Here is a 72,089-nt window from a genome sequence, read left to right as displayed (position 1 = left end):
CATTCATACTTCTAATTACTGGGAAAATATATATAGGTTGTATGATGTAGCACTGATAACTTAAAAATAGTACTGTGTCTTAGTCTGTGTGTCACAGTTTGTTTACAAATGAAACATTCTGTGAAATACTACATATATATATTAGAAATAAATATATTGCAGGTAAGATTATATTTATTGAATTATAAAAAGGAAACAAAAGCCTTTTTGTTACGTGTCAAAACACCCTTGGAAACTCTAAAGGCAATCTATTCTGAAATTAAAGACAGGCATATTTTGAAGAGGTGTCACACATAAGTTGTTACATCTCCAGAGTAAAACAAGAAAGCAGACTATGAACTGTTTATACAGATAAGCAGAGACAGTAGAAGGACTGGAACAGTAGTCATATGGGATTTCAATTATTCTGTGTGCAAGTATGTTCTGGTTTTGTCAGAGCACTGTTCTAATGCCTCTAATGTTTTGCCTAAGTTGTGCAAATAGAAGCTGTTACTCTGAATCAGTACATTCCTAAGTAGAACACAGTCCATTCTCAGCTGATACTAAGCATTTTTATGGCTATTCTGAGAAGTTTTTTGGACTCTCTGGAGAAAAACTGTAGTGAGCCTCATTGCAATTGTTCACAGACTCTATGGAGCTTACGTTATACTCTCAGAGATAATTATCATAAGAATGTATATCCTTTCTATGAATCAAACAGTATTTCTTGAAAAGGAGAATTCTCCTACACTTAAGAGTTGTGTACCTTCTTATATCTCTGTCATATAAGAAATTGATAAATATTATGGGTAGAATTATTCTACGTTTTTGATCTACGCATCACTCTTTTCAAAACCATGGTAAATAAACATGTTATCTTTCCAGTATACATTACTTGGTATATAATACATTGCAAGATTTATTGCTTCAGGAATCAGTCATTACTGAAGTTTGAGAAATGACAAGATGTTATATATTCAGAATTTGAACCTGCAGAATTTTTGGAAGGCTGGAAAAACAATCATGAATGAAATTATTCCCTAATACATTCATAGATTCAAACTGGAACACAAAGTATTTAATCTAAACACCAGGAACCATCCTTTAGTTGCACAGGTGATTTAGCACTGGCACAAGTTACCCAAAGAGATTGTGGAGTCTCCCTCCATAGAGATCTTCAAAGCAATTTGGACATTGTCCTAGGAAAGCTGCTGTAGGTGTCCCCTGAGTAGGGAGGTCTGGACCAGGTGATTTCCAGAGGTCCCTTCCAATCTTAACCATTCTTTGTGATTCTCTGTGTTAACAAAATTGTGCCCTAGGAAAAGAACTGGATGAAACACTATGTAAAGACCTTTACATTTATGCACTTACAGTGTTAGTGGAATCTACAATTCTGCTGTCGTTGGTTAGGAGACTAATGATATTTCAAGTGTCTTAATGTTTCCTGGTTCTAGGAAAACAGAAATATTACTGAAATAAAACCAGAGGACACACTTGTAAGCCATTTGGCTCACTACCAGCTAGATCAACTTTGAATCTAGCTTTGAAGTTTGATGAGGTTCTCATTGTTCAAACTTGAGGTTCTCAAGTTCAAAACTTAACTGAACAAATTAAGTTGAGCATCTCTGAAGACAGAAATACCACAAACTTTTGAGTAACTCATTCCTGTATCATTATTTTCACTTGACCTTTTCCTCCCCCTAAAATCAAGTCAGAATTTTCTCTCCTTGCATTTTATATCCATTGTTCTATATCCCATGCACTTTGTCCTGTTCCACAGTAGTTTGCCACGTACTTGAAGCTATCAGTAAAATAAACTCTTAACCTTTTATTATGATTGAGCAACTCTAGACCTCCTTGCCTTTCCTCTTCTTCTTTCCTCTTCTCTCACATTCAGGAATCTGAATTGTCCAAGTATCTTATTTCCTGCCCTGTACTTTTTGCTTTCACAAATAAAAACTGAGAGTTACATTTAGTAGCCAAATATAGTGTTAGAAATAGAAAAATACAAAATCAAAATCCATTTTTTTAATCTGTCATTTATGCAGTATAATGTGTGGGTTTTTTTTTTTATTTTTGGCATTAATTTGCACACCCTTTTGACAACGCCATCAATGACAAGCAATTTTGCACTATATCATGTAACAGAAGAATCTGATTTGTATTCTACAACTTTGGCACAACTTACATGATTCTGCAAGTATGCACTGACATCTGGTGGATGTTTAGCTTTACAGTCAGAGAAAATATTGCTACATGTATCTTGTACTTTCAAAGAAGTATTGCAGTGACTTTCCTAGCAGTAGTTCTCAGTCCTCTTTCCAATAACACCGAAGGGAGAAAATAAAACCCTAGTAATTATTTTAATGAAAAGAGTGTTGTTTTCATACTGTTTGGGAAGAACAGATTGATGACTGATGTCTAACTATTTTGTTTTTGTTTTTTTGTTTTTTTGGTTTTTTTTCTTTATAAACATACATTGTTTTTTTAAATATATACGACAGCAGGTCTGACCATTTGGAGATGTATGATCACATTTCCTTATGTACGTCTGTCAGTGTATGGCATAGCTTTGACTAGCATAGTCAAACAAAAACAAAACAAACAAAGAAAAAACACAGTATAAACAAATGAAAAACACATCCCCACATTATGAATCACTGACTGTTAGTCCGTGAGATTGTCTTCGCAGACTGCCTGATCATGGAACAGGTATAAAGAAAAGTTGAATCTTTTTGCTATGTAACAGTTCAGAATAACAACTCCTAATGTGAATTCTCACAACTATCATTTCATGTTGCAGACACTTGAATGTCTTCTGCATTTACTTGGTTTTGTGCTTACTTTAAGGTGAACTTTCTGTTTTATTATTCTATTTCTCACTACCTAGTTTCTCTCTCCCAGCCTCATTCTACCTAAGATTTATAAACGAATAATGCTCCTTTCCAATAATGCAATTCATCTATCACTGATAAAACAGAGAAACCTTATTTGCTTCCTATATCTTAAAAACTGTTCACATATCCATATTAGAAAATGACAGAAAGAAAGTTCATTCTATGAACACAGAAATGCTGTTAGTTGACTGGGTTGTTCAAATGTTATCTGATGTCACAGACTTAGATTCATTAAGGTGGAAAGACAACAAAATCATTAAGCATGGGATACTTGACATTGTTTTTGTGCAACTAATACATCAGACTGGTTCAATGGAAGTGGTTACAATACTTGATAAGTTCTTACGGTCTTTGTCAGAGATTTTTGATGAAATTTAACTTTTCCTGTACTTCATCCTTGGAAAGAGGTGTTCACAAATGCACTCTCAAAAAGCCATGACATGAACAAAGCTGGGTGGGGAAATAAGGGATATTTATCTCCTGTAAGAAGGGCTTATTCAAGTCTGGGAAAGAGATGAGATCAAATTTTTGAATTGAATATCTCGTAACTCAACTGAAAATTCAAATGTAATGTGCTTATGTCAACTGAAAACTGAGTTGCAAATATATAGCAAAAAAAATTGATGATTTTTTTTTTTTTTGCAATCTTGAAATGCATTCTCAAATTCCTTTATCAAAATAGAAAGCACAGATGCCTGTTTTTCACAGGACTGTGCTTAGCCAGTGTACAAAAATGCATTAAAATATTTGCCATAAATTCCGTTAGCTCTGCATTGTGCCCTTACCATGTCCTGATTTTAGCCAAGATGAAGCCAATCACAGACTAATGTTTGCTAAGCAGTAAGTGCATGCCTGGGGCCAGGCTGGGCAGCTCAGTTGGGAAGAGCCATACAGTGGGCAGCTGCAGGATGGGCTGGGCCAGGCTGCATGCAGCCTGTGGTCTGCAGGTCGGACATGCCTGAAACTGCTCCAAAAAAGGTGTAAAGATCCTGATGGAAGGTAAACAGAACATGAGCGAACAGCTCACCACTGTGTTTCATTGGCTGCATCAGTAAGTAGGCAGACTAAGAAAATAAGAAAGCCAGACTGAGTTATAGATATAGGATATGCCAACTAACAGTAGACCAACAGGTTCAGGGATAAAGAAATAATCTTTATAAAACGTTACAGTAATAGTAGTACAGTTATCTACATCGAGACAACATCAAATCCATTTATACTCTAGTACTAGGCCAAACATAATATCCAGATCAGCAACGACTTACATATTTTATAATTACTTTTTTTTTTAAATAGATCTCTTTAATAAACATATTGGTGATCTATTCTTTTTAAGATTTTCATATTACTTAGAAACAATCCTTAATATGTTTGATCTGTTGACACTGACCTTGACCCTTGCCTGCTGGGCTATAAACAGCACATCAGGTGAAAAAAGGCTGTTGCTGCCCACTGACAACAGGAGAGGAAATCAGAGTATGAGGACAGCCCACACTGCCCATAAAATACTGGGGTAATTATGGTGGGCCTCATATACAGACCCAACCTGACCCACAGGGAGGTGTGCTGCCTCCTTGGGGCCCGGGTCAGGGACATCAACAGAAAACTCTCAGGTCTGGTTTGGTCCTCTGATTATTATCTGTTACTGATAGTGGGAGCACAAGTGCTGTTTTCTTTTCTGCCTTCTGGGGTAGTGAGGGATATGGAGTAGTCTAGAAAAACACAGGCTCTGAATATGTGTTTGAAAGGCTGGTGCCACCACAAGAACTTTGGGTTCTTTGATCATGGGGCAGTTTACTCAGCACCTGGACTGATGGCTGTGGATGGATCTCACCTGTCTTCAAGGGGAAAGTGGATTCTAGGCCAGGAGCTGGCAGGACTCACTGAGAGAGCTTTAAACTAGGTATGAAAGGGGAAGGGGAGAAAATGTCACTCACTAGGGTGGCATGAGTGGTTCAGAGTTGTCAACTAGATCTGATGGGGGAAAAGGGTGGAGGTCAAAGGGACAGGGAAGGCCTGGGGATATTGTTGTTGTAGGAGATTGCAGGGAAATACCCCTGGATAATCCTATAGGATCTTGTGAGGACTCCCAGAGGAGTTACCATCGCAAGTTCCCCACCTGACATCTTCTTGCTTCCCTTGAGGGCTACCTGCACCTGCTGCTTACCTAAAGTGTCTGTATACTAATGTGCACAGAATAGGATATAAACAGGAAGAGTTAGAAATTTGCATGCAGTCACAAGGCCACGATCTCATAGAGATCACAGAGATGTGATGGGATGACTCACATGTCTGGATGGCTACGTGCTTTTTAAGAGAGACAGGATGGCAAGGTGGAATGGTGGAGTTGCTCTTTATGCAGCTAGAATGTATTGAACTTTGCCTGAAGGAAGGTGATGTACCAGTGGTAAGCTTGTGGGTGAGAATTAAGGGGCAGGCTAGTGTGGGGGACACTGCTGTGGGGGTGTATTATAGGCCACAAGGAGGAAGATGACGAGGCCTTCTACCAGCAGCTGGAAGTAGCCTCACAATCTCAGGCACTGGTTCTTATGGGGGATTTCAATTATCCAGATAATTGTTGGGAAAGCAACATGGCCAACCACATGCGCTCCAGGCAGTTCCTGAAATGGTGTTGAAGATAACTTTGTAATGCATGTGTGGAGGAGCCAACAAGGAGTGGGGTGTTCCTAGACCTTGTTCTTACTGATAAGGATGGCCTTGTTAGGAAAGTGAAGGCTGGGGACAGATTGGGATGTAGCGGTCACGAGATGCTGGAGTTCAAGATCTAGAGAGGAAGAAGCAAACCAAAAAGTAGGATTGCTACCTTGGACTTCAGGAGAGCCAACTTCGATCTCTTCCAGGAACTCTTTGGAGCTATCCCATGGGTTAGGGTGTTAGAAAGTAAGGGGGTCTGTGAGAGCTGGTCAGCATTTAAACAGTGCTTCTTCCATGCTCAGGATCAGTGCATCCCTGTGTGTATGAAACTGGGCAAGGGTGGCAGGAGACCTGTGTGGATGAGCAAAGAGCTCATGCATAAACTTAAAGGGAAGAGAAAGGTCCATGAAATGTGGAAAAAGGGTCTGACCACTTGGGAAGAATGCAGGAATGTTGTCAGGGCCTGCAGGGATGCGACGAGGAAGGTCAAAGCTAACATGGAATTGGATCTGGTAAATGAGACAAAGGATAATAAGAAAGGTTAAATATGTCAACAGTAAAAGAAAGAATAGGGAAAATGTAGGTCCCCTACTAAATGAAGGGAGTGTTCTGGTAATGGGAATGCAGAGAAAGCAGAGATACTGTACTCTGCCCTGGTGAAGCCTCACGTGGAGTATTGTGTCCAGTTCTGGGCTCCTGGGTACAAAAGGACTGGGATCTCCTGGAAAGAGTCCAGGGAGGACTACAAAGATGACAAAGGATGTGGAACACCTCTCTTATGAGGAAATGCTGAAAGACCTGGGTCTGTTCAGCCTTGACAAAAGAAGACTCATAGGCGATCTGATCCATGTCTATAAATATCTAAGGAGTAAGGAGCGGGAGGCAAAGGGACAAAGCTGGTCTCTTCTCTGCAGTGTGTGCCTTGATGCCTACCTGTGCAACCTGATCTAGGGAGCTGTTTTGGCAGGGGAGTTAGGCTCAATGATCTCTATCAGTCCCTTCCAACCCCAACAATTCTGAGATTCTGTGATGGGTAGAATAATGTAATTCACTTGATTTCTCCCTTTATCTTTCTCTTATGAGTGATATGAATATTTTACGTATAAACTGTGTTTTCATTTGGATCAACCACTATCTAGTCCCAGAATTGTGCACTGCATGACTGGAATTGCTGTACTGAACCTCCCACCTTTTATCTTGGTTGTCCCTGTCTTTTCCACAGGATAGGGAAGTTGTTTCTTACTTTAACATTGCATGTATCTCTGACTGCATTGCTTTAGTATTGAGGGTGGTGAGGCAATGGAAGAGGTTGTCCAGAGAAGTTGTTTATGCTTCTTCCCTGGAAGTGATGAAAGCCAGGTTGGATAGGAATTTGAATAATCTGGTCTAGTGGAATATGTCCCTGCCCATGAGTGGGATTGTAATTGAAGGATAGTGTAGAAAATAGATCTTCAGTTATACACTGAAATAGCTGCTATGCCATAAATTTGAAAACTGTATTATGTTTTATTAAATGAAATTTATAAACTAATTCATAAATTTGAACTACCTACTCATGAATTCAACATTCTATCTTTTTGTTCTTGATAAAAACATTTGATTTCAAATAAAACAAAAAGCAGTGTAAATAAGTACTGCTAACTAATTTTAATGTACCAAGACCACTTTATAAGATGCTACTTAAAGTTTTATGTAGATGGTACTGAAAATGCGGCATAGAACTCTGAGGTCAGAGGTGAACACAGACAAAAATCTCTTCAATATATCTGAGGAAGCAATTTCTACTTGGAAATATGTTAAGAAATATTTATGCTCCTAGTTGTACACTGACAATTTCAATAATTTCATAGGTTCATTAGGTTGGAAAGGACCTACAAGATCATCTAGTCCAACCATCCTCCTATCACTATCCCTACCCACTGAACTACTAAATCAAATCCCTCAGCACCTCATCTAAACACTTCTTGAGCAGTGCTAGGGATGGTGCCTCAACCACCTCCCTAGGCAGGCCATTCCAGTGCCTGACCACTCTTTCAGAGAAAAAATGTTTCCTCAGGTCTAATCTAAATCTTCCCTGGTGCAAATTCCCTCTCGTCCTGTCATTATTTATCAGGGAGAAGAGGCCCACCCCCTCCTCAACCCCCACCACAACCCCCCTTCAGGAAGTGGTAGAGTGCAATAAGGTCTCCTCTGAGCCTCTTCTTCTCCAGACTAAACAATCCCAGCTCCCTCAGCCGCTCCTCATAAGACTTGTGCTCCAGCCCCCTCATCAGTTTTGTTGCCCTTCTCTGAACATGCTCCAGGGCCTCAATGTCCTTCTTGTAGTGAGGGGCCATTATTATTCAAAATTAATAGTTCAGCAATGGAAGTGCAGGCCCATTAATTCAGTAATCAAAATCTTTTAATCGGTGATCAAAAATCAGAGCAATGACATTTTGTTTTAGAATTTTTTGTCTGATCTTAGAAAATAACTTTGAATTATGAAAAGATTTGCTTTACATTATACCTAGAGTGTAAAATTTAATACCAGAGTAAGTTTCTGTCTTTGTGAGTATTGAGGATGCTGGAGATATATTTTAGACTCCTTAAATATTGCCTGTGGTCTGTGCTTCTATCACAACGTTTTATCTTCTCAGAAGACTTGGAAAACCATACAAGATTTGTCTGCATGTTCATAGTGCATCATGTAGACAGCTTAATTTTCTTGCAATCAGTTTTCCTGCTGAGGGAAGAAGAAAAGTAAATTATTTCAGCATTCAAGATAACTGATATGACATGATCAGATCTGGTGATCACCAAATTTACTCCTTATCATGAAAGAGTAGTAGATACATCTGAACACAATTCGTCTCATCCTAAAATAAACATTTTTGGTCAAGTGAATCCTATGTTGGAAGGAAAAAAAAGAAAGCACAGGATGGCTATGTCAGACTCACCTCTGCACTACAGATCCAAAGTCAGTTGAAAAGAATCCCACACATACTATCTCATCCAGTGATCAAGTATTCAAAGATCAGAGACAGCAAGGAGGACAGAGAACCTCTGGATAGGCAGCACAGTTTAGAACTTCAGAACATTGGCCTAAAAGGTGAAAGACAAGCAGGACTACTGCTGTTTAACTTCTCATCATGCGTTTCACATTACTGCACCTTTGTCAGTCATGTGTACAGCTCCTTACTTCAGTCATCACCTCAAGTTCTACAGATTTGTATGTTCTGTTTGTTTAAATATTCCTCATCAAGGATAAGTCTTTCTCTGGACTGCACATAGTTTTAAATAAATAGTGACAAGAAGTATTTTATTCTGCATAGAATGAAATGCTAAGGTTTCAAATCAGTGGACATAGAACCTCAGAAACTATTCATTTAAGCACGTTGACCACATGCTGATGTTTATTGTCAAATCATAATTTACTTTTCAGAATCATGAGATTCACAAAGTTGTTTATTTTGCTTAGTTTTATTAGTTAATTTTAGTTTACTTCATTTTACCTGTACTTGGAAGCATAACAGTAGTTCAGTTTAACTCCATTTGCCTTTTTCTCTTCAACTTTGATCCAGCAATTTAAGATGAGTGTAACAAAATGTATTACAAAGTATTTTTATAAAGCTTTAGTGGCTAGGGAAAAAAATCACATTATGAATTTCTTCTCTTTGATGACAACACTTTTAAAATCTATTCTGTATGTGATCACTTAATATGCTGCATTTATATTAATAGCATGAGTCAGGCGATGTTCTCAGGACTGGAATGCAATTTATTCTACATATAAGTTTTTAGATCACTTTCTGGAACAATTTTCACCTAGACCAACTAGAAAACTCTCAAGCAATTCTTGTGTATATTTTAGGAAGTTGAATATTCCAGCTATTGTATCTAAATTTCAGCTGGCAGATTACATGCCACTGTTCTCTTTCCATAGTTAAAAATACTAACTAAAACACGTGAGTTCTTCCACTTAACTCCATACACAGGAAGATTTCTGTGTTCTATCTAATTTACCAGTATTGCCATAGATTTCATTTCTGAGATGGAAGATACATTTACCAATTTCTAGTGGTATTTGAACTGCAGACTATTGTATTTTTAAAAGAATTTAACATATTTGAAATAGTAGCTTCTGATTTATCATTCCTTCAGATATGTTTAATAAGATATTAATCTGTTGTTATATAACATCTTTCCTCTGAAGATCCCAAAGAATTGCTAAAACTATAAATGGGTCCGAGAAACCTTTCTAACATGTCAGTGAGCTAGGGAAGATTGAGAGCTGTACTCATCACTTATTACTTGTGCAGCTATATATCAGTACACAACTGCATGAAGCAGAAAAACTACATCAAACCAAACTCTGTAGCCTGCCTGAAGATTTTTCATCACCATTTGATGAAAGACAGTTAATAATGTTTAATTAATCTGCTTGCCAAACACTGGTGAGCATGAGTCCCATTAGTTCTAGACTCAACTGCTTTTTTCTTCCTATTAAAAACCTTTAGTTCTCATTAATCAGATGCCTAAGTTCTACATTAAAGATGTCTGATCCTTGACAGCAGTCAATAAACCCAAATTTGTCCAGACTCAACTGCTTTGCTCTTTACTTTCTCCTGAAAAACAGATTCTACTACATAGAGTGGCATATAACTACACAAAATAAGCAGAAGCAGTTGTTTCTTTGCCATTTTGCTTTGGCATTTTGCAAGAGTTTTCCTGTGTGGTATGACCATCAACCAGGACTCCTTCCCATATGTTACATTTATTTTGATTACACTATCTTTATCTTTACTGCAGCATAGTGTTCTGACTAAATTTGGTACTTTGCATCTGTTTCAAGCTGGCTATCATTTTAAGTTTTTCTATTTACCAAAACAATCAATCACTTAAAAAAATCAACCAGTGAAACAAACAAAACAAAGAGAGTCTATTTTCAACAGTTTTCATACCCTGATTTTATTTATGATTTATTCATATTTAATTATATTTATATTTATTCATATTCAATTATTTGCTGCATGGGTATACAGAGTTAGGTTATTACTATTCCCATTACCTTAAATTGCAGTATAAAATTCTTTTTAAAAAGATCCTAGAAATATTTGAATTATCTGCAATGCAGAAACAGTTATGTCCACAAGAGAGAGCTCTTGTAAAAACATAACACTGCTTGAGAAATAAGTGCATTTTTCACTGCAATAATGAAAAATAGTCTTAGTAATTAGTGTTTACTTTAATTATGGCATTTCAGAAAAATAAACAATGATTTAAAATTATCTCAGTATTCTCAATTTCATTTATACTCACCTTTATATTTGTTTTTAATTAAAGCCAGTAACTAGTAAATAACATGTATGTAGTTCAGGTACATTCTTTTTAAAATTATAACTAAGTTTTGTTTCAGGGTCATATCTTCTGTACTGTTTCATACTTCACTTCTCACTTACACCATGCAATGATCCTTAGAGATATGTCAATAAGATGTGAAAATGCACATCCAGTTCCAATAATGTGTGCCTTTTGTTAGAAAATTGGTTGTACTGAATAAATTCCTAAGTAAGTAAGTCCTTTTCGGATTCATTTATGAATTGTAGGAGCTTAAATACAATGATATGGTGAGATTATACCTTTAAGACCTCTGAAGAATTTGTCTCTCCCTAATATACTTATACTGACAGAAGTTGCATTATATATGCAGAGTAGAACATTATATATACAATCATGTAAACCAATGAAATGCTGTAATGTAGCAATAATTATATCTTACTGACAGATGACCTACCTTGTTCAAAAACAGACTGAACTTTATAGAACAGAGGATCAAAAGGGAGCTAAATCTTCCTTCTCATTTTGAGCTACATAGATTTGTTTAAGATTAAAGCAGATACAATGCTGCCCTAGTTTGTCAGTGAATGAACCAGTACAAATGAGTACCTGTCTCTGTCAGTCTTACCCTCATAAAATTCACCAAAATCCAATATGGTGAAACCACCTTTGCTAGCACTTTTTTTTTTATTATTATTATTATTTTGCGAGAGAACTATTTTCCTGATTTGAATACTTGGCCAGTGTTTATGCTTAGCCCCCTGAAGTATTTGTGCTCATAATGCAGAAAACTACATCAACTGGAGAATGTGATCATTTATATTTACATCCTTTTCTCACCACTTCCACTAACATAGTTTATTCTGCTCTCGTTAAATTCAATGGCAAAGCTCTGTTTATTTCAGTCACTGCAGAATCTGGCCATTAATATGTTAATTTCTAATCTTCACTTCCAAATTCTGCCATCTGCATGGGTTTTTCTGTTTTGAATTAAAAATGTGTTTCACAGACATACTTTAAGTTACTAATGTTATTACTTTCCTTATGTATGATGGTTCTTTTCAACTGAACTTTCCAGATGGTATCCACAATCAAAGCATCTTTTCTTTAGATTCCTCATTTAAAAGTTACTACTGCATGATAAATATTGAATTAGAATAGCAACCTTTCTCAGGTACTGAAATAGCTCACCCTTCTGATCTCATTATTTTCCTCCATTCTTCCTCTAAATCTAATAGCTTTCTGTCCTTGAATTGCAGAGCTTAAAATATCTATGACTCATTAATTGTGGAAAAAAAAGTCTTTTTATTCATTAGTAGTAGAGCTTTTCATTGAATGTCCCAGCAGTAGCCCAAGACAATTTAGATAAAAACCATTATTTCTTCTGTCTAGACAGGAATTAATTTGTAGTTTTGCCCTTTTGCACAGGAATGATGGAGAATCATTGACATTTGATGTAACACAGGAAAGACTTTTGCAACTCTAATCTGCAAATCAGATATTGTCAACATTCCCTTTATGACCAAGGAGGAAACAATTCAGCTGAGTATTTAAACAGATGTCTCTCCGTAATTATGTAATTTCACAGTAATTGGGAATGTATTTAAAGTTATACTGATGTTCAATACATTGTCTTCTAAGGGATTTGCTATGTGAATGGAATGTCTTTATTCATAGTTGTCTTTCTTTTCAACAAAATATCATCAAATTTCACTTTCTGTAACCATAGATGACCACTTTTTAGAAACAAAACCCTTCACTCCATAACTAAGACTTTTTTTTTCCCCTGAATACCAGGGAGAATCGCTGAACCAAAAACAGTTGTGTGGCTTGTGATATCATAGAAATCAATACAGCAGACATTTAATTAAAAAGCATTTGTTGTACATTCCAAAACACATGTACACATCTGAACACAGTTTTTTTGTAAAACACAAAAAGCCAATGCTACATGGTTTACTGACATCAAACTTTCAATTTTTAACCAAATACACAAGGTATTCCTCATCTAAATCTATCTCAAGATAACTTAAAAAATGTCCATATTTCAAAGTTACTGACAATCTGCTGCTAGCACTACAACTAATAGATACTAGACACTCAATTTACCTGCCATTAAATTACGTAACTATTTGTCATGGTATGTTTTTACTGTTTGTTAGTTGTGGCTTCCCAGATATTTTGACCATTTATGGACTGTTCTTAGTCACTTATAATATTATAAATTTCCTTCCCCTTCCCAGAAACTGTTATGACACTGTCTTATATACAGTTAATTAAACTTCACCAATTCCTAGCTATAGAGTGTTTTTGTTATATTGATCCTCAGTAATAATTAGGATATTTTCTGATGTTTTCTTTCCAGATTCAGTAGTCCTGCAGTAGGTGTTTGATAGCTATGGTGCACTCAGTGGTTTCCCTCCTGCTGTAATCATGTCTGAAATAACTTCTTGGGCACATCTAAGATCTAGTGCTGCCAACATAGATGAGAAGTCCTCCAGCACTTCGATCTTCTTGGATGTATCAGTCATTCTTGAGACTCATAAAACTGATGCAGACTACATCACTGGTAAATGTGCTACATGAAGGTAGCAAATGAATGTCCAGGAATTATAACAGATGATGTCAAATCAGGTACTGATCATTCCCAATTTGAAATTTAGTAGTTGGTTATGTAAGTATACTGAAAGTGAAACCAAGTTCTGCACTGAGGTGAGGAGCTGCAAACCTCTTAAAATTATTTGGGAAATTATTAGATGTTAAATGCACTGTAAATAAGACCTTCTAAGGGAAATATATTTAAAAATATGTGAAACAATGACTTCTTTACCTGTAATTATGTTGGGTTGAAAATTTCTATTTCACTTCTTCACTTCTTCAAGTTAAAATTTGTGCTTCCTGAGCCTGGGCAACCACAACTGAATACAACTTCACGTAGACTAACACTGAATTGTGCAAAGGTATTGCTAAAACTGTCATGATTTTTTTTCCCTTCTTTTTAACATGATTTTCTAGAAATCCTTTGAGAGAACTGCAATACATTGGCAGTTTCTCTTCAGCTGTCACAGTCTCCAGAAAATAAGCTTCTATTATAATTCAAATTGTATCACAATTTCTGCTATACCAATTTTCAAGATAATCTATTTTTACCAAAGTCATGATATGATCTCCATGGTCAAACTCCTCAAAATTGTGCTTTACAAGGATTTCATGATCTATGTCTAGCAACATAGCCAAATATAATAAATTAGTTTATTATTGCAAAAAACTAAGTGACAAACAAATCTCCCCCTTCTTTTCAGTAATCACACTTAATACCCATGAAAATGCCTCTTTATTCAGTTTCAAATTGTTTCATTAACCTGTGGATAATCTCAAAACTGAATAATTGCATTTTTTTTTAATGTAAGCATATTCATTTCTTAGATCTCAAATAATTTCTGAGATAAGGCTAATAAAAAATTATCACAAGAGATATTTAATGAGTCTCACATAATATATCTTTGATAAATTAATTTGCTTTTTATAACATTGTCTATTTTCTTTTCTGTCTGATAAAGTTGATATTTTTGATAGAAATTGCATCAGAAATTTTTCAGAATCTGTGGAAAAAGTACCAGACTTTCACTTGCCTTGTTCTTTTCCTTTTTTTTTTTCTTTCCAATATGTTCTTTTTTTTTTTTCTTTAAATAATTTTTTACCATTCTCCTACTATATTGCTGAGATCTATTAATGTATTTTTTAATATATTAGTTCTTTTAGAAGTCTGGACATAGACTCTTCAGACATTCAGTGTAGCCACTGTAAGCTGACAAAAGCTTATTCATAGACAGTATAAAATATTCTAATACCCTTCTTTAGTTTTCTTTAGATTATCTTTCCATTGTGCCACATGTATCATCATTCTTACTAAAAACAGAAAAAAAACCCAAAAACATGCATTTTGTATGTGGGCAACAGCTAGATCATTCATTGTCTGCATCTTTTTCTCTAGACACTCCAGTCTATTTCTTTTTTTTTTTCACTCTTTTCATATATGTCTGTGGATAATCTTTATCATTCACTTTATTTTCTTTTAGTTAAAATTTTACTTTTTTAGCTTCTGAGTTACAATAGTCCTGATCATAGAATAGTTGAGACTGAGCAGGTCTTCTGAAGACTGTCTGATCTAAATTCCCCTACTGAAGCAGGAACACCCAGAGCAGGTTTCAAAGGATCACATCCAGTTATCTTCCAAATACCTCAGAGAGAGACACCACAACCTCTCCAGGCAACGTGCATGCTGTGATTTAACCTCAGTAGACAACTAAGCACTGAAGAGCTACTCACTCTCCCCACCTAAGAAGGATGGGGAAAAGAACTGGAAAGATAAAATTGTGAAAAATCCTTGGGTTGAAAAAGACTGTTCAGTAGCTAAAGCAAAAGCTGCATGTAAAAGCAAAACAAAGCAAGGAATTCATACAATATTGGTATCCAGTCACTTCCAGAAAAGCAGGGCTCATTATACATAGAAGTTTTTGGGGGAAGACAAGCATTCTTACCTCTTTCCCTCCTTCACCTTAGCTTTTATTTCTGAGCATGATGTCATATAGTTTGGAATATCCCTTTGGTCTGTTTGGGTCAGCTATCTTGATTGTATCCCCTCTCAGCTTCTTGTGCACACTCAGCTTCCTCACATGCAGGGCAGCATAAGAAGCAAAAAAGTCCTTGACCATGTGAGCACTGCTCAGCAATAGCTAAAAATGCCATTGTGTTATCACCACTATTTTCATCAAAAATATGAAACACAACATCATAGGAGCCTCTACAAAGAAAAATAACTCTATCCCTACCAAACCCATGACTTTGTGACAGTGTTCATTCAACTGCATAGTAAAGAACCGCTTCTTGATGTTCACAGGGAACTTCTTGTGTTCTATTTTGAGCCCATTGCCTCTTGTCTGCTCCCTAAGCGCTACTGAAAGACAGCCTGTCTCTGTCCTTTTCTTTATTCTCCCTTCAGCTATTTATGAACTTCGATAATGCTCCCTCCCTAAGCCTCGTTTTCTCTAGAATGAAGATTCTCAGGTCTCCCAGCCTTTTCTCATGTGAGAGATGCTCCAACCCCAACGTGATCTTTATTGTCCTTCATTGGATCAGTAGCTCCATACACTTCTTGAAAATCTGAGGAACACACTGAAAGGAGAAGGATGCATTTTATAAATTTAAATATGCTTTGTAAACTACTGAGCGTGAATGACTTCATAAATTTTCTTAGTGGTTAAATATTCTTTATTTCTTTTATTTAATAGAATAATGAGTTTAAAATGACCCAAAGTCCAGAAAAACTTATAAATGAGGGTTAAATTCTTCCTGCAATTGTAAATTGAAGATTAGTTTGCTGTAGTGTAGTGTATAACTGAATGACTGTCCTGATCCAATATCCGAAAGAGGTTCTCAACAGTGAGACTAAGACACAAACGAGGTCGAACCTTATCAACTTTATTTGCTGCAACAAAAACCAATAGGAGCGAAGGGACAGAGGGAAAAAGAGAGAAGAAAGTTAGAATTCCTAAAACGAGAGAACCTTAGAAGGTGCAGCTAATTGCCACCACCACCACCAGGGATTCGGTGATGTCCTGCAGGCTCATTGATGATCCACATTCCTGCCTCCGTCCATGTCTCCAGATCTTTCCTTCCATGTCGAAGTCTCCAGATATTTTCTTCTATGGAAGCAAGTGACAAGGAGTAAGCATTGTGTAGTCCCTGTCCCCATGACTTGTCCACCCATTCACACAGGTGCAGCTGACGAGGCCCGTCTGGGGCAGATGTTGTGGGTTTTTCGTCAGGGACTATTTGTCTCCATCAAGGTGTACTCTTCAACAACAACAGGATGCTGAGGCAAGGAAGTGGTGGTCATGAGGCAGCAATGCTGAGACAAACAAAAGGTCCAAAGAATCCCTTACACCACTCCGTGGCTCAACATTTCTGCCTTTGTGGGGGTGTGAAAGATAACAGTGCAGAGAAAGAGAGAAAGGCTAGAAAAGGTGCATCATCAAAAAAAAAAAAATTCTGGCAAATTTTCCAATAACAGACATTTTCTTAACAGTATCTTAATAAACATCTTCATCCAACAAGTAAATATCTTTAACAGTATTTTAGCAAATAACAAACATTTCTATCAAACAAACATATAACCAAAAACAATCTTAACAGATATATCAAGCTTAAACTAACTAACTTTATAAAACTAGAATATCTTATAAAACAACTTTAAGGCCTAGACGAATCAGCAGAAGGATGCAGTGACTGTCTCCATGGAAGGCATTTACAAGGACAAAAAAAGGAATATAATAATAAGCAAGGTAATAGCCAACAGGGCAAAAATGGCAACAGGAATCAAGATCAATATTAAAGTGTGATCCATTTATTTATTTATTTATTTAGCAATTAGACTGCAAGGTGGCTGGGACCGCAAATCCACGCTGTCTGCTGCTCCAGTCTGCTGGGATCAGGATCAGCATGTGCAGCGGGAAGAGGGCTTTCCACCTCCTCCCTTATCCTAAAGCTCATGTGTCATTAAAGCCTAGAAAATTCTATTCATAACAATATTAAAACTACTAATTTTGAAGTTCAGGGAGAACAGCAAAAGAACAAGATGGCTGAGGCTCAAGGGAAACTGCAAAAGAGCAGGATGGCTGAGGTTCAGTGTTGAGGAATTCCTGCAACAGCAAGGCAGACATGAGCTGCTTCAGCTGAGCAATCCAAGCTGCCACGATGTCTATGGGAAACTTCTGTAATTATGTTGTTCAGCCTGCATACAGTGAAGAAGGCCTCACAGAATGCTGATAATTGTAATTTTAGGTATTTTTAGAATAAGCTGTCCTTGGTAGTCTAATCTGTTTAGCTAGCAGGTGTTCTTCCCTTTGGGCTCTGTGTTATGTGCTGGCCATACAGATACGGTGCTCAAGGGAAAGTACACTGTGTGAACCTTGAGAAAAGTAAAAGGAGATGGTCTGTGGCGAGTGGGAGAGGTAAAGTGCACTTTGAACAGGGGACGCCCTGCCAGCACTGCCTTTCACATCCGCCACCAACGCTTTCCTGCTTGTTTTTTTTAGGATTAGGATGATATCAAGAGTTACCTCCCTCAAGATGGTTTCTCACTGCTGTTAATTGTTGGGAACTGCTTAAAGTTGTCTTTCTCTGAGGCTCTCAGCCAATGATTGTGTGCTATTCTCTGTACGCCCCTGTCTTGAACACTATAAGAATAAGGCTGTCCAGGTAATAAATTGGAGCATGATTTAACCACATTGGTGTATGTCATGACTCTGGCCGTTTTCTCTGATGACAAGTGGTGCCCGAACTGGGACCAGGACGCGCACATTGGCAGTGGGGCTGGACAGCGATAGTGCTGTACCTCAAACTTCTGTGGATTGCAACGTTCGGGATCTCAGGAGATGGAGGCATCGGAGACGAGCAGGGCTGTGAGATAAGTGCTGCAGTAGCAGGAGCGGGGTGGTGATAGCGACCCCATGGGCCCGTGGCTCGTCAAGGATTGCTGGCATAGAGTTTATGCAAAGATGGAAGTGGAAGCCACAATCCAGCTTTTGCTTAGTTTTCTCTCTAAGAGAGGTGTCTCTAGCAGTGTTAAAAAGCTACGGGACTTGGTGGCTTGGGCTCAGAAGAACTGTTTTTTTAAAGAGCTCCATCGACTGTTTAACCCTGAAGAGTGGAGAGCAGTTGGCAACTGCTTGTGAGATAAAACCATCTCGGGAGGGAAGCTGGAAAAGGACTCAGGGCAGACACGGTGAGATGTGATTGATACTCTGACCAGCATGCAGGCAGGTGGTTATGGCAGCGGTGCAATCTCTGGCAGTAGCCCCTGAGACTGATGCAAAGCCGAAAGCCTCCGACACTGGCAAGCTTCATCACTTTTTTTCATCCACGTCTGCCCCCCCCACCCCCCACCCCTCCTACAAACTCATTATCCTTGAGGGGGTCATATGGGTTGGGGGGAGATGGGGGAATTGGTTTCCCTTCACTCCATAGGTAAATGCACAAAATAACATGACAAAAAAAAAAAAAACAAAAAAAACCAAACATACACATCCTAACCAAATTACACTAAAATCTTCACTTCTTCTGCGGGTGCATCTGTGTCGCCTGCTTCCTCCTAAAAGTGAAACAAAAGACAAAATTTGCTTCTTGGGTTAAAAGGAAGGAATAGTCCATCTAGTGTGGATCTTATGGGTTTTTTCATAGTCATCTTTTGCCTTCCAGGTGTATTTATTCAGGGGTGTGTCCAACACCAGTGGCACTTTGCCCACTGTGGGATGTTCAACCAAGACAGGTTGTTCTGGGAAATTGGATGGATTGTTGGGGCGATCAGGACCCTGTAGGGCTGACATGGTTGCTGGAGGTTTTGGACAGAAGGCTGTGATCTTCCCAAATCTCTGTATAGATTTGGAAATTTTCCTGGATTTTTCAACAGATGTTTCGTGCCAATATTCTCAGCTTAATTTCAATGAACCAGTTTATTAATGTCTCTAGGATACACATCATTAACTATACACAAATGCAATAATTCATTGTTTGTCAGATGACTCATGATTATTTTCTTGATCAGCATATTGGGAAATTGACTAACTATTGTTAGAGCTATAAACATGAATTTTATGATCTCAGTAGTGAAGACAAAAAGAGACCACAGACCTTCCATAGATCAAGTACTGACAGAAAACAGAAAATTAATATATGCTGAGAGCTGCTCTGAAAGTAATGCATTCTATGTTATTATGTTGGCTCACAATGTCAGAGGCAGATGTTAGTGATATGTCAGTGGAGACTGAACCTCCCCACCAATACTCTTTTAAATTTTGTTGCTATGTGACAGATGGCAGCAGAGCAGCAGTCTGACGAAATTATGTCTGACATGCATATGAAGAAAAGGCGTGTCACTGAACTCCTCCAGTCAGAAAAAATAGACCAAACAGTGGACACGAGCACAGTGAGGTAGTGGCTGGTGAATTTCAGCAATGGCAACAGCAACATGAAATACAGGGCACATTACAGATGGACATGCACAGATGTCACACTGTGGAATTAAGAGCCAGTGTTCTTTGCTGGTGAAAAACAGCAAATAGTGGTAGATATGTTAAAAAGTAGTGTTTTGAGGCAAGAAATTGCTCTACCAAGCACTGATGTATGTTGCAGTTTCCATGGAAATAAATAGGAGGTGTTACTTTTGGAGCGAAGGTTAAACAGAAGTTTAATATAGAAATGACTTTCAAGAAAGTGGTACAGAGATATGAACAAGAGAAAATCTGTAAGCATTGTGGTCTAGAATGATCTATAAACCTAAAATTTACTTCAGAATGTTCTGCTAGTTGTGTTTTGTTCCAGAGTATTTTGCTTCATCATATAAGCTATGTAAACACCAATACATTTTGTTAAGCACAGTTTTAGGATTGTTACAAATTGTGCTTCAATCTGACACTCAAAGGAATCTGATGGCACTTATTACTGTTTGCCCTATTCTTTCTAGCTCCATCCTCAATTCATTAGAGAGGTTAGTAACCAGTAAGTAAAAACTCAATAAATTCTACACCAACTTATTATGCAACATTCTTTAAGTTCTGTCAAAGTTAAAATCAAGTCTTTAATGCATGCATATGTCTACAAACTCTCTACAGTCCCAGCTACTGCAGCATCTAATTGTACTTTTCTTGTATACTTCCATGGCACCTTCAAGTCTTTTTTTTTTTTCAACACTGTAGTTTCATCTTCTTTATCATGTTCATTCCTTCCATCAAGACCCACAGGTAAGTATTTATTTGTCTACATCATTATTCTGCTTCTAGACATCTAAGAACCTTCTTACTTTCATGCTCTTTCTCAGGGGCCACTGGACTGTGAGATTATCTCTGAGCTGCTATGTTTCCTATAGGATGCATAACATTTTGATTTTTGAAATTGTCTACTCTTATTGTCATTATTTTAGACACAATACCATCCTCACATATGATGGTTTAAGTGCTACGAAAACATTCCTCATCTGGAAGTGTTCTCTGAGGAGTTACTCAATAGTAAAAATGAATACTAACTACAAAGACATCTGTTTGAACACTCATAAATACAATTTTCAGCTACACTTCACCCTTACCACCAAACTCAGTATTTGACACTAAACGAACCATACAAAATGAAAACTTGATGTTAAGTTTGTAAGTGGAAGGTATTTGATACTCATCAAAGAAAGCTTGATGCGGATCACTCTGAGCCTTCTCTTGTCCAGGTTGAATGGCATAATCACTAAGGTTGAAAAAGGCCTACAAGATCATCCATTTCAACCATTCACCTATCACCAGTAGTTCTCTCTAAACCATGTCCCTCAACACATCTAAATGTTCCTTGAACACTTCAAGGTCTGGTGACTCCACCACCACCCTGGACAGCCCCATTCCAGCACCTGACCAGTCTTTAGGAAAATTTTCTAACATCCCAAATCTTCCCTGGAACAACTTGAGGCCATTCACTCTAGTCCTATTAGAATTCTACTATCAAGAGTTCCAGCTCTCTCAATCTATTTTCATAAAATAACTGTTCTAGTTTTTTCATCATCTTACTGAACCTTTACTGGACTTGCTCCAGAAAGCCTGTATCTTTCTTACACTGGGGTTCTCAGGACAGTGTAGTTGAAGCCTCACTGGTGCTGAGTAGAGGAAAAAGATCAGCTCCCTTGACCTGCTAGAAGCACCCATTCTAATGCATCCTAGATGTTTTTAGCCATCTATGTCACAAAGGCACACTTCTGGTTTCTGTTCAACTTGTTTTCCTTCGGGTCCTTTTTCCACAAAAATCCTTTCCAGATGATCAGCCACAAGCGTTTGCTGGCTCACAAGTTTACTCCTCACCAGGAAATTCCCTGGAAATGTGCATTTTGCTTTTGATGAATTTAAATTCCTGCCTGTACATTTCTTCATCCTGTCTCTCTGAATGGCATCGCAACCATTGTCAGCCACTCCTTCCAGTTTTGTGTTATATGCTGTCATAAAATTACTGAGATTGCATGCCATCACATTGTCTGAGTTATTAATGACAAAGTTAAACAGTATTGGCCTCAGTATCAGTCCTTGGTGCACACTGCTGGTGATTGGGCTTCAAATTAATTTCATTCAACTGTTCACATGTATTGATAGTTATAGGACAAGGGGGGATGGTTTTAAACTAAGAGGGGAGATTTAGTTTAGATGTTAGGGGGAAATTTTTGACTCCAAGGGTGGTGAAGCACTGGAACAGGTTGCCATTCTGAAACGTTCTAAATGTTTTTCTCCAGGGTATTTGATTTTTCTGCCTGCTCAAGTAAATTAAATAGGCAAAGCAGATGAGAAATACTGAAGCTTGTAACATCAGACAAGAAGAGTATATTGGGTTCTTGTATATACACAGTCTTCTTCCTCACTTTAGTTCTTCAGAACCAGTTTTGATATTATTTTTGCTATACTTATCACCAACAAATGAGGGATGATCTGAAAGTAATGCCTCCTAATTTATTAAGCTGGCTCACAATGTCACAGGAGGATGCTGGCAGTATGGTAGTAGAGGTTGAACCTGCCCACCAGTATTCTGTTAAATTGTGTTGTTGTGTGACAGATGGCAGCAGAGAGACAGACTGAAAAATTTGTGTCTGACATGTAAGTACACATGAAGCAATGCTGTGTCATTGAATTCTTCCATGAATAAAAAAAAGACATTCCTCGACTTTCATTAACAATTGCTAAATGTTTACAGAGACCAAAGAAATAGTGGATGTGAGCACAACGATGTGGTGGTTGGTGAATTTCAGCAGTGGTGAGAGAAACATGAAAGACAAACTACATTCTGTATGGCAATGCAGAGTTTTATGAGTGAAACATGCAGGCTCTTTTTCATTGCTGGCAGAAATGCATACCTAATGGCATTGAGTAAGATGAAAACAAGTGTTTTGTAGTTGAGAATTTGCATAGTAGTAATTGTGCTCTTTGATCTCTTGTAGTTGTCATGGAAAGAAATAGTAGGCATTACTTTTGGAGCAGTCTACGTAAGTCTGAACATTATACCTTGTTTAATTTCTTCTTGATTTAAAATGTTGTACTGAGTATGCAAAAAAAGTTAAAGTAAGTCAATAACAAATTATAGATTGTTCATTCATGTTAAAATTTGATGCTTAAAATAACATCACCTATTTTAATATACAGACTACTTCCCACGATAATTTAGGACAAGTAGGAAAAATCTTTGTGTTTCAAAAAATGATGCTGAATAAGGCAATATTTCCATCTCAGGATCTCTTGGGTCTTACACTCCTGATTTCTTGGGTTCCTACACAGGAAAGTATAATTTGAACTTGAAAAAGAGTTTTCTAAATTTATCCATAGATGGAGTGAAGTAGAATTACACGAGAATTACACCTACTCCACTATAAACCTTCAGCATTATTTTCCTGTCAGTGAAGTAAAATGACTAAAAAATCCTTTTTCTACAGAAAGCCAAAAAATTCAGTTTTTTTGGAAAGAAAAGTCAGTCTAGTAATTTTACGTTACAGTGAAATGCAATTTCCCTATTTTTTTTTTTAAAGGAAACCTTCTCTGTATAGCACAACAGTACATACTTCAGCCACCAAAGATATATAACAAAGATTCCAGTACTTGATGTAAATTAGACAAAACACCTAGGCAACTAGTTTTACTTACTATTTTGTTTACTACTCCCTTGTCTTCCAAAATTTAGATGTACTGCTCAGTGAAAGTGAGCAGAATAGCAGACATGTTCTTACCTTTTTAGGCAGCGTTAGCTAACACTTCTGATCATCTCTGAACTGTATCTCAGAATAAGCAGGCATGTAAAAACTCAGTATGTACAAAGTAAAGGAGCATTGTTCAAAAAATCAAGCATCTAAAATTAAAATCATATACATATCATAGCTTCGATTACATATGCCAGTTCTTGTTACATAAAACTAAAAGCTCAGACTGGAATCTCAAGGTCTAAGTAGCATATTTGGCCCATCTGGCACTTACACTATTCGGATAATTTTATGCTGATATGGCTTCTTTTCCGGTCATTCAGACGCATGATTTTCTCTCCCACGTGGATATAAAATTTATATCGTTGCTTCCAGGACTCTGAAAACCTGGACTAAAACAAATCTTTGCTCTACCTGCCAGAGATTAGCAGAGTACCGCAGAGAGCAGAAGTTGATGGTGCCATACATCTGTGCATTCAGCATTCGGTGGCACTAAGCCACTAGTCTCTTTTCTGCATGACCAACTGACTAATTGCTGTACTTGGCCTTTTTGAGTCCCTTCAATTAATGCAAAGCGCAGTTGCACACAATGATGGAGTCACCCATACAGAACAGAGTCTGGGCCAGAATTAGGCTCCAAGTCCCTGAAGCACCTGTTACATTCACAAAGTGTCCAGATGGCCTGGTCTTTGTGGAAAGGTGTCAGGAATTGACTTATCTTTCTTACTTTCGGTTTAAGGTCATAAACACGATTCTTTTGAAGCAGAAAGTCAATCACATTTAGTAGAAAAAGGAAAGAAAGGAACTCTAGGATAAATGCAGAATCTGCTACATTTGTAAATCTTAATAACCCAGTGGAGCTTGTTGTTATCGCATTCTAGGCAGGCAAACAGGATTAGCCTGTGATTACAAAGCAGCCTACAATATAATTAAATAGATTTATTTAAACACAGCTGTAAACCATAAAATATGAAATATTTAGTGATTGTAAATTCCACACTTTGTAAATTCAAACTTGAATCTCCAATCAGCTATTTTGCTTTGGTTTTGTTTGAAGGCAATAAAAACATTGCTTGTCTTCCACTAACTTTTTAATGAATATAATTTATTTGAGCTTATAATAGATTCACTTTCTAACTGTGTGTTGCTTCATTCATGGCTGTTCTCCTTCCTTTTAAACATAGCATTTGAGATTAGTGACTCCACTATCAAAATATATAGACTTCTAAGATCATACTGATACCCCTAATACCAGGATAATTAGGTTCAAATCATATCTGTATTGTGTCCATACTCTAGCTTTCCAGTTTTTTCTATTGCTCACATCTAGGAGGGAAGATAAAGGATCACCATTTAGTTTCAAAAGGAAACAAAACAAAACAGAACAAAAATCTATAAAATCTATATGCATGGAGTTGTAGTCATAATTTGCTTGCAACTGCTCTCTCAATTCATGTATTTATTTTCCTATATCAAACTGTTTGAAGTAATTAATCAGTACTTCAGTTAGAACTTTAGGAAAAACAGTTATGAATTTACCCATAAAGAACACGGTTTTATATTAAAAACAGTAACAACTTACAAGCTGTCAGTACCAAACACTAGCAAAACTTTGCAGATCATTTTAGTAACACTACCTTCTACGTTTTGAAAAAGCTTTCTGACATTAAAATAATTGAACTAGACCTTCTCTGTTCTTGTTTCCTACTTCAAATAAATCAAGAAACCCAAATTTTACAAAGGCAAGTCCCCCTGTTCTTCAGATAAAGAACTCTTCCTCCACAACTCTTTTGAAAAAGGACTTGCCTTTTACAGAATATTTTATTTAGTGAATTTTTTTCATGTCTCTCACTGTAAACTTAAGAGAACTCGAAGGGCTGTACATTTAAGTGATATAAAATATAACCCATAACCTTTCTTTTCCTTCATCATCTATATATTTTTTTTACAGTTACTTTTTACAGTTTCAGAGGCAAAGACAACTCTGGGTAAGTGTTGTGTAATAGAGTTCCTCTTCACTATGCCTTAATGTATTAAGGGTTGTAATATATTATCTACACCTACATAAACAATACAATTTCAACACAATAAACAAATATCTGAGAAAATGTCTAGGTTATTTCTGAAAACATTTTAAAGTGGTTATTAACAACAGGGGTGCATTCTTAAATCTGAAATTTGTACTAAAGATTATTATTTGAAATGTAAAGATATTATTAAAACTATTTGGCTTCTAGAACTGTTAAGATTTTTTTTAAATGTTCTGAATGTGTACTTATGTTTCCATTCAGAAGCTACTGATACCATAGTTAATTTCTAGCCCTTTGGGGATGTGTTTGGTCTCCAGGAGGAATTCGAGGTACAAGGTACAAGTGTAACAAAGAAAAAGAATATGAAAACTGTGCTTCAGTGACTGTTCTTGTGTCAGAACTTGAAGCAAGTAGTTCCCTGTATTTAAAGGAATATTGTCAAAGTATTTCAGTGAATTGCACTGGAGAGACAGTTAAAACATATACCTGGAATTTATTTCATTTGCAGCTTTGTATTTATTTTACATAATGTAAAACACATCTTATAATGTGCCTGTATGAATGCTTAGTCTACTTCTGGATACCTGGTATGTTTGTGACCCTTCTACGGAAGAACTGCCCCATCCTATAGTGTACTGTTGTGTACACAGCAGCTAAAGAAATTAGAGTTTACATGATGAGGTTTTGAAACATGGGTCACCTCTGTGAGAAAAAGCTGGAGCTGTGCTGTACACTGCTGGTTTCAGCTGGCCCATCACAAAGCAAGGGTGAATCCAGCAGCCAATATCAAGGTGCCTTGTGGGAAGTGCATTCAGGAAAGTCTAAAAGACACATAAGGCAGCTTTGAAAGAAAGGGTTCTTGTGTTCTCAGGAATTCATCCTTAAAGATGTGTCAGTTCTGCTCAGTTTCTTTGTCCCTGAGGACAGCTTCCCAATGTACATCTCCCACCAATTCATTGAGCAGTTAGAAGTTTGGTCTTTTGAAGTTTAGGGTCCTGACTTTGATTTTTGCCATGCCCATATTTCTTGAATTCAGAAATGCAACGGAGTGTGATCACAATTTAGACTGCCTCCAATCTTAATACCTTTAATGATCTAGTAACACTTCATCTGTGGTTAGTTTATCTAATAGCTAGAGGAAAATAAGCTTTGGTACATTAAATAACAACCTAGATGACTTTGAAATGCATACTTGAATATATGTTTTGTTAAGTTTACTGCTTACTGATATCTCACACTTCTTTAATCAATCTAATGTAGTTTCACAGAATCACAGAATTGTAGGGGTTGGAAGGGACCTCTAGAGATAGAGATCAAGAGATGCCAAATATAAAATAGTTATGGTATTTTTGATCTATTTTTCCCTGCAGGTATATTCCAGTATGTAATTTTGACTGTTGTGTTCTGAGTATTCTGCACTGGGTTGTGACTTATTCTCTTAGAGAAGATGGCAGCCTATGGCTTGGAATAGTACACTCTTTCCTGGGAGAAGAAATGGCTGAATGGCCAGAGAGTGATTGTAAATGGAGTTAAATCTGACTAGTGACCAATCATGAGTGTTTAATATCTTGTTTAATATAATTATTGATAACCTAGATGAGGGACTGATAGAACTCTCAGTATGTGTGCAGATGGCACCAAGTCAGGAGGAAGTGTCGATCTACCTGGGGGTATGAAGTCCCTTCAGAGGGATCTGGACAGGCTGGATAGCTGGGCTGAGGACAGTAGGATGGAGTTCAACAAGACCAAGTGCAGAGTCTTTCACTTTGGCCTCAGCAACATCAGGCAATCCTACAGGCTTGGGGCAGAGTGGTTGGAAGACTGCATGAAAGAAATGGATCTGTGGGTGTTGGTTGATGCTCAGCTGAACATGAGCCAGCAGTGTGCCCAGATCGATGAGAAGGCCAGTGACATCCTGGCTTATATAAGGAATAGTGTTGCCAGCAGAGGAGCAAAGAATTGATCATCCCTCTGTACTCAGTACTGCTGTCATGGTTTTATGATCCTTTTGTTATCAATATTCCACATCATAACATCATGTAGTACACTGGCAGTTAAAGAGTTAAAGCTTCAGCTCCGTGGACCATCTGTGGTCCTGGGTATACCTGTCTCTGAGGAGAAGAACGACATATCCCAGAGGACTTTGCATTAGTTTGCATTTTTTTGTTTTATGTTCGCAAGGGAAAGATAAAATTGTTGAAAAGTCATGAGATCTCTATATTTCACTTTCAGATCATCCCAGCAGCATGTGAGCTCCATAGTCATCTCGCCTTCAATGTTAGAGTAAGGCCTTCAGTTTTCGCACACTCAATTTTATTTGCTTTATTAATCTCGATTCCAATTAAATTGTATTATATTGTGTTATTTTGTATTCCAATATCTTATTTAGTAAAATAGTTTTCTGCCTCAGATCATTACTGCTGTTTTGTTTTTAGGCCCATCTCCCTACCCTCTTCCTTTTTCCCGGGATGTGAGTCCATAGGTTCTCCCACCCTATTAGTCACTGAACCAGGCTGAACCAGCCCGTAAACTGATAAGTGCTGAGGCTGCACCTCAAGTACTGTGCTATGTTTTGGGCCCCTCACTACAAGAAAGACACCAAGGCCCTGGAGTGTGTCTAGAGAAGAACAATGAATCTGGTGAGGGGTCTGTAATACAAGTGTTATGGGGAGATTAGTCTGGAGAAGAGGAGGGTCTGGGAGACATTATAGCACTCCGCAACTACCTGAAATGAGACTGTGGAGTGGTGGAGGTTGAACTCCTCTCCTGTGTAACTAGTGATAGCACTAGGGGGATTGGCCTCAAGTTGCAACAGAGGAAGTTCACCTTGGGTATTAGGAAAATTTCTTCTCTGAAAAAGTTATCAGTTGCTGGAATGGGCTGCCCAGGGAGGTAGCTAAGTCACCATCCCTGGAGGTGTTCAAGAGATGTTTAGATGTTGTACTAGAGAACATGGTTTAGTGGGGAAAATGTTCAGCACAGTGAAGCATAATGCAGACCTATTCAGGTTAATTGTTATGGGGATCACTAACTACTCCTCAATGCGCAGCTGTCTTCTGGTCAGGATCAGTACACAAAGTATCTATAATCATATATGCAGAACATTATGTAAAGATCAATAGCTACAGTGTCAGAAAGGATTTAAGATGTCAGGATTTTTAATTCTAGAGTACAGTTCACCACTTTATGATTTCAGACTATGGGTACGATTTTCTGCTTTCTCAGTTAAAAGCACTAAAATTCAGTATTTTTTTAAGTAACATTTTCTTCATTCATTAATTGAACAGTGGCAGGCAGTCTTCTCAAGCACTGCTTCTCAAGCACTGATCACTGACCTTGTACTAAAAAAAAAAGGGGTTTTGATATGGTTTTTGATCATGGACATAATTCAGAAGGTGACTCAGCCCATCAGGCAATTTCAACAGTAGTTCTCGTTCAGGAAGGCCAGAGAGTTTAAGACTGTCATCATAAGCTGTTATGTTAGTTTCTCTTTATGCTAGCATAGATTGCTAGCATAGATGAAATTCAGTTTCCCTGAATCTTAACTTATGTTCATTTTATGGTAGATATTTGGGAAATTCTGTTTTGGTTTGGTTTAAAGTTTATCAAATTAAACTTTATGTACTATGATAACAGATACTAAAATCTTTCTTCTCTTTTTATGGGATCTAAAGTGAATAATCCATGTTTTTACATTCAGCTCTGTGTCTAAGTCTGTTTGTGAATAGAAGTCTTAGATAAACAAAACCTGAGTTATGAAAAGGAATAGTATAAAGTAAACAGTTTATAACACCTCTCCGTTGAAGATAGGCTGAAGGAACTGGGCTTATTCAGCCTGGAAAAGAGACAGATGCAGGGAGACCTCATTGTGGCCTTCAAGTATTTAAAGTGAGCTTATAAACATGAGGGAAATCAACTTTTTACGTGGGTGGATAGTGATAGGACAAGGGGAAATGATTTTACAGAAAGGGAGGTTTAGATTAGTTGTTGGGGAAATTATTTACAGAGACAGTGGTGAGGTGCTGGAACAGGTTGCCCAGTGAGGTTGTGGATGCCCCATTCCTGGAGATGTTTAAGGCCAGTTTGGATGGGGCCCTGGTCAGCCTTACCTAACATTTGATCTAGTGGCTGGCAACTTTGCCTGTGGCAAAGCTGTTGGAACACGATCCTTGAGGCCCCTTCCAACTCAAACCATTATATGACTCCATGAATGTTCCAGTGAAGTTAGATTTTCTTTAATTTTTCAGTCTGAAGTCCTGATATTAAAGATGTTTTCTTTTTGGTGAAGTTTTTTGATGATGTTTCTTTTTAATGGGAGATAACAGGTTGGTCCTGACGTATGGTACAGCAAATAATACACTGTTTTTAGTTATCTTTCCATGCAGCAGTTCAGGAAACTCATTAAGTCATCTACGATAGCTGCAAAATTGTCTTGGCAAACTTCTCTGATTTTCTGTGTGTTTCTCTTTTATGTTGTTTTTCTAAACTTTTCAGACAAATTCAATCTTCAAAGGCATTACTCTTACTCCCTTGGGAAATCTAGTGTTTTAAAAAGGAGATATCAAATTGATGACATTAATAGCTGGGGCAGAATAGAGTGCATCTGATTATCAAGATTGAATGATAGCATTATCTAGATGACATAAAATGCCTGGATCCAAAAATAGTTCTATTTCCAGTACAAAATCTTATGTATTTTGTTTATATGTTATTATACCTTTTTGTAAGAATATTAATCATGTGGATGGCACAATGTGTAACTAATTTGTTATTTTGGGCTCCTATTTTTCTTTATTACATATAACCTGCTCAACATAGTACTGAACATGGAAAATAGTTTATTTGATAATAAATTAATTACCTCCCTTACTAAAGGAAGTACATAGCAATGCATCCTTAGTCTTGCTGAAATATTGAACAATTTGTTCAGAAATATTTAACTCAGTGCAGAGGAATAGTAATTGAAGCAGAACAGTTGTTTTTGCACAATTCATTTCATCTGTTTCTTTTTTCTTCTGTCAGAGGCTTGGCTTTGTAATAATTTCAGTGTTATCACATCTGAATTACAGTGTGGTGTGATAAGTCATGCCATCATCAGCACACTGTGCCTTTTTGAAAGGTCACCTTATAGGCTTTGAAGTTGTGCCACTTGTGAACTCCAAACAACTTTCTATGAGGACTCTGTAGTGTGGAAACAAGCACACTGACTGGTCATAACTTGTGTTATTTTATCTTCTTAGTACTATACTGCAGATGCCTCAATTATAGCCCAACTTGTGCAAACTGAGACAATGTGCAGACTCATCCTCATATAATCACTATGTTCAGAGAAATGCTGATTTTGAAGGAGGCTTTGGGGGGTAACTGAGATGAACTTCTGCTTTCTGTCGATTATTACTAAAAGTGGAGTAGAATGAGTAATGCAAATACGTAAACTGGGTGCCACCTTAGATCCAATAGGTATACATGCTTGTTGCCTGCCACCCATAGATGGCACCATTTTCCTGCAAGTCCTGCGTCCTATCTCTGCTCCACAGACATGCTGGATACGTTTTAGCAATTTAAGTGGTGCTACATGGCTACATGACAACACCCAAACTCTTCACCTTAATTTATTGTATGAAATACAGCAGATGTGGAATTATCATAGTGAGGTTTCAAAATCTAAGGAATTAAAAACATTCAAACTATGATAGGCAATATTCTAAACTTTCACAGTATCCATTTGGTTTGGAAAAGCCTGCTGAAGTTTGAATATGTTAACAAATGTTTTCTCAGCCCTGTAAGGCAGAAGAGCAGGATGGAAATCTCAGTGTCAGTCTCCAATAAAACAGTTTAACATATCATACATGGATTAACTGTTGTCGACATGGCTTGTTTATTTACTCATTCACTTATGTATTAACTAAAAGTACTCTACTGACCGTCTCACTTTCCTCTTCCTGCTCTTACTGGAAGCAGAAGCAATGTTAGTCTCCCCATAATGACCAGAGGCTGCATTTTATCCAGTTTCCTTTATATGTATGTATGTATTTATTTATTTATTTATTCATTCATTTATATTTCTATTTTATTTTTAAAATTGTTTGACCCATTGAACACCAGAGTCACAATCAAGGTTAGCTATCATGAATTTTACCAGCAGAAATTTGTCTCATGGAACGTAATCCTCATTGCATCAGTTGTGTCCTCCTTGAACCTACAAAAACATATGATACAAACATGAGACTTTTCTTGTTATCACACTGAGCAAATGAGCACTGCAATAGAAAAGGCACAGAAGAGGAAAACGTCAGTGCAGGCCTGTCTAAGCTGTGGCCCATCCCAGACTGGCCTGTGGCCATCCCCTGACCATTTATACCATTATAGTGGTAGCTCTTCCTATCAAGTGGCCTGGTCTGGCTCCTGGTGTGCACTCATAATTTGGCACCAACCAAACACTGGTGTGCAATTGGCACAGTCTGTGCTGAAACCAGGATAGGAGGGCACAGTGCAGTGCTAACTCAAGTTATGGCAAATATTTATATGCATTTTGGTACACTGGCTAAACACAATCCTGTGAACAGAAAAAAACAGCCTTGCTTTCCATTTTGATAAAGGAATATGAGAGCATGTTTCAAGATTGCCAGAAACAAATCATCAATTTGTTTATATATTTGCAACTCCATTTTCAGTCAACATCGATTTTCAAATGGGATGTATAGAGTTGTAATCAGATGTTCCTCTCCAAAATTTGATCATGTCTTTTTATCACTCTTTCATAAGCTTTCTGTTACTAGGGAAAATATCCCTTGTTTCCCCACGATGCTTTATTTGTGTCATTGTTTTTGGCAGAATGTACATTTGTGAACAAGGGTTTTTAAGGATGAAATACAGGTAGTGTAAAATTTCATCAAAAATCACTGATTAACACCTTCAGACCTCAGTAAGAATTTTAACCAAAAGTTTGGACACCCATACCTTAGTGCATCTTACTACTCTGAAACTATACAGCTATAGAGGAAACAACGTAGAGTAATTTGAATTTGCCTCTCTTTTCAGATTGTTTTTGTATGTACCTCCAACAGTCTAATATTTCATAGCTTAAGAATAAAGTTGCATTAAACCACAGTGCATATGCAGTAACAATAAATGTATTTTGTCTTCTATTTAATGCTTTTTAAATTATGCTACAGCACAAATATAAAACGACAAGGTTACAGAATAGTTTAGGTTGGAAGGGACCTCTGGAGGTCATCTAGTCCCACCTTCCTAATCAAGGAGGTACACCTAGAGGTGCTTGCTCAGAACAATATCCACACAGCTTTTGAATATCATTGTAAAAAAGATTCCACAAATTCTCTAGGTGACCCGTTCCATTACTCAGTCACCTGCACAGTTTTCTGATGTTTAGATAGGACCCCTACAGTTTGAGTTTGTGCCAGTTTTCTCTGATCCTGGCACTGGGCACCACTGAAAAAGTATGGCTCTGTCCTCTTTGCTCCTTCCTTTCAGGAATTTATGGACATTTATAAGATAGCTCAGAACCAAAATAAGAGCCAATTTATCTATGGACAATAGTTCAAAAGAAATCAGATATTCCATAATAAATCCCGTGAAATAACTTAACCTGTCAGGATCTGAACTGACTTCATCTGCAGTCTGTACTGGGCATGAATTCTGGACTTCTAGTTTCTTAATATCAAAACGCAGCCCATGTGGCTGCAATGATTGGGAGTGAAATGAACACCAAATTATGCTTCTTTTTCATTTCCATGGAAGTCATAACAGATAAAACAAGCACAATAATAACAATTGATAGAGTACTTTTTCAGCTACAAAACACTAGTACTCAACATACTCACTACCTTCAGCTATCTGCTTTTGCAAGTAACAAACAAGAACTCTTCATCACTGCTAGAATGCACTATTCACTTTTTTTTTTTACTGTGCTAACATTCACTTGTTTGGTCTCCATAAATGTTCAGCAAGCATTGATAAATGCCAAGGGGTGCAAATTTTTCTATTTGGAGGAATTCAGTTACACATATTTGCTTCATATACCCTTCCATGTCAGATGCCATTTTGTCAGGCTGCCCCTCTGCCACTGTTTTTGTTTCACAGCAACAAAATGTAATGGAAGATTGGCAGGGAGATTCAGTCTCTACTGCCATACCACCAACACCTGCCTCCAACTTTGTGACTCAACATAGTGAAATAGAAGGCTTTTACTTTCAGATAAGCTCTTATATAATTAGAATTAATTTTCATTAGAATTTTAAAAAATATTTAATGGTTTAATTTTATTGAAGTGTAAAGTACTTAAATCTAGTGGAATAACTCATATTAAAATATACTTTCAAGGTATATCAGAAAAAAAATATTCTGTAAACTTTTTCCTTCCTGTTCACAATCACTATCTGCTACCACGGGGTTATAATGTGGTATATCTCTATAAAGACATTATTCGTTACAATAGGCCTGAAAAACAAAACACTTCTGTTCATATGTTATTTAAACAACTGCACTTATTTTATTTTTTTTAAATGCAATTTTTTTTTACTTTACATAGAACTATAATTACAAGGTATAGTTATTTTTATAGTTATTATTTTAAGTATGCTCTTATCCTTCCAAACCATGTAAAATATTTTTGAGTGATGGTGTAATGATAAGCAGTCACTAACTGATAATAAATCAAAATTCAACTCTAATCTTTATAGAAGACATAAAATTGTTTTGCAGATGTATGAGTAATTCTTTATAGAAGTTTGATGTGATGCAAGAAATTATACCTATTATCTATAGATCATAGAATGCATTTATTCTTGTTATTTCTTGAATTGAATAAGACATATGACTTTCAGTCAGTATTTTTCACTTTTTTTTCAGTACTGTACTGTTTTGAAAGAGAAATTAATAAAAATGAACAAAGTTCTATAAAAACTAGGATCTTTTAAATATATCTTACTTTGATTACTCTTCCACTGACAAGTCTGAGTAAACAAAATCTGCTGTACAAACATTATATCCCTATTTTGTTTTCATAACTTGCAACCAGACAATTTTTTTACTTCTGTGCAGAAGTTGAGTAGGAAATGAGTTAATCACAATCGTATAATCACAATCGTGTATTTTAGACTTCAGTGTAACTACCCAATCTCTCAAACTTTAGCCAACCATATCCTAAAGAGACCAAACATTTTCATCATTTGGGATTGCCATACAGATCTCAGTGACTCGATATCAGAGAGACTGAGAATATCTTATTCATGAACAGTCAATCCAACACTTCTTTATCAAGTGAAGTAAAAATCAGCGAAGAGGGGACTCGAGAAAAATTTGAATGTGAAATGCAAAGTGTAAAGATTACATAATGATTTGATATATTGCACTATTTATTTGAGAAATTGGAGGTAGAATAGAGGTGGTTTGATTTCAGGTGATCTTGTCACCTTATAATCTCATCACCTTGTAACTTAATTTGTCATGCATGGGAAGTGGATATAAAAAATTCAAAATACAAGAATTACTGTGTTCACTCAAAGCATGTATCTCTGACTTAAAAAGAAAAAAAAAAAGCGTAAGGAAAAGGAAAATGAATTCTGAAGGTCAGATTATTCTGCAGAAAAACTCCATTGATGCCAGTGGAATTATTATGAGTACGCTTAGGCTTTCTTGTCTCAGGTGCTATGAGGAAAAGAGAGAAACAGTTTTACAGAGTTCCTAAATAAGTTTCACTTTATCTGTCCATCTATTCTGTCCCAAATTAATTCACCCTGTCTTCTTTTGATGGAAATTGCATGAAAAACAACTTAAACTACCATCGTGTTTCCTGAAACATATTTGTCGGCAGCATTTTTGAATATAACATTTCCTACCTAAAGAGATAGTTGATTAATTTGTTCATGTTTAAAACATAACTCAAGAGGCAGAACTAGAACATATCTTTGTTTTTCAGGCTGTACAACCTGGAATAGATACAGTTATAATATGAGAAGGTTGAATAGATATGAAACCTCATCTGTATCACATTGCATTGGCATGTACTGCCTTTGCATCTATATCTGTATCTATTCCAAGTACCTCTGTAAAAATTATTTAGAAAGATTTGAATAGTGGAATTTGAAGCATTAACTGGTGTTGGTAAAAGCAAAGCTTGGGGAAAGGAATTTCCATTTTAAAACATTTCTGAAGAGCTTAGCCTTAGTTTACCAGCTCTGTAAATGTTTACACATTGTGATTAAACACAGGACATGGCAAAATAGAAACGAGTGTATTCCTCTTGCTAAACTTTTTTATTTGTTTGTTTCAGTACATAATACAAAAGGATACTTGCTGAAAGAATTTTCCCCAAATTGCTTGGTGCTTTTGTACTAAAAATACATATTGTCTAGAAGACCCCACAGTTCTCCATCGATGTTATCTGTATTTATTACAAATGACTTGATATGAAATGTTTACTATTTTCTCTTACACCTTTGACTTTACTTGAGTATTCTGATATTCTGACAGAAGCAATACATATATTCTGGCAAACAATGCAAAAGTCTTTTCTTTCTGTACATATCTGTCGACCAGTTGTTGACCATCTGTTAATATTCAGTAAATTCTTCCCCAGTGTGTTCTTTTTTTTTTCCCTCTTAAACAGAAAGAAAATTGCTGTTATATTGGAACTGAAAAGAAAGAAACCATAAATATCCAACACACAGGAACAAATAAAACATGGAAATAAAAATTTTGTTTTATTGAATTTTCATTTTGTTTCATTTTATTGAATTTTCATTTTGTTGAATTGTTTTCTCAGAGAAGAAAAACAATGCCATAAGAAGTGAGCTATTATTTCAAAATAAATCTTTGAAGCACAATGCAAGGCAAAGAAAGATTGTACATGGAGTTATTTTATATATGCAATAGAACAAGTCCTAAAGGTTCATTGAAAATTGTCTGTTCAATTATGCTTGCAGTACTGCACACCCAAATACCCTGTATCTAATAATCACTTGAACAGTTAGGTAGAATGCCTATGTATTTACATTTATGCAATTGCACATTAGTGTGCCTGAAAATCTGTGCTTTAAATGGAGTATAGCATAGTCACAAGGAAGTACTTAGTCAAGATAAAAAAGTAGTCAGCTTGGTTCCTCTTTAGGAAAAGTAAAGACAATCCAGAAAAAAATACAGGAACTAATATTAAGTCGACAAAAATAGAGAAATTGAGGCACAACAGTTATCATAGTCTTGAATGTGGCAGGTTTTTAGTTTATGGAGAAAATGTTTTAAAGTAAGGAAGATGAGTAAGAATGAGCCATGGTGAGTTGTGATTGACCTTAGAACTTACATAACAAATATATATATTTTAAACATACCAGCATGCAGCATTATGGAAATGTTATAAACGTACTATATTCACCTTCATTTTTTTTGCTTTCCTATTAAGTTATAATTAAATAATTATACGTGCTCCCTTGAGGCTCAACAAGAGTTCAGGATATGCTATTTCAGGATACCATCCCAGGGTAACATACTTAAGTTGAAGAGTATGTGTTTTTGCTAACAATACTGTTGGACCACTGTATTCTACTGCTCACTCGACTGATTTGTCAGGGTGTGACTAGAAATCACTTCAGCATGAAAAGTAACAAGTTCTGTGAGTCAGCCTTCATTTTAATGGTCTGTAGAATGAGTAAGTTGCATACTTTTGTGTTAAGATAGTGACATCACTCAGCTAGGAAAAACAAAAATCTAGAAGAGGCCTCTTTGAAGTTGGCAGCAAACAATGTCAAGCAGCTATTAGTGACATGAGCTTGATGTTCATATGTAGGGATAAACGATGTGTTGCCTCCTTTTCCCATGCATATCAGATTCATTTTTCAATAACAAGAAAAATCTGAAGAGGAAGCCTTCAACATAATTGTTTATCTGTATGAGGCATGTTTTTGTGCAGAGGCTGGCACTTCTAGTCCAAGTGCTACGTGGTCATTGCTGGTTATCTCACCCAAGAGAAGGATAGTAAAATAAATGTATAAATCATATGGGAGGAATCAGTATCTATATAGCTAGAGATCTAAACATATTACGATATGATAATGAAAGGACTGTTTTCATAATAAGATGACAAAGAAAGGATATGTTGCCATCTTCTTTTTAAACATCATAGGGGAAAAATAAATTAGGGGATATAGCACATGTGAGGAGCTATACAATGAGACAGGGGATTACAACATCTATTGTACTGTATTTCGCAGGACTACTTAAAATAATTTAGTAAATATTGAAAAAATATACAAATTCAATGGACAACAATCTTTTCAGGTTTTTCTTTTTTAAATAACTCAGTAACAGATATATTTCCTTCAAAAAGTAATTCAAAATACAGATACTTTGTCTATTTTCTCACATTGAACAGATTAATCTTCTGAAAACAAAAATGTATTTTATAGAGACTTGAGAATTAGTTCTGATTTACTGGCTTTCAGATGGAGAAAAGTAAAACAAAAATTCAAGTGAAAATCATTATTATACATCAAAAATACCATTTCCAAGTAATTTTATGACAAATGAATGAATCAGTTCTAGTTTAATTATAAACCCATGGAAAATAAGTGAGCCAAAGTAACTTGAATATTGTTCATGTGTGAACTTTCAGTTTAGCTGCTAAATATTCATATATTTAACCTATACTAACTGTTGAGAAATAGCAAGAAAAAGAAGGGAGGAAACACTTCTGAAGAGTGGCTAACTTTGTGCAAATCAAATACTTCCCTAGATATAGATTAATTACAGTATGAGTGTATATGCCTTTGGCCCACGTAGACACCTGCACTTGAAAACTAAATTTATCTGTTTATGACTTGGAGTTGAAATCTACTTAGTATTCCTAGGATTCAAATTTTGGAATCTAGTTGAGTTGGCTTTTGGTGAACATATATCTGGTGGAACTAAAAATGTGTAAGTCTTAAGACTAAAATGTGTAAGTTAATGTGATAAGTCTTCCATTTGTGGGGGCAGCCTGAATGAAACAAAAGTTCTTGTTTGGTTTTTAATGTTTCTTTGATTTTATGCACTTAGAAGACTTAAATTTAATGACTGTCATTAACCATAAATGCTGAAGTAGTTAATCCAATGTTCAAGCTATAAATATATCTAGCATTTGTGTGTGCTAGATGAACAATATTTTACCCCTTCAGTTCCCAGATTGTAGCTATTGAATTTATGTTATAAGCCAGATCTGTACCTTCTTACTTTATCAATTAAATGAAAAACTTCTATAATATTTTATCACTTATCTATCATCTATACACATTATCATACAATATTGTCATTATCTATACACATGTACATACACGAGTTTACACTGGAAATATCTAAACAGTTGTTTCTCACTAGGTGATACAGAGCTCAGTAAAACAATTTGAAATGTCACCTTAAATACTACAAAAATCTTTTGATCAGTCCAGTTTTTATGTATAAGCTGAAGGACAATCAAGACTAATTTAGATAGTAATTATTCAGTAAAATAAGTCTGGAATAAATATTAACTTTCCAATTTTCAGTAATTTCAGGTTTTTCAGTAATCTTCTTTTAGACTGTTTAAGAAAATCAACAGGCACTCTTACTACTACACTGTCTAATCAAAAGTTATACAAAAAATGTCATTGAATAACACAGAGTGATGTAAAAGAAATATAGTAAAGTGGGAGATCATGAGGAAAAGGTCACTGTTCCTTAGTCTGTGGCTTTTCTATTTTATGTGTATGACTGCAAAGAGATGTAGCAAAAATCCTTAAGATTTTTAAAGAGAGAAAATACCTGACTATCAGCTGTGTTTAGGAACAGTTGTCTGGAGGGAAGCATGTATTTTTACCCTGGGTATGTTTCAGTTGTCATTTCACCAGAAGTTTCTTAGGGCTGCTTGCTTTATATTCTCAGAAATACTGAGAGATGGTATTATTATTATTATTATTATTATTATTATTATTACTGCTATTACTATTATTGTGTAGAGGGAATAATCATAATAGTAGATAATGTTTCAGATCTAAGAATTTAATCTCATTTAATTGTATATCAGATTATATAATGTCAGCTGTTCTCACTGTCAATACTAAACACACCAATTAGGATTATTTTTAGATTCACTGTGAGTTAATTTCCTTGAAATATATTCAATGCAATAATTTTCATGTGTTGGAAAAGGATGATTTCTTTTCAATTTCCTTTTAGAAGTAAATAAAATTTTGAGAGTCCTTCTTATAGCAGAAGGGAAATCTAGACACATGGATTTTCTTTTATTCAGATTAAGGACCATCCTGATGGAAATTTTTATCTTTCTGGTGAAAAACATTCCACTTTTGACTGAATTTCAAAAGTAATAATGGTTTGGTGTCCAATGAAAAAACATTTTAGAAAAGCTTTCACTCACAGTAATGTTCATAGTCTTCTCAGCAGTGTCTCTGATGAATAAATCATACTTCTAAACTGATTTCACTGGATTCTAATGCTTATTACATGAATGCACTGATGGATAGCAGTGTTATGTAGTCTTTCCATGCTCCGTTCAGGAAGTGCTGTGACAAAACAAGAATCATACAACCAAGAGAATAGAAATCATATCCTGTTGCAAGGCCTGATGGTGGCAACATGTAGTTCCTGAGCTCATGGTAATACTAATGAATTCATAATTATTATATTTAAGCTAGTTTCACTATATTTTTTCTTTTGTGTAAATTTGAGGAAAAAAGGTAAGATTATTATTCTTTCCCTTTTGCTAAAGTTATCAACTGTACTTCCATTCCAGATGTATTTCCTTTAATGTCTGCAATATGGTAGTTGATATTCAAGAAAATTAGGAAAAAAAATCGCTTTAAGATTTCTACCACTTTGTATCATTCTGCTTCTTGGCTACAAAATAAGGCAGAATGTGGAGCTTAAAACATACATAAGAATGCAAAGAAATCTTTTTGTGGAATAAGTACTCCTAATTTTACTGGAATGCGTTCAGTTCTATTATTAGAAAAGCAAACAAACAAACAAACAAAAACAAAAAAACAATTTATATTACTACCTTTCTTTTAATATCTCAAAAATATTCACTGCTGGATTATGTCCTCAATGTTCCATTTCTATGCCTTGAAACTTGGGCAAATTCCTTCTTAGTAAAACAGCTTGGTGGATCAGCTCCCACTTTTCACTTGTTATCAGCTAACTGTAAAGTAAATTCTGAGACTTAGCATTTTTAGAAATTTAGAATTAATTTTTTTAGAATTTTAGAATTAATTTTAGACATGTGCCATGCAGAGAAATAATTCTTTGAACCTTTATTACTCCTACAATAGCTTTACTTATGGCATATTAAAAGGCAAAAGAAACGATACTTTGCATTAGTCACTGCAGCAGACTGGAAGAAAGTGGCCAATACTTGCTTGTAAGTGCAATAACATCATCATAACAACATATTTATTAAGAAATTTGATAAGAAATTCCATAGAATGTCTGTCATTCTCTTTGAACTTCTGACTCTACATAACCTAGAATATTTTCCTGAAAAGCTGTGCCCAGGATTGCTTTCAAACTTTTTTATAAGAGGATAACACTATCTTGAGAATGCTTTTGTGGGTGCAATTAACAAGCATATTGTGATGGGAGTTTTTTACAGACTGTTTGAATTTTTCTCACAGCTTTAGAGCAGTGATATTGCCCGTGGACCTCAGCATCATGGATGTGTTAGGTTTCTGTGTCAAGGCTTTTGGTATTGGAGGGGCTGCAAGGGTAGCCTCTAATAGAAGAGTCCAGAAGCTGTGCCGTGTTAGATAAGGGCTATTTCCTTTTGGCCAGAGCTGAGACAATGAGCAGTACAGGACGCTGGGAAAGTGGATCGATAAAATGTTGAGAGAAAGACACCAGGCACAGTGCAGAAGGAGGGAAGAAGTTGCTCCAGACACAGAGCAGTAGTTCACTGCAGCCCAGGAGAGGTCCGTGGAGGAGCAGGCTGTCCCCCTGCAGCTGATGGGCACCACGAGGAGCAGACCTCCACGTACAGCCATGTAGGAGCCCGCGGGACAGCAGTGGATGAGACCTGAAGGAGACACAGCCCATGGATACCCCACAGGAGCAGCCCCAGGCCAGAGCTGCAGCCCATGGGGAGCAGCCCATGGTGGGGCAGGAGGGCTGCAGGAACTGTATAAATGGGAACCTGTGTGGAGCAGTTCTTGGCAAGCTGCAGCCTGTGGGAAACCCACACAGGGTCAGTTTGGGAAGGATGGCACAATGAAGCAGAGAAAAGAAGTGAGAAATTGGCAGATGACAAAGACTTACGACTAACTCCACACCCATTCCTCATTCCTTTGCATCATTTAGAGGGAGGGGTTAGAAGAGGCTTTTTGTTCTTGCTGTTGTAGTCTGTTAGTAATAAGTAATAAACTTAATTAATCTCTCTTATGCTAAGTCTGTTTTGCCCATGATGGTAACTGGTGATTGATTGCCCCATACTTATCTCAGTGCATGAGATAAACCCATTTCCTTCCCCCTTTCTTTTGAGGAGTGGCAGTGTATGAGTGGTGTTGTGGAACTGAGCTACTTAATGGTGTTGAGGCGCTGCAGTGGAGTAAAAGAGAGGTGGTATCACTACACTGCAGTCAGGTATCACTCAACATATTGAGACATTCTATCCTGAAAGAAAAAGCTTTCTGTATGAGCATGGTATTATTCGTCCTTCAGTGCAACATCGCACATTCAAATGCAGGTCAAACGTAATCCTGTGTTTCAAGAGAAAGAACTTTAAAGTTGACTAATGATGGCAGAATCAGGCCCTTTCATTTTGATTTAATTTATTTACATTTGAGAATAGCTAGAAATATAATCTTTTTATTTATTTATTAATTATTTTATTTTATTTTATTTTATTTTATTTTATTTTATTTTATTTTATTTTATTTTATTTTATTTTATTTTATTTATTTTTGAGAGGAGCTATTGTATTTAAGTGATATACTTCATTGTTGTTAGTGTTTTGGATTTGTTTTTCAGATGAATCCTATGCTATTTTTCTTCTCCCTGTCCACTCTCCTATTTTGTTCATTTTCTACTCACACTGACATGCACTGCATCATCTGCTAGTATGAAAATTGGAACAAATAGCCTCTGATGACAGAGTCATAGCATAAGTGAAAGTTTTTTGTAATATTTTAGACTATTCTTCACATTTTACATTTCTGTCATGACAGATTCATTTAAGCCTTATGCAATCTTTGGGAAAATGGAAATAGGTTATTTTTATTTTTTTAAATGATGTGACAGGACTAAAATCAAAGAAATGTATTCCTTAACTGCAAAACCATATTTTTTAGAAAACTTTATTGCTGCAATATCAGCTTTATGTAAAAAGTTTGAAATGTCATTTCAATTAGATAAATGAAGTATTATGCATAAAACATTCAGTATTTACTTGAAATTCAAGTGTTCTATGCAACTTGTCTGCACATTCAACTTTCTTTTTAAAAATATACAGAATGGATACATGATTTTTAATCCCTTGAATGAACAAAGATATGTCAATAATAATGTTATACTAATGGAAATGACAGAAAATAAAAGAAGATAAATTAACCCTCACACACTCTCCATATTAATGAAATTCAAGTGTATGTTGGAATATGTAATCTGTCCTACTTTGGGTACAAAGTAAAAAAAAATATGTATATTATGACATATATATATATAATATATGTTATATATGACATACATGTATGGACATAATCTCCTCCTAACATGCTTCCAAGGGAAAAAAAATTGTACAGATGAGTGTTGGGTTTTTTTTGTTTGTTTGTTTTTGTGTTTGTTTTTTTTATGGTGCTCTTGGAAATTGCTGTAAATCCAATATGGAATACTGCTGACAAATTAAAATTTAGAATTTAGATAAATTTGAGGCTATTCAACATAAGATATTGCATCTCTAGTATTTCATTAGTAAGTAGAAATGTGGTAATGTCTGTTAAGGGAGGACAATTAATGTCTTCAGCTCTGTGAATCAGAGATCTGCCTACATGGTAGAATTTCAGCTTGGTTAATACACAAGGCTCATCCTAATTTGTTTCTGTGCAGTAAAATTCAAGGGGTAATACATTTATAGAAAAGTAGCAAACTCATCAGAATATTTACTATACATTTATGTACTATAATAACTAGAAAACCTATTTTTCCTCTCTCATATTAAAGAGTGATTCTCACTCCAACTCCATAATGTTGTGACAGTATACCTTATGACAGCCTAGTCGATGAAATGATGAATGAGAAGGAGGAAATAAAATTTTATATTTTGGAGGAAAAAATCTCCTACTCTAACATAAATAATAATAAATCTTGATTAGGTGTAGTTCTAAGACGGAAAAAATATTCATGTTTTTTCAACTGCTAGCAATCCATTCAATCATCCTTCCAGACCTGCTTTCTTCAAAGCTCTCAGTGAAATACTATTTAAAATCAGCATGTCTCTAATGAATTCAATTATTTTCTTCAGATTTACTCTGCTGCAAGAAGAAAGGACAATGTACAGTGCTCAGAAAAGAGTCTGAAGGCCCTGAAATGATACAACATCAAAGTAGAAATATTAAATTGTAAAAGTAAAATAACTCTTTTCTAAATTAACATTCTTGTATTTCTCTACCTGATTAACACAGGACAAGAAGGTGTACAATCAGAAAATGTAAGAGTACAGTTTATATTATCTGCAGAAGGTATGTACAAACTGTTTCAAATATGATCTTATTTAGTCTGATTGCAAACTTTAATGGGATTTTTCTCCTCTTGGAGACATTTGATTAGAAACACTGGGGATTTGTCCCCTCTTAGAGACCTTGGCTAGTTGTACTGAGATTCATTGTTCTGGGAGAGAAGAGCAAAGTGTGTTGAATTTGTGTGAAGCAGGTTTTCTAGGTTTGTACTCTGATTAGAGGTCAGTCTCTTATTTTATAGAATTTATTTAATAGAAGTAGTTGCAATGGCCACATTTATGCTGTTAAATAAAAACACCCCCAAAATAATCTTAATAACTACGTCTATGAGCATCCATGGTGCTCAATTATTGTTTTCCTCTTTGGCTTCCCTGTGAACAGAGCTAACCACTTACTTTCTATGCAAATTTTGCCTTGGAGCAGATAATGAGTTTGTATACAAGTATTGGGGGTGAGACAGAGCAAATGCAACTCCTCTGGATACTGAGGTTTCTTTAAGATTAGAACTTTTACCCTACCTGATGGACCCATGTGAATTCTCAGACACTTCCCATCTCAGAGTCACATTCACTTTGTGTTAACTGCCCTTCTATTGCTGAGATCATTGAAAGTCCAGGAAAGTCAGACAGAAGGTTATGTTGGTTCTTGCTGCATGGCTACTTGAAGTTTCCAGTCTCAAATGTTGGAGATCCCCAACATTTGTCTCCTTGGAGCTTCCTTCATTTCCAGAATCTTTTTTTCTAGGCCTGATTCTCTCAATCTAAATAGCCTACATGCAGAAGCACAGTGTGTGGTCAGCCTCCTAATCAGTGGTCTCTTTATTAATTGGAGACCTCTGTGTTCCAGTTTTACAGACTAGGTGTTAACAACGTACAGCCAAGCATTTGTGGTTGCAGCTTGCAAGTGACAGGCTTGTGCTTGAGAGTTCAAAAGTTCAGTTTCCAATATTCATCTGCATCCACATTTATCTGCTACCTGTCACTGTTCATGATGTAAGTTATTTTTCAACTACAGTCCTGTCTGGCTATAGGCTAATCCATAGCCATCAACATTTATAATTCTGATTCAATATCCCATAAATCAGCAAACCCAGATCAATTCAGAAATCAAGTGGATTTTATATGCTAACAATAGTTTTGAATAGCTGCACATTATAATAAATTATTTATTTGCACAGCTCAGATTGTCACAGGTGGGATTTTTCATACAACTTACCGTGCATGGTGGCAAATCATCTCAAGCTGCTATAAAGCATTCTGAATCCAGACACATCAGAAATATTTTCTGTAACTTTTTTTAGAGGCTAATCTTATTCTTTTATTTTAATACCATATTCAGTGAAACCCAGACAATATCATTTCTTCAATCTAAAAACTACCACGGTTTTCTGAACAAACAACAGCAACCAGTCTTCTTGCACCTCACACCAATAATGTTATCTTTGGAAGAGGACAGAAGCAGGGATTAGAGAGGTTATATATTCTTCAGCTGTTACAGTTAGACCATTCTGATCCCTGTTATTAACTGTGTGTCCCTACACCAGTTAAACTTCAGCTGTAGTAGAAAAAGTTGATTTGACATGAGTGTCACAAAATCTCATAGTATTCAGTATACATGAACAGCTAAATAAATGCTAATATTAAGTAAGGTTTCTCGATGCTTATGATCTGTTTTCAACCAGTTTACCATCACATTATTTTCCAAAACAAGAGTAACTCATATGACAGGAAAATGAAATAAAAGCTCTGTTCTGAGAAAATTCTCTTACTAATAAGACTTGGAAAGTAATAATCACACCAGGATAATTTCTCCTTAAGTTATTCTGAATTTGGATGAACTTTTAGGCAAATGTAGCACCCTTTCACATACCTTTAAAAAAATTAATTTCTTTTTTATCCACTGAATTAATTCATTTTTTGATTCCAAGGAGCGTAATCAGAACCTACAGCTGTTGATCTTGTGCTGTGATCTTTTTCCAATATCTTTTTTTTTCTGCAGTTTTCTTAAACTATCTTCTCCAGCACAACTACTTGTAATTGACAGTCTTATCTTTCCATCATGCCTTCCCTCTAACTACTGTATTTTGCAAATATTTCAAGATTCTCCCTGTAAAAATGTCTTTCTTCCTTCCCTTTGTCTCTGTTTCTTACTTAACAATCCCCTTATATTGCATTCAAGATTTTTCATCTTTCAGGTGAAATTTTCCATGTCTGGTGTTATTTTCAATTCAGATATAATTTTGAAGTTCTTAGGTTTTGTTTCTGTTTTTGTCAAATGTTTTTTTAATATCTCCACACCTTTTCAACAGCAATTGGGAAATGTAAAAGCCATGTAGAAATGATCTTTACAATGCCAAACCCTGAAGAGTAAACTCAAAAGGTTTTCCCACAGCTCTTAGCTTTGCAAATTGCATACATTAATAGATAGACAATAGAGCCACTGGTAGCTGAGTACTCCTTCACTGTCACATAAAATATGAAGACCTTCAGTAAAGGTCTTTTTTTTCCCCAAATAAATTCATCTAGAGGCTTCCATGCAACTTGGAAATTTTCATTACATATGCTTTATGTTAGCAAAGTAACATATGAGCTCAACTTTTTATTTACATATTTATTTTAAATATGAAGTTTTCAGTAATTTCAATTGTAGGTGCAATGATAATTCCACAAACAAAATTTACTTCTTTGTGGAAGCTAAAATCTTTTATATGTTTTTTTAATTTCTTCTGATGAAAGTAAATTCTTTTCCAATTAACTTATGTTAGAAACATCTACAAATCTTGGTTGCATTTATTTAAACTATTTACTGTGGAATGCAAAAAAAACCCATAAAAGATTTCATATTTTATGAAATATTAGGAAAATTTATGTTTGTTTCTAGCATCTCTGTTAATTTGTCTGCGTATATATTCCTCCAGTCTAACCTTGATTAATTTTATAGTTCTGAACATAAAAGTAAGCCAGCAAATGTTTATATTTTTCCTGTGTTTTATTAAGGTGTTCAATACCCTATATTATTTTATATTGTAGTGCAATTCAGATTTTCTACTTATATTGTTTTTTTGGCTCATAAGAAATTAGGGACACTTAATTATGAGGATATACACCTCACAGTCAAGCTCTTGAAGTATTCTAATGTAGGTTTGAATTAATAAGATCAACAGCAATTGTTCTAGTAGTCCAAACAGTTCTTCAGTTTTGGTTGCTGTGCTTTAGGTTACAAATAATTAATTATAAAACTACTGATTCCAGTTCTTATTTGAGCAGTGGGAATTTCATATTTCAATAGCACCACATCAGCTTAAGATCTTTTAGAGATCTGTTTGTTGTTTTGTTGTTGTTGTTTGAATATGTACTCTATTAAGACTGAATACATTTCCAATTACAACACGAGTGCAGAATGAGTTTTGACCTGTGAAGTGAATGTAAGTTTATTCTTGATAGCTGTCAACCACCTAAGGAAAAAGAATGACATGCATTCTTGCTCCTCTTAAGATATTGCCAACTGTTACTGAAGAACACACACTATTTCTGAGCAAATGTAAATGTTGAAACAGGTGGTAATGATCTTGTTTCCATAGTGAAATATCTCACCACTATATCAAGCATCTGCTAGATTGTAAGTTTGAGTGCTGTTGTTTTTTTTAAGTTTTAGGTATTAACAACAGCAACAAAAAAACAAACCAACAACTGTTAACTGCCTGAGAAGTTAGACATAAAACTCAAATACTTTGTGACAACTATCTAGGGCTTAATCTTTAAAAAAATAACAAGTCTTTGCTCCTTTTATTATTAAGTAAATATTTTTTCTTGTAAGTACTTCATGGAAAAAGAATAAGGCACCTGAGTGTGAGTAATGCTTATGTTAAAATTTTTAATAATTTTCCCCTTGTATTAAGGGGGGACTGTGTATGTATTTGTACAAGGGACTGTGTACAAACTTCAGTTTATTAAAGTGATTATGGTAGTTAGTCTACACTTTACTTAAAGGCCAAGAGAAGGGTGGGGAAGAAAAATAAGTACATCTGTGAGTTTGAGACTAGAATAGTATATTGTATTGTGGACATTTATCTAACAGTATGTGTTTTACACTCTTCAAATATTTCCTCCAGCCTTTACTGGAACTGAAATGGTATGCAGTGCATGAGAAATCATAAGTTAATGAAACATCAGCTTTAAGAGTCTCTGGGATTGAGTGCACCCTCATGAAATTCACAGTCAATACCAAGCTGAGTGGTGCAGTTGATACAACGAAGGAAAGAATGACCTGGACAGGCTTGAAAAGTGGGCTCACATGAACCAATTGAGGTTCCAGGATGCCAAGTGCTCTGGAGATACCTCATCATGGCCTACCAGCACTTGAGGGGAGCCTACAAACGGAAGGGGAACTAATATTTTACAGTTTGAATGATAGAACAAGGCACAGTGGCTTTAAAGATGGGAGATTTAGGTAAGATGTTTGGAAGAGATTTTTTGCTCACAGGGTGATGAGGGACTGGAGTAGGCTGCCCAGGTAATCTATGCATGCCCCATTCCTGGAGACATTCAAAGTCAGACTGTATAGGGCCCTGGGCAACATGGTTTAGTGAGTGAAAGGGAAGCATGTGTGTGCTTTGTGGTGTACTCATGTGTGAGAACTGAGAACTTGGCGAGTACAAACAGCTGCATCTCTTTTAATCAGTAATATTTTTTCTCAGAGAGTGTTGTAGGATGTGTAAAAAGAATGGAATGAGTAATTATGGGAAATTTTCCCAACACTTTACAAAATAGTGCACTGATAACTGTTATAAGTGTGTGAGCTGTGACTCACTCGTGCTAAAACTATGTTATTACTTAAACTGCTATTGGACAGCAAAACAAAATTATGTTCATAATGAATATAAAATGTTACTGTTTCTACCCTTTCCCAGTGTAAATGTCAGTAACTTCTGTTCAATTTGTTGTGGTTAGGACATTTTCGACTGCAGTAAATATTTTTTGTTCTTGTTTCAGCCCTAGAGGTCAGCCCTGCCTCCCATGTGCTTTTAAGAAATAGCTGCAGACCTCTGGCCAATGTAAGGAAGAGAACTAAAGATGTTGAATGTCCTTCAGTCTTGAATTATTATGAGATATTAATGTATAAGTTTGTAGAGTCAAAAGCATTTGAAGTTTCATAAGGCAAGATATCCTATCTTTTACTAAAAAGGATGAAGAACATAGGAGTGTATTTTTACTTGTAGATCCATTTCATAAAGTGATGGAGAGCACATTACAGAAAATTTATGACCACAAAAAGCGTTGAATTCTAAGACTTTTCACTTCTACAATGATACTACAGTATTTACTGAAAAATTAGGCATTAGATCATTTTAGAACAAAACACATAGCAAAACAGAAGCTATGTGTACAAACAGAAAATCTAAACACTAACAGAATAATAACTGGTATGTGATTGCGATGCTCTGGTTGTTAGTCCCCAATACAAAATATTTTATAAGTGAATGAATATTAGTGAATATACATTTTTCAATTTCACTTAGGAGTATTAGTTTTCTCTATGTACATCTTTAATATTATTAATGAAGCTTGGTTTAATGTATCTGTAAAAAATAAATCATGATTACCTTTATAAAAGAGCATGAATAAAACAACATAAATGAAAAAGAACTTACAGTTATTCTGTTGAATTTTATTTCCCCATAGAGTGTAATTTTAGCCTATAAATCAAAACATAATTTTTGGTAGAAAGGTGTTTATCAACCATACTAGATCCAACATAAATGTCCCTTTGATGTTTTGACATCTTACTGTAGGGTTAGAAACAACAGGATAAGACGTCGTGACTTCAATAACAAAACTCCCTTCATTGTAATTTACTGCATATCAGATGCTAGTAGCTATTTTCGAAGAAATTTTGGAAGGACAATCAGTTATGTAAGACACCATCTGACATTTTGCATAAATCTGAATGCAAGCTTTCCAGAAGTCTTTGTAAACTTGTTGCATACAAAAGTACCTACATATGTATCCACTTAAATTTCAGTTTATTATTATTATACGCAACAGAAAATAAAATATTTTACTTTTGACTTTAAAATTATGAGTAATTTATTGTAACTTAAGAAAAAAAGTGACTGCTTACACTTATGAAGCCAGAACTGTCTTGGTTTTGGCTAAGTGTTAATAGCTCCCTTTCCTTTACTCTCTAGTTCACTTTTTTGTGTCAGTCAGTGGACAGTGAAGCACTGCATTGCTAGCAAGGAATCAGCTGGTAGCAGGCAAACTGTTGCATTGTGTGTGTATATATATACATATAAAACCCTCATATATAATTATGCTTGTACATAATCATTATATATATAGCTCTCACTGTTATTTTTTCTTCCTTTCTTTTCTTTTTTTTTCTTTTTTTTTCTGTTAAAGTAAATAGCTTCTATGATCTCTATGATTTTTATTTTGTTTCCAGTTCTTCCTCACATTCTTTTCTGGGGAGGAGTGAGTGAACAGCTACATAATGCTCAGCTGCTGCCAGATTAAACTACAACGAACTGTTGTAAATGTGAGCGTGTGAGGATATTAGGATATAAAATTGTTGTATCTGTGACGATTTAAGGAAATATGAAAGCAAGGACTGTAAATATGAGTAATAACTTCTATATTTTCACGTAGAAGAGCAGACGAAAAAATCTTGTGTTCTTGAAATCATGTCTACCAAGCTAATAAGACTTCTACTGAAATATTAATTTCTAAGAAGATAAATAATAAGAAAAGCTTTACTGTGTACTCAGGAACTAGTGAAACTGTTGAGCAATTACGGATTCTCAACTGAAAATACTTTCTCTTTCTGCCATAACACAGAACAGGACAAAATATATTCATCATCAATAGAACTGTTATAACTGAATTCAAAGGCAGCATAGTCAAATAGCAGTCATGATTATTGTCATAATTATTATGGTTCTATGCAATTGTTTCAGGCTTTTGTAATGATATGAACTTAGAATGCTATAAAAGCTTTGAAAACCAAAGATCTGAAAATCAAATCAATATTTTTGTCTGTCTAAATTTAAGCTTTTATGTTTGTTACCACTGTTTAGACTGATTTTGAAGAAATGACATTTAAATCAAGGGTATTTCTAAGCTGAAGGTGATGGTAAATTTCTAAGCCGAATGATGAGTAAATTATCACTGAGAAAGACACTGGTATTAATAGGTACACTTGTAATCCTACATTCACGTGTCCTTTAGGAAATTTAGAGTATATACATATATAACAACAGATGTATTTAAAATATATACATGACTATTATAAATGCATAAATTTGCATGCAAAATGCCAAAATACTTAGTTAATTTCAAGCTTCTAGAAAAAAATTATATATAGAAGCATCTCCACTGTCATGAAAGAGTAAACTTTCTAGTGCTAAGAGTAGAAGTAAACCTTTGAAACTGTAAACCCTGAAGGCTCAAAACCATTACACAAATGAAAAGAATTGAAAATGTATTTTTAAAATGCATTCTGTTGACAATACTGATCCCTGTAGTCATATAACCAACATGTCCAGCAGGGTTTTTACACTGAATCCCATTAAAAGGATTCCCCTTCTGGGAGGATAAAAAAAAGAACTTGTAAAGCCTTAAGACAGCACAAATTCTTCTTTGCAATACATTCTCAGGGCATATTCTTCTTCTGTCTTCACTGCACAAAATACATTGCTTATGATAAGCCTACCTCAACCATGGCATAAGAATAGATGGATTATTTAGTAAGAAACAAATATATTCTAAAAAATGTGACCATGCAGCTTTTTATAAATAAAGTTAATTTTTTTTTTAATTTCTTGTACAAGCTGCTTTAGTGAATAACATATTCCACAGTCTGTCATTGAATTATATACTGTGTACTCTGAACATTTACAGTATAAAAACACAGTTAATTTCTGAGGAATTTGTTAAATTAATATATTTTTATACACATATGTGCAGAATGATTGTATATATTTAAGTAGAAATACACGTGATACCACAGATTTTTATTCTATAGCACTGATTTTGCTAACGTATGTACTTCTACAAATGTTTATCCTATAGAAACTTTTCCAGAAATTTTTAAATTCTTTTCTCTCATGCTGTCTTGTGCAACCTGGACAACCACTAAGAATCTGAGTCATAAAAAATATAGTTATATAATATTACATAAAGTCCAGGAAAACCCTTTCTCTGCTGAATATAAATTGCAGCAATGTGTGCTGTGCTGTAGCTTTGTCAGTTCAAAGCTGAAGCTATCCAGAGATGGGACCTAGCTGATGATGAGCAGTGGAGAGAGATGGTCAGGATAGATAGCAGTATGATCTCTCAACCTCTGGCATAAAAGGATACAGTGATTTCAGGATTATTCAACACAAAATTTTAAAAAGTAATCAAGAGTTAGAAATGCTAGTGTAAATAGCATTTTTATGGTTAAAGCATGTGCCATAATAGTGTTCAACTGTGTAGCTTCTTCCCCAGCTATGGTAGCCTAGCAGTACTAAATTCTAGTGAAAATCTGTCCATAGTAAATATCAAGAGCCAAACTCAGAAGAAACTATAGGTAAATAAGAGTTAATCCAACATGATGAACAAAAGTATATCATTCTTTAAAAAGATGTAGTTGAGCTCAGAAATTTTCCAAAACTTTCTGAGAGAAAAGAAGCAATGCATCAGGAAATTCAGGCTGCTGATTGAAAAACAGGCATAAGCACCATGGTAGAGTACCGTATCCAGGGCTAATCGAGCAGTTGGACCTCTCTCAGCATGTCCTGTGCTGGCACAGTGACTTGAGCCAGCATCTGATAGCTCAGCACATCGATGAGAGGAATCAGTACAGTAGCAGATGTGTGTTAGGAGAGACCTGGCAGACTATGTGAGATTCAAAAACTGGCAGGAAATACACTGAACAAAGCTACGACTTTTCCTGGCCAACTGGTGACAAAACAAAACAAAATAAAACAAAACAAAAGGGGGTATATTCAGACTGTTGTTTAATCTCTGTGAGCATAAAAATTGAACATACTGACTGCTAATTAACTAACTGTGAGAAAGAATTTTCCAGTGGAAACCAGAGGCTCTGATCACCTTTAATTTAGGCGGAAAAGAAAATAGTATTCGTATATACACATACACACATTTAATGGAAAGTATATTTTCTCTATTTGCTAGAGAGATTTCTTTCTTTTTGTGAGAGAATATTTACTTCCTAGATGTTTAACGTTAGCCATGCTAGAAATAAGAACAACCTTTCTGAAGGAGAAACATCATTAAATGAAACAGCTGCACCTCCTCCACCTTCTTGGTTTATATAACCACTGGCTGTTGCATCATTTTTTCTCTTTTATACTTGCCTTTTCTCCTGAAACCCGTGCATACCATATATTAACTGTCACACTGTCTCAATTTTTTAATTTTATCTTCTGGAAACTTAAAAAATGTTTTTAGTTGTTACACTTGATAAAGAGATCAGAATATGCAAGCTGTGCTGCATGGCTACAGTTAAAAACCGCTTTAGGAAGTATTTAATCACAACATCACAAGACATATTTTATTCACCCAATATTCAAAAATGTGTAACAGATTTTTACTGCTATTTTTTTAACTCCAATATAACTTCATCATTGCGTGTTTTCATTTATTTTTTCTGTCTAAAGGAAACAATTAAGAACTCATTTTTTGCTTGGAGTCCATGTCTCGTCAGTCAAAAAACAGTATTTACATCTTGATAATCATGGAAGCCTTCTCTTCTCCATGCTGAACAAGTCCATCTTCACAAGAGAGGTGCTGCAGCATTCTGATCATGCTCTTGACTTTCCTCTGCACCCACACCAACAGCTCTGTATCCTTCCTGTATTGGGTGCCTGGGTGCTGTCAGGCCTGGAGTCTCCCAGGCATGGAGTAGAGGGGAACAGTCAACTCCCTCTTCTTGTTGTCCTCCCCTCTTCTGATGCAGCCCAGGATACAGCTGACCTTCCAGGCTGCATATGCACACTGCTGGCTCATTTTCTAACTGAACCTTCATGTCGTTCTCCACAGCACTACATTCAAAGAGCTCTACTCCCATATTGTACTCATGTCTAGAATGGTGAAGTGAAACACCTTGCACTTGGCTTTCGTTAACTTCATCAGCTTTATGTGGCCCCAATTGTCAAGCTTGTCCAAGACTTTTCAGATAACATCTCTTCCTTCCATTGTATCAACTGTAGCCAATGGCCACAGCCCTCTAGCTTCACCCTTCCAATTAATTCCTAATCCATATTGTCAAAACTTCAAATAGGTATCTTTACAATGTAAAGAGATAAATAAAGATAAAGATGTCATGTGAGACCATGAGAAAAGCCTTACACAATCCCAGGTAGCTAACATCTATTGCTCTTCATTTGTCAACTTATGCAACCGCTGAACGGGCCACCAGATTGGTTGGATACAATTTGCCCTTGGTGAAACCATGCTGGCTGTCTCAGATCACCTCTTCATCTTGCTTATGTCTTAACATAGATTCCAAGTTGATTTGTTCCTGATGTTCAAAGGCACAGATGTGATGCTTACTGGTCTGTAGTTCCCCAGATCTTCCTTTCTACCCTTCTGACTCTTTGCTAGGCCCACATCACAAACTCAACTAGAGTGTGGTCACTGCAGCCTAGACTGCCTCCGATCTTATCCTCATCAATGATCTCCACATTGATGAGCACAAGATCCAGTAAAGTCGCCTTTGATGGTTTGATTAATAGTTGGATCAGAAAGTTATCCTCAGCATAATTCAGGAGTCTCCTGGATTGCTTATAGCCTGCTGTGCTGCTTTCCCAGCAGATGTTTGGATGGTTGAAAACCCTCATCAAGATAAAAGCCTACTAGTGTGTCGCTTCTAGTAGGTGAAGTAAGAAGGCCTCATCAACAGGCTCAGGTGGGCAGCAGTAAAACACAATGATCAGATATCCTTTACTAGTTTGGTCCCTAATTTTTACCCACAAGCTCTCAATTTCTTCATGGCTGTTTCTTAGAAGTAGCTCTTTGCTGTTTCTGAGTGCCACAACCATGCCTCTCATTTCCTGCCTATATTTTCCAAAAAACATGTAGTGCTTGATCACAGTGTCATGTGAATTATTCCACATGTTTTTCTGTGTTAGCAATACCTGTGACCTATTGTCATAGTTTTCTAACTGCACTATGGTTTTCATCTCCTTATTTCCCATGCTGCATGTATTGATGTATAGTCGCTTCAGCTGGACTATCAATTGCATTACCTTTCTAGAATTCACAGGTTTATCCCTTCTGCTTCCTAAAGTGTGAAGATAGAGGAGAAAAACATTTGCATTTCCGATCTCTTCAACATCTTTTTGAGGGACATAAAATGTCTGTTGATATATTTGAGTGTTTTCAATTTAGACATTACTTGAAAGAGAAGGAATGGATAGTACAGAGTATGAATAGGAATTAACTCATTGGGATGATATTCTCATTCAATATTTTTGAAAGTTGTCAAAAAGCTATCTTATACACTTTCAGATGTCCACATTTGCCTCTAACTTCTTGTAGAGACACTGCAAGTCTTTTGTGCCCCCATGTCATATCTACCAACTACAGAGAAATGTCTTGAATGTCTTCAAGTTTCTCTGGTAGCATTAGATTTAAGTAGATAAATCAATTCCTGTATGTCTGCCAGAGAATAACTTGTTTATTGTACATAGTCATGTGGCTTGGGAAAAAAAAAAATTCTTTCCAAATAGGGTTATGAAACACTCCCTCTGAAATTATTCTATGAAGATCAAATGTAGTTTGAGAGATACATGTGTTTTTTTCTTCAGCCTTTATGAAAATGTTTAACATATCAGTTTACTAGTAAAAGAAAAAAATTGAAGGTTTTGTATGTATGTGTTGGTAGTTAGTTTGTTTGCTTTTAATCCATAACTATTTTATGTATGAGCACTTATGAAGAGTTGGAGTAAACTGAATCTTTAATTTAGCATCTGAAGCCGTTGAGTACAACTCTACTTTTGTGGCTACTATCAACCACTTAGTCTGTTGCAAAGCCTATTTGATCTAGCTACCTTTCTTTTCTCTCTCTGTATGGGAACTGCCAAATCATGGCCTGAACCACTGATTGGTCACCCGAGGTGAGCACTGAGTCAGCCATGGGGGCACAGGTGAAGATGATATACCTGTGTGATTGGAAAGGGTGGAGCCTGGCTCCACCTCTCCCAAACCCCATTTAAGGGCTGACCACCACCAGGGAAGGTTCTCTTCTTGGAGATACCTTCTATGTGGAGTCCCCTGTGAGCCTTGTCATCTTAAAGGTGAGCTATCTTTTTCTGTGTGTTGTTTGTGTGCTATCTATATAGACCTATTCAGATATACCATCGTTTATGCTATTTCTTTATAGTAGTACCATCCTTGGGAGTTATTTACCCCACACTCTCCTAAACAGAACCAATCGGTTTCACCTAATTTTGCTGTAATACATGACATAAAATCAACTCTTGTTTTACTATCAATTTTTGATGATAAAACAAGTTCAAATGCTGCATTTTTACATCTATTTATAGTGTGATTACACATATTTATATCTATGTATGTTATAATTAATGCAGTAATTTCCTGTAGGTATGGATCTTGACCTTGTGTTTTTTACACAGCTGTTCACATTTCAGAGGTTTGCTTCCTGTTATTTCCCATTTCCCATTTTTTTTACTATCAGACAGTAAAACTTCAGAAGTCTTATAAGAGTAAAAAAAAAAATTAAAAATACAAATGTTTCAATTAAGATTGCTAAAAACCATGAGTAAAAAGCACCTTGATGTGCATAGTAGTAGAATATCTTTCATGGAAAAGATTGATTATGAAAAATGAATTGAAATAAAGAAGGTTATTTGAATCAAACTGTGCATTTGCGAAGTTAGGCTTGTTCCAGGATTTGCAAAATCAAATTCACTTTGAAGTCACTAGCTATATTTTTTATTGTTATTACTGTTATATATTCTGAACTAGTCTATTGCATTATTTTTTTCATTTTGCTAAATGAATCTTAAGTATCCAATGTACTTTAGTAAGTAATCTACTGGCTTAGTATATGAAAATAATACTGAATACTGATTATAAAATAAATCTTTCCTTTTCTTTTAAGTCCCAGTATTTAGCTTTCTGTACCTAAAGCAATTATTTATGATTAAATAAGTGCTATATATTCTGTAAGTTACTTTGATTTTTTTCCAGAGAGACAGTTTGTAGTTTATAACAGGCAATCTAGTTTTAAACACTTGATTTCTTCCTCTGACTAAAAAAGCTGTGTTCTCACTCATTTATTTTCTATGAGCAGCCATGTAAACTGAAAATTACTTTGGGAAATCAAGAAATTATTATGAAAATTATACATGGAAAATATTTTCTGTTGAACTGGCTATGGAGTGTGCAAACAAGATGTCTTTTACCAGTTTAACCATTTCAACATGACTGTTTATACTTCTATTATATATATTTAAATTATATATTCCTGCAGAATTAAATTCTAAGAAATTAATTGCATGTATGCAATTATATCACTAAATGGTCTTTGTATCTTTTTGTCAAACATTGGCAATTTATTCTACTTCATTTCAAACTGGAAAAATATGGTGAAAGTAGCCACTTAAGTGCCATTATAAACTTACACAACAGTTGAGTCCAGCTACATGATGCCATCTGGAGTATTAGTATGGATTGTTAACTAGACTGCAAAAAAGAATGGACTTTTTGTAGGAGCAGCTAGAGTGACCCAATCAGTAATAATGCAATAAGTTCATTTTTATTTATTTTTAAATGGAAAAAAAATAAGGGAAAAAAAAGAAAATTACAGATTTCAATTGTAGATTTACCCATTTCTCATATAACAGGAAGGTCACAGAATTGCAGAATCACAGGATCAGATAATTGTAAGGATTGGAAGGGACCTCTATAGATCAAGACCAACCTGCCTTGCAAAGCAGCTCCCTAGACCAGGTTGCATAGGTAGGTTTCTAGGCAGGTCTTGAATGTCTCCGGAGAAGGAGATTACACCACCTGTCTGTGCAGCCTGTGCCCCAGTGTTCTGTCACTGCACCATGAAGAAGTTCCCACACGCATTTGTGTGTAACTTTCTATGCTTCAGTTTCTGGCAGTTTCCCCTTGTCCTATAACTGCACACTGCTGAGAAGAGTTCATCCTCGTCCCTTGGCCTCTGACTCCTTAGATATTTATAGATGTGTATCAGATCCCCTCTGAGTCTTCTTTTCTCAAGGCTGAAGTGACCCAGGTCTCTCAGCCTCTTCTTATTAAGGGAGGTGTTCCATGCCCTTTATAATCTTTGTAAAGTAAAGGGCAAGGTCAAGGAATGCCAGATAAAGAAGACTGTATGAGAGTAATATGGCATTCCTTAAATATAACCATATAACTAGGTACTCAAAAACATTTCTGGCACTCAATAACTTTTTTTTGCCTCAGTCTTCACTGACAACTGCTTTTAAGACAGCCCTTGAGTGAATGGTTTAGAAACTGGGGTTTGGTAGATCAATGTCCCTCCAACTGCAAACGAATCATAGAATGGCCTGGTTTTCAAAGGATCTCTAAGATCATATAGTTTCAACTCCCCTGCTATGGGCAGGGTCACCAGCCACTAGGCCAGGCTGCCCAGAGCCACATTCAGCCTTGCCTTGAGTGCCTCCAGGGATGGAACACCCACCACCTCTCTGGGCAACTTGTTCCGGTGCATCACCACCCTTGGAGTCAAAAGCTTCTTCCTAGTACCTGACCCAAATCTCCCCTGTCTTAGTTTAAATCCATTCCCCCTTGTCCTATCACTATCAACTCATGTAAACAGTTCTCCAAGCTAAGTAAACCCAGTTCCCTCAACCTTTCTTCATAGGGGAGATGCTCTAGCCCTCTGATCATTTTAGTGGCCCTTGTCTGGACCTGTTCCAAGGGCTCTGCATCTTTCTTGTGCTGGGGGCACCATGCCTGGATGCAGTACTCCAGATAGATGGGGCCTCACAAGAGATAAATAGAGGGGGAAAATCAACTCCCTCCCTCTTCTGACCACTCATTTTTAATGCAGCCCAGGATATAGTTGGTCTTCTGAGCTGCATGCATACACTGCTTGCTCATGTCCAACTTCTGGTCCACCAACTGAAAATCAAGTTCACCACCTGCACCTGAACATCTATGCAGCCCAATTACCTGAGGGAATTGGCTGATGTAGTCACCAAGCCGCTCTCAATGATATTGAATAGTCATGGCTGTCAGTGAAGTCCCTGAAGTGAGTGGAAAAAAGACAAAATCATAACTGTTTTTAAGAAGGATGAAAAAGATGACCCTGTGAACTACTGGCCTTTCAGCCTCACCTCTCTGCTGGGGAAGATTAGGAAATAGATCCTCCTGGAAGCTGTGCTAAGGAACATGGAAGAGAGAAAAGTGATATGGAATAAATAGCCTGGCTTCACCAAAAGAAAGTCCTGCCTGATTAACTTTGTGGCTTTCTATGCTTCTGTAACTGCGTCAATGGACAAGAGAAGAGCCGTTGATGTCGTCTATCTGGTTTTCAGTAAGACCTTTGACATGGTCCCTCACAATATCTTTCTCTCCAAACTGGAAATATTGTATCGATGAGTGAACTGTTCAATGGACAAGGAAATGTTTGAAGTATCATACCCGGAGAGTGGTGGTCAGTGACTCCACATTTCAGATAGAGATCAGTGATGAGTGGTGTCCCTCAGGAGTCAGTGCTGGCACAAGTGCTGTCTAATAACTTCTTCAATGACAGTAGAATCAAGTGCACCCTCATCAAGTTTGTGGATGACACCAAGCAATGTAATGTTGTCAACAGACTTGAAAGATAGGATGCCATTCAGAAAGACCTAGACAGAATGAAGCAGGGGATTCAGGCGAACATCTTGAGGCTTAGCAATGCCAAGTGCAAAATCCTTCACCTGGGTTGTGGCAAAACTCACTATCAATTCAAGCTGGGATAAGAAAGGATAGAGCACAGCCCTGATGAAATGGACTTAGGTGTACTGGTGGATGGCAAGCTGGATGTGAGCCATCAGTGTGCCATCATAGTCCAGAGAAACAGTTTATTTTGGACTGCATCAAAAGAAGTGTGGTCAGCAGTTCAAGGGAGGTGATCCTGATCCTTTATTCTGTGCTAGGGAGACCTCTTCTGGAGTACTGCATCCAGATGCAAAGTCCTCAGTACAGGAGAGACATGGATCTGCTGTGGCCTGAAGAGGTCCACAAAAATTATTCAATGGATGGAACACCTCCCGCATGAGGACAGGTTGAGAAAGCTGGAATAGCTCATCCTATTCCAGAGATAGGAGAAAAGGGGGCTATGGAAAGACGTGATAGTGACTTTTTGGAAGGCTATAATAAAGAAGGGGAAAGACTTTGTCAGGGCCTGTGATAATAAGACAAGGGGGAATGGCTTCAAACTGAAAAAAGGAAGATTTAGACTGGATATAAGGAAGAAACTTTACAGTAAGGGTAGTATGGTACTGGAAAACTTTACCCAAGGAAGTCCATGTTTCTGGAGACATGATGCTGAAAAGCATCAGACTGGACTGTGCTCTGAGCAACTTGATATAGCTGTAGGTGTTCATTCCCCTGTTCATTGTGGGGGAGTTGGAATAGATGACCTTTAAAGATGCCTTTCCACTCGAACAGTTACAGGATTTGAAAAAATACGTTTGTGTTGTTTTTAGTAAGATGATCTGTTGTTGGCTAGTGAACCGCTAGATATCACTGAGGTTCTGCACAGTTTCTGTCATACATGTTGCAATAAGTGTGATGGAGCACTGGAACAGGCTGTCCAGGGGAGTTGTGGAGTCTCCTAAGAAAACATTCAAGACCTGCCTGGATGCCTACCTGTGCAAGCTGGTCTAGGGAGCTGCTTTGGCAGGGGTGTTGAACTAGATGATCTTTAAAGGTCCCTTCCAGCTCCTGTGATTCTGTGAGTTCCATTAACATGTAGTATTTGTTTAGATAGATCCTGGGTGCACATAGAGTATTTAAAATCTTATTAAACAAATAAAGTGGAGCTTCTGGCCAATGCAGCATGGAACATCTCAGGGGACAGACAGAGTCATATGTGTGGAATAATGGGTATATCACAAAAACCATGACTGATATTTTCTTGAAGCAGCAGATAAGAGATCAGGGAAAAAACCCTGTACTATATTTCAAACATTACTAAAAAGTTCTATATTGGAACTAAATAGAGCAGTCAATGTCTTTAAGAATGAGCTATGAATTATGCTGACTACAACTGGTATATGGAAATCTACATGGAGAAGTAACTGATCATTATTTAGTGAAAATCTACTTCATATTTGTACAATAACATTAAGAAAATCAGAAGAAAACCCAAGTCTTTTTGTCTCTCCTATTAAAGATAACAGAAGTGTTTGCATGATGTTCATCTCTTCTTTGCCTACAGCTACTCATATTTACTCAATATGGTACCTGTAACACTTGCAAAGAACAGAAGAAGCTGCTTTTTGAGAATGAGTATGCACAGTGTTAACTTTGGAAGTATTTTCAGAAAATGTGTTTGAAGGAAATATTTGTGAACAACTGTCCAAGCATTTGAAGGTAAATAAAATTCTGATATTAAAGGAGAGTATTGAGGAAAAGGTAGATTTCTGTATCTTTTTCCAGACTGATAATGACAGTTACAAAAAATACATAAAGGATCCCTGTGAGTCCTTTGAAAAAAGATTCAAATCAGGTGATCAATCTGCAAATAAAATCATTTCTTCTCTTAAAAAGAGTTTTGAAGAGAAAAATATTTTTTTCTATTTTTGATTTTGCTGGAAATGGGTTTGAACTGAAATTAATCACCGAGTAAGAAAATAGTGCTATCATGTTTTTTCTTTAAGCCAGAGGTAACACTGAATTAATTTACCAAAGCAATGTAGTCAGAACATTCACTGTTTTGTCTGTATTGCTGTGATTAGCAAGTGAATATTTCCCATTCATTTTTTTTAGGCTTGATTTAGGAATGGTAAGAATGATTTGACCTGTAATTAAGTTTTCAACATTATATACACATTTTCTGTTTTTTGGGGTTTTTTTTTTTGCTTTTGATTTTTGTTCCTCTGACACAGGTGTGCCTTCGTTCTCTGTAGTTATTTACAAGCATTATTTTCTTATTCAGTGATTAATTTCCATACTAAACAGACTGAAAAATACCAAATAGGATTTTCTTCTTTAGTTCATTTTTTTCTCCTTCCAAACCAGATGCATGGTAAATATTCTTAAGGGTGGATTTTGATTTTGATTCTTTCATTTCTAAGCAGTACACATACTTTGTAGTGCATGTTACTATATCATTATGATTGAGTATTGTCTTAGCTTTCAATGGATCTATGAGTTATGAAGATTAATGTGTGATAGTCAGAGTTATATGAGCTGCAGTTTTTTTTCCAAGAAAACAAAAAAGCAGCATTTTTTTCTTTTAATTTATTTAATAACTTCTATGTCTAAATTGGAAATATGTGAATTTAAAGAGTGGAGTATGCAGTGGATAATGGATTGGTTGAATGGTTGCAGCTAGAGTGTTTTGGTCAACCACTCTAAATCCAGATGGAGGATGGTGAAAAGTTGTGTCCCCCAGTGGTCATCTTGGGCCCAGTGCTCTTCAGCATCTTTAACAATAACCTAGACAGTGGGACTGAGGACACCTTCAGCAAGTTTGTGATGATACCAAGATGAGTGGTGCAAGTTGATACAATAGAAGGAAGGAATGCCATCCAAGGGGTACTTGGATGTCTTTACGTACTTCAGGTACTTAAAGACAGCTTATAATGAGAAGAGTGATCGACCTTTCACACAGTCTGATGGTGATAGGATAAGGGGGAATGTTTTTTAAATTAAAAGAAGGTGAGATTATATTTGATGTTAGGAGGAAATTCTTTTATTGGTGAGTGGTGAGGCACTGCAGCAGTTGTGGAACTCAGTGATCACTGAGTAGAGGTTCAAGATCAGGTTGGGTGAGGCCCTGAGCTGCCTGATCTAGTGGGTGGTAACTCTACCTATGGCAGGGAGGTTTGAACTACGTGATCTCTTAGGTCTTTTTGTACCCAGGACATTTTACCATTCTATGTAATTTGCGTAGCTCTTGCTTGAATTTGAATTTTGCACACTTTTTTTTCCTTAAAATTTGCCATATTCTTTTCTTCAGCTTCGTAAAGGTATGAGTTAAAGATAATTTTGTGTTGTTTTTGAACTTTTTTACTGTGAAGGTGACAGAGCACTGTATTATACTGGCAAGAGAGGTTGAGGAGTCTCCTCTGGAAAAATTCATTAAATTGTCTGCTTTCCTGCTCAACCTGCTTTTAGCAGTTAGACTCAACAAACTCCAGAGGTCCCTTCTAATCCCTATGATTCTGTGATTATGTGATTCTATGATTCTATGAAGAAAACTTCAGAACGCACAAAAAAAAATTATATATATAAAAGATGTTTATAGCTGTAAACCATGTTACAGCTGCTCCAAATACACCACAAAAATGGATATCTAGTCTAGTTATACCTTAGTAGGAGAATGTTTTACACAAGTTTCTGTCATCTGCTTGTGATTTTAAATGATTTGGATAATGACTGTTCATAATTCTTCCCCAGTTTCTTGATTTGCCATATTGTTAGTCTTGCTGTGACTAATTTGAAATCTAGCTCATGTAACAAAAATGTATGTTGTTATACAAAATGTTTGTTTCTAATTAAGAAAAATGAATTGCTGTTATATGTCCTCAGATTGTATTAATGTTTTATTTGCTAAAATTATGATGTTCTGGCTAGTGTTTGGCAACCCTGCTCATGTCAGGGGGATTGAAACTAGATGATCATTGAGGTCCCCTTCAACTCAGGCCATTGCATGATTTGATGATATGATACTAATGAGTCAAAAGAAAGAATATTTCAAAAGTATTTCTAAGTTAATTGCAAAGGTTATATTGACACAAATATATACATAAATAGGAATATATTTTGTCAACATGATACACTAAGTATTTTTAATTTTCACTTTTCTTGTGAAGACTGATTTTAAAGCAAAGATCATTTTACTGTACCATTCTTCTTTGTATTTACAAATTTTGATGACTTCTTTGTCCTTTAATTGATAAAGTCATTTCATAGAGGAACATCCTCACTTCTGTGCTGGCAACAATTCTTAGGAAGCAAAATTTTCCTAACTCTGACTTCAACAGACATACAGGAATATTTCAATTTACACTTTTCAAGTATTTCATTGAGAATGTTTGATTTTGTTCAGTGAGCAATATAATCCATGAAGATAGGTCTCAGAAAGCTCCTATATAACTGTCATCTTACCTTTCTCTCTTAGCAATCTTTCTGAGAGACTAATTAGTCTGAGCTGAACTTCTAGCTGTAATATGTTTTTGATGCTGCCTTTATGTTTCAAAGTACTTCAAGTAAAGCATTCCTTTGTTGCTTAGGAATATAAAGAGCTAAATTCAAGTTGTAATTAACTAGCTGAAAATTCATTCATGTAAAATTCACGTGAAGCTGACATCCTGTAATGAATCTGCATTCAATATGAGGATGTAGGAGAGAAGTGTAGCCAGGTGATATAATTTATAGTTGTCATAATTTATACCAGTGGCAGCAGATTTGTCATCACTCCATGATATCCTTGAGCCAAGATGTGAACTTCAAAAGAAGTTAAAAGGTTTTGTTTTCTTTTATTTTCAGTTTCCAATTCCGTGATAACATAATTTAAGCTTGTCTAATGTGCTGCTTGCACACAGTTAAATAGAACATTTGAAGGACAATACAAAGCATTTTGACACAGCAGAAATAGATAAACATGATTTTTGTATCCTCATCTGTTCCAATTGTATTGAATAACTTCTGCCCAATGGGTGGCCTTCCATTGCTAAATGTTTTACATTTCAAAGTTTTTTTTTGTCTATGACAATTGAAATTATAGAAATATTAGGCCAGTTCATGCAAGCAGTAGAAAAGGCTAAGCAAAATTTTCAGGACAGATGAACTAAAGTGGAACATTATTTACCAGATCAGTCTGCTAAAGTAGTAGCAGTGAAAATTAACTGTCTCCAGAGAAGGAAAACAAATAAATAAATGGAAGTAGTAGAAGTAGTACTCAGAACTCTAACAAGATACTGTAGCAGACCCTGAAAGTCAAATAAAAGTCCTAGCAGTTCTGCTTATGTTGCCAAACTGAAAGGTAAACACAATCAGTAGATTGTATTATAGATTCTTCCCATTACAAACCTCAGTGCTGTGAAGTATTTTAGTTATATTTCACTGTTGTTAGTATGTAGGTCTCTCTGAAGGTAATACCTCCTATTTATTTCCATGGAAACTACAACAGATACAAAGAGTGCATTAACACTGTTTCATACAGCAAATTCTCAGCTACAAAACATTATTTTTCAACGTAGCCACTACCATTAGCTATGCATTTTTGACAGTGATGAGCAAGAACTCTTCATTTCATGGTATGACAGTGTGCATTGCTATACAGAACATGGCTTATCTTTCACATCTCAATCATCACTGCTGAAAAGTATCACCCACTACCTCACTGTGCTCACACCCACTGTTTGTTTCCATAAATCTTCAGCAAGCATCAATGAATGTCAGTAGGTGCCATTTTTGTCCATGTGGAGGAATTCAATGGCACTCCTCTGCTTCGTATGCACTTCCTTGTCAGGTGCCACTTTGTCAGACTACTTTTCTGCTGCTACCTGTCCTATAACAACAAAATGTAAGAGAATATTCACAGTTAGATTCAGCCTCTACTGCCATACTCCCAACATCCAACTCTGACCTTGTGGGACAACATGGTAAAATATGACATAATACTTTCAGAGAAGTCCTTGTAATTTGGTTCAGGAAATAGAAAGAGCTAATAGAACTTAAATATTCAACACTGGAACCAAGAACTCTGCACAGCAAAGGTTTACTATGACATGCATGATGAACGAGAAAAACATGTTTTGAATGAGTGTTACAAAATATTTTCTTCAAAGCTTTAAAGAAAGACTCGAAATTTGTGTAAATGGCTGCTAACAAGTAGGGCCATCACCAGCTGATGAGAAATGAAATTATAATTGCTAAGATAGGATACTGTCTGTAAAGGTGGAGGTCAGCATCTTGTCCTCAAACTTTGTGTATTGAAAAAAATGTCTTTCTAACATTCTGTGGGAAAATAACCTCCTTTAAAATTACAGAGGATACATCTGAAAGATCACTAGTTTATGAATTCCTTTCACAAGATCAAGACCTCTCTGTATTATGCTGAATGGAGATATTTTAGATAAATAATTATGTTCATCTTGACAATAAATTTAGGAATACATGACTTCTTTGAAGTAACTTTGATTCAAATCAAGGAAAAGTTTATTTGATTAAAAAGAGCAATATCACTAAGTATTATTTGGATTACTGCTATAAATAAGACAATTTTGAAGGGATTAAAGTTTCTTTTAACTCATTACTTACACTACTGTCATTAAATTAATTGTATATTTTATGTTTGTTGTTTGTTTTGCAAAGGAATATGCTTTATTGTAATAGATTTTGGTAGATTTGCAAAGTTGGTAAATGCATTTTCTTTCATGAACAAAACTACAAAGATTCAGCATTTTCCCAGGCACGACTGTCAAACTATGAAGAATTTAGCCTTCAAATATACATATGCATTTGCATAATACAGGGAAAGATGAGACCTTGCAGTGTATTATTTTGGTTTCTAGAGTATTTATTAAGTCTCAATGGCTGACTTGGACAGAAAAAAATCATCACCATATGGTTTATTGATTAATTCTTCATTTCTTCATATAGACCAGAGGGTCTATTAGATCATCTTTTTTGACTTTTTATATATCGCAAGAATTCCACCTGTTTGAATCCAGAAACTTATTTACTTAAACATATATTCCGTAAAGGCATCCGTCTTGTTTTAAAGACTGCTACAGCATATTCCATATTCATCTTTCAAAAGTTTTACTATAAACAGCTGTCATTTCTGCACTTATCAATACACATTATGTGTATTTTTTGGGGGGTTGTTAGAAATAAACTCTTTTAAACTATAAATACATTACTTTGTATCATTACATGATCATTTAATACCTTATATTTCCTAAATGTCATAATTTATTTACATCTCAAGCTTCCTTTTGTGTATTAGTATGTGATCATAGGTCATTTTTTTTCTGTATCTTCCTAGAAGTCTAATAACAATTTTCCCACATTCTAGTATGTGCTTCTTACAGATATTTTATAATAGAGAAACAGCAAATATGAAATAAATTTTCCATATGTTCTGTTATGTTAAATATTATATAATAATAATAATAACAAAAGCTTAAATCAAGAATATTTGATGGTTTTTGAAACAGGAATGAACAAATGAAAAATGAATAGCCAAAAGCTGCTTGTGGGATTTGCAATGGTTATTATTCCACTGCCAAAAATAAGTAAACTCTGCTAGAGTAACAGTACTGTTACAAGGAATTTTGTGGTGATTTTCCTTCATTTATTTTCATAGCTATATGAAATTATCCAAATATATCCTGAGCTGCATTAAAAATGGGTGGTCAGCAGGGAGAGGGAGCTGATTGTCCCCCTTTAAGCTCTTGTGAGGTCCTACTTGGAGTACTGTCTCCAGGCCTGGAGCTCCAGCACAAGAAAGACACAGAGCTCTTGGAACAGGTCCAGAGGAAGGTCAGTAAAAAAACAAACAAAAAACAAACAAACAGAAGACAGGACCATCTTCCTATGAAGAAATGTTGAGGGAACTGGGTTTATTTAGCTTGGAGAAGGCTCCAGGGAGACCTCATTGTTGCCTTCCAGTAGTTGATGGGAGTGTATAAACAGGAAGGGGAATGACTGTTTTCATGGGTTGTTAGTGATAGGACAAGGGGGAATGGTTTTCCATTTAGATAGGGGAGATTTAGGCTAGGTATTAGGAGGAAGTTTTTGTCTATGAGGGTGGTGACACACTGGAAAAGGTTGCCCAGAGAGATGGTGGGTATCCCATCCCTGGAGGCATTCAAGGCCAGGCTGGATGTGGTGCTGGACAGCCTGGCCTAGTGGCTGGTGTGACCCTTCACATAGCAGGGGAGCTTGAAAGTAGATTATCTTTGTGGTCCTTTTCAACCCAGGCCATTCTATGATACAATTCTATGATATGATATTTTTCTGCCCTTTCTGGAACACATATCTATAAAGTATATGACAATTCTATTTTACATATTTACTTCAGATACTGTGCTCCAATAGAATGCAAGATCTCACTCCTTTTAGGTTAATGAAATATTTAGATTCCCAGTAACTCCACATTCATTTTGTTTATTCTGCTGCAAAATAACAGCAGAGGGCTCAGAAACTCAGATTAAGTTAATAACACAACATAACTGTTTTTAAAAAATGTTCTTGTGTACAGAAATGACCTTGAATATCTTTTTAATGTAATATTTCCGCCAAAGTAAAACACTTAATAAAATATTAAGATGATTTCTATCTGTAACTTGTTCACTGCTGTAGTACCATTGCATTACATATTCTTAAAGTGAACATCAGATTTTTTTAGTTTTGTGACTTGCTTGAACTGATAATCTGACAATAAGCCAACAAGGAAGAATCCTGCTTTGATACGTTTTCATAATAGAATGCATATGCCCAGAAAAAGCACATTTCATCTTTAGAATATTACTGGTTCTACAGTTCTTCAGAGGAAAAACTGCATTTCCCTTGTTGTATTCTCAAAATATGGACCAGAAAAGTAATTGTTCATAAAAACTTTCAGTTTCAGATTCCAAGTCCTGCTTTGAACTGAAGATGACTCACACAGTAGACAAAATATTTCATTATGAGTGAATTCAAAAGTCTTTCTTTTTTCATCCTTAGATAATGAAGTATCTTGCAGATTATAAACTTCTTCATTTAAACTCTTCCTGTGAGAATACACATCTGAGATTTTTTAATTATTATTATTATTAATAGGTAGAAAACTTTTTTTTTTTGATAAAACACTTTTAAAATTGCAGAATACTGTACGGGTATATTATAAACCTGAAACCCTTACAGCTCTTTGCTTCTGGGCATGTGCAAAGATTCACACTTGGCCTTAATATTAATTCTGCATAATTATAGCTGTGAGATAATAAACCAACTAACTGAAAAAAAAAAAAAAGGAACAAACCAATAAATTTATGGATTATAAACACTTAATTAGATGTTTTATATATATAAAAGGTGACAGTGGAGAAGTAGAACCACTCACTACTACTCAGGAAAATTTCTTTCATTTGGCCTAATTTAATTTGACATACAGGTAAGTTGGTGTCAAACTGTGAAAGTCAAGTTTAAAAAAAAAAAAACATAACCTGACATGTGGACAGTAGGTTAGCTCTAGCTAAAGGGTCTTGGTTGTCCATTACCATTTTACAGCTTGCATTTTAAATATGAAGTGTTGTCTTACCAAATTTGTTTCTCATTCTTGTGTCACAATGAATGTTGAAAGTTGAACAGAATTTTGCAATTGCAAGTAAGTTTAAAAATGTATTGCAGATGACTTTTTTTTTAATCTTTAACTTGTAAAAAGTAGAGATAATTAGAACACGCAATTGATAGGATTTTCAGCGTACTTGAACAATGCAGCAACTTGCAGTGATATCACTGGCAGAGCCATTGATTTCTTTCAATTGAAGATGTTATCAATGCTTAGAATGTTAATGAGAGGTTCATGATGCAATATTTTTCTTAATGCTAAAGCACAAACACATACAGCATCAATGTCCATTAAAAGTATGCTATGCCATATTACTTCTATTTTCCCCGTGGACAGCTGATTCTTTTGTCCAGAAAATCTCCCTGAATTTCATTAACAATATCTGAGGAGTGTCATATAATAAATGTGCGGATAGATTGCAAGAAAAACAGAACAGGTAAAGTATATCCAGAAGGATGAACAACTAGAGCAGAGGGAATTTACTAGTGAAAATCTGGAAGTATGGGTGTTGAAGTTATAATTAGTATTTTAGTTGAGGGACTGGATTGACAAAGCTGTTATTTTGATGCTGTTAGAGACTATTGGTCTAGAGAGCCGGCTTTGGCAGGGGGGTTGGACTAGATGATCTCTAGAGGTCCCTTCCAGCCCCTAAAATACTGTGATTCTGTGGTTCTATAATATTGAGTGTGCTACAGTTTTGTTTGAGATAGAAGATTTTGAATACAGAATATGGAAATTTCTTTAGAACTGGAGAAATGATAAGCCAAGTCACTACATGGAGTTCAATATCGTGTTCTCAGGGCTTGACGAAATGCAGTTTCTTCATAAACTATAAGCAGCACCTATTTAGCCAGAACCAGAACAAATGGCAGCTACAGTAATTATCAAAAGGTGACTGTGAATCAAAAGAAAAAATATGCAGCAGCTCATCAGAAAAGCAGTTGAAGCAAAATAAAAATGAAATAGACATTAACAGAGGAAAAAGAAAAAAACTGCAGTGGCCCACTTCACCTTCCTCTTGAACTGCACTGTCTGCTCTACAGGACAGTGAACTAATGTGGTTTGTAAAACTGCATGTATCTGCATGTATCTTGTATATCTATGATTTAAGTGTTTTGCTATTCATGTCCATTTAGACTCTGAACTGTCATTTTTTGTCATTTAAACTGTGATAATATTATCTTAGAATTAAAAAATAGTCTGAATAAGTTTTTTCCTGTTCACTTTCCAGCAGTGCTTGACTCCTTTCTTTCTGTTTGTTCATAGCCTGCATGGTTGTGGTTGTGGCTTTTAAGCCTGAGTGGAGAGCTTGGTAAGATGACAAATAGGTATATTTAATCAGGAAAAGTAAAAGCAGAAAAGAAGGGGAATTTAATTTTAAAAGCTTTTATGTGCACAAAGAATGAATGAGATATGGGACAAATTATTATTGGTGTTGGTAGTTTCAGTATGAAAAATGACCTGGAATATGAAGGCTCAGGTCTGAATAAATAAATAAATAACTACAGACAGACAAGAAATCCCAGCTGAAACACAGTAGATGAATTTCGATTTTATTGGGTTCCAAGGCAAGAAGAGAGGACAGTGTTTTACACATCACTACCCCAAAGCCTTGCTACCAGAGTGCAAAGCCTTAACTTACGTTTTAAGCATGCAATTTCTGGTTCTGTGGTTTTATTCTGTAAGGCAAGTAAAATTGTGCTATTACTGGATCCCTACATTGTCTGTTTATAGATCGCAGATATTTCTATATTACAATTAAAACTAAAATTTACTTTTATCCATCATTTTTATTAGATGTGATGTACCTTGGCAATAATATTTGCATTAATATTAGTAGAAACTGTGTGTTGAGTGAGATGAATATTTAGTCCAAAGCATCTTCCTTTAAAAATATTTCTGAGGTTCTGTAATCTTTACATATGCTGCACAGGTGTCTGTCTATATGTGCTTGCAACAGGGGAACACAGTTTCCCATTCTAATAATCTTTTGCTACTCATGCAGAACAGGCTGAATAGAGCTGAGTACTTTCAGATGATTTTTAAACCACCATCTCTAACTCTCTGTATGAAAAATAATTTATGCAGTGACTACTAACTTTAAAACTGCTATAGACAAATGAAAATGGAATTGCAGGGAAAAAAAGCAAGTAAACTTAATTAATCTTTAATATTTCTTGTGAGCTAGAGACTAAAATGAGCAGAAGTGTAAGAAATACTAATT

Source organism: Cyrtonyx montezumae, unplaced genomic scaffold (genome assembly GCF_038088225.1).
Source record: "Cyrtonyx montezumae isolate F1298 unplaced genomic scaffold, pur_monq_1.0 scaffold_3, whole genome shotgun sequence".
Classification (NCBI taxonomy): Eukaryota; Metazoa; Chordata; class Aves; order Galliformes; family Odontophoridae; genus Cyrtonyx; species Cyrtonyx montezumae.
This window is presented reverse-complemented; position numbering follows the sequence as displayed.